At 38.2% G+C, this 66,009-nt stretch overlaps 2 protein-coding genes across 5 annotated transcripts in view; both read left to right on the top strand.

Moving 5' to 3' along the window:
• The window catches only part of LOC111144923 (TBC1 domain family member 12), a 102,391-nt gene extending 100,328 nt beyond the window's left edge, over positions 1 to 2,063 (top strand). The window contains exon 13 of the mRNA XM_022499533.1: positions 197 to 2,063. Coding sequence (XP_022355241.1) covers positions 197 to 265 — 69 coding nt within the window. The 3' untranslated portion in view covers positions 266 to 2,063. The remainder of the gene's footprint in view (positions 1 to 196) is intronic.
• A 15,565-nt stretch (positions 2,064 to 17,628) lies between these two features.
• On the top strand, positions 17,629 to 60,030 carry LOC111145272 (helicase, lymphoid specific). 4 transcript variants are annotated; one of them, XM_022500085.1, is made up of 22 exons: positions 17,629 to 17,788; positions 18,214 to 18,332; positions 24,147 to 24,269; positions 28,152 to 28,208; positions 30,317 to 30,353; positions 30,439 to 30,503; positions 33,961 to 34,002; positions 37,009 to 37,233; positions 37,579 to 37,761; positions 38,814 to 38,957; positions 41,831 to 42,027; positions 42,222 to 42,318; positions 42,861 to 43,022; positions 44,305 to 44,444; positions 44,531 to 44,669; positions 45,300 to 45,383; positions 45,464 to 45,583; positions 48,283 to 48,399; positions 48,701 to 48,860; positions 52,799 to 52,895; positions 52,988 to 53,064; positions 59,466 to 60,030. In XM_022500085.1, exons 1-22 carry the CDS (start codon positions 17,758 to 17,760, stop codon positions 59,558 to 59,560), a joined length of 2,511 nt encoding a protein of 836 aa, XP_022355793.1. In that variant the 5' UTR covers positions 17,629 to 17,757; the 3' UTR covers positions 59,561 to 60,030. The 4 variants fall into 4 exon arrangements, with proteins under 4 accessions (XP_022355793.1, XP_022355794.1, XP_022355795.1 ...); XM_022500086.1 differs by having other exon boundaries at positions 17,675 to 17,788; positions 38,814 to 38,861; positions 59,466 to 60,019; XM_022500087.1 differs by lacking the exons at positions 41,831 to 42,027; positions 42,222 to 42,318 and having other exon boundaries at positions 17,675 to 17,788; positions 59,466 to 60,019.
• Positions 60,031 to 66,009: the final 5,979 nt, after the last annotated feature.

The following is a 66,009-nucleotide window of genomic DNA, read 5'->3' on the forward strand; positions in this document are numbered from 1 at the left end:
GAAAACTGGAATCTAATTGTATACCATAAAATTGGGTTGAAAAGAACAAGAGGATTTGAGAAAATAGCAGTCTTCCGGGTGATAGAGTTAAATACACTAAAGCTTTTTCATGTTAATAAACTATAGTTACTTAAACCTCTTTAATCTGTGTGGTAGTTAATTTTGAGGATTAATCTTTCCTTTATATAATTTCCAGGTCTTTGCATCTGTAATGAAGGATATTAAAGAAGGAGACAAGAATAATAGTCCTGCTCTGAAAAGCTAATCTTCAAAATTAACAGACTAATTGAAACATAAATAATGTTTTGATAAAAGTTTTTCATTTCTTATGTAAAAAGCGTGGAAGAAAATGTTGGAGAAATCTAAAAGAATCAAGACATGGGAAACTGCTGATTTTGAATTCCATGGCTGAAGTAAATGAAATGAGTAACCAATTGACAGTATTAATAAAAAAGTATTTTGTAGGGAGAGCCATTTTACAAAGGGAAGAGTTTAAATGGCTAGTTCATACTCCATAATTTGGAGTGAAGTTTAATGCAATAAACTTTTTTAACAGCTTTGGAGATTATTCAAATTTTTACATCTTTTCTTTTTTTAACAGTTACCATAAAAGCACTTTGGAGGTCAGAGCAGGATTGTTAAATACTACTTTAACTTCCAAAATACTATTTGAAATAAACACCTGAATACAAATATTATCTCCAGTTCCAACCTTTTGAAGATATTAGAGAACAAGAGAAAGCAACTTTGTAGATTATTTAAGTCACTGAAATTGTTGTCTTCATTCACAGGCTGGGACAAATTGGAGTTTTCTGGGAACTGGAAATACTGATGGGAGCTTGTTTCACATTTGTTTAGGTGTTTTTCCACAGTATCATGTTTGTTTGTTTTTGAAGGAAAATTGTTTCTTAAGGAATACCCATCACTCAAAGAATTTTAGCCTTTCTGTTTAGTCTAAGAAGTTGTTCATCTAGTAATTTAAGGAAGCTAACTGGTAGAAGGAAAGTTTTTTGCACTTTAATGGACTGAAGACTTGATTTTGGAAGTAAGTCCATGAATATAAATGAGATTTTTCACTGGTAAGAGTTAAAACATACAAATTCTGAGAGTTCTGAAATAGCATGCTACTTGGCAAGACTTTAAACTTTTTAGTTAAAATTCCTTCAGTGTCTGTAGAAACAAAATTTAATTCCAGTTTTAAAATTGAAATCTTAATATGTAGCCAAGTCTATGACTTGTAAAACACTGTGCATAATTTTCTAATCAATGGAAATAAGAGTAAAGGAAAAAGATAAAATTAACTTTTTTCTAATGAGTCTAACTTTGATGGTATAGTGGATAAAGAAATTAATTATTGGTAAATCAACATGAATTTTATTATAACACATTTAATCCTTAAACCTAAAATAAATCACTTGAGTATTATAAGTGATATCTGTATAACATGCTCTTTGGTTAATAATTAGATGTACAGTGTGCTTTTATGTTTGCAGTTTTGTTTAAAACAACACTTGAGCATACTATTTCTGTTAGTCGTATATAGTCTTCAAACTAACAAGCCTGAAAAACTTGTTAGTTCAGTGACTGCCTCTTTAGGAGTATGGGACCAGATGGTGTCCATATATTTTTACCCCATGGGTCATTCTAGCCTAGGGACCACTAGTGGAACCCTCAGAAGTTAACTCCTATCTTAGGAGCTTACTTAGTGGAAACTGGTATTGTAATACATATTGAGGGAGTACCCAGGGTCTTAGTAGGTTTTAGAATGACGTTTTTAACTCTGGTAACTACTTCCTCGATATTGGTGGCCCTGATATAAGAGGGAATGTAACCCCTGGCAGTAATCTCGTTGAAGTTATACTACCTGCCTAAATTTAATCTTACTTGTGTGTATTTGTTTCCTGAGTTTGACCTAAATTACTGTATTTTTTTTTCTCATTTTTATTATTGTACAGTTTCTTTACTTTTCAAGTATAAATGTGTATATAAAATGTAAATACAAGGAATTCACTAAAAACCACTATTAATAATTACTGTGTAAATAAAACTTGTAAGCAGAGTAATTACTTGAAATGAGTCTTCATTACTTCGGGGATAACTGGTTTATTTAACCACATTTGGAGAAAAAAAATGAATAATTTCCCCCCCCAGATTTCTCTTCCAAGGGATATTCTAGTCCTTCAGCCTCTTGAGACTCCCAGTACTGGCAGCTCAAATATTATCCAGTATCTTCCTTTGAATCTCCTATACAGGCAGTATAGGGTTATTCAACATGGTCAGTATATGATGGAATTTTTTTGGCTAAAGTATATTTTCAATTAAAAAATAAGTTTTCCTAAAGTCTTCAAGGTGATGTTAAATTTAATATGTATAGAATGTTTCATTTGTTTTATATATCTATATCTATATTTATATATATATAATTTCTTACTTCACTGTCCTTTCAGCCCAGGTATACATTGTATTATTTAAGTGTTACCTAGAAGATCCAAGTAACTGGCATAGTTTTCTAAGAGTCATAGAATATTCATAATTTTTGCTGATTTCTTTTGTAGCGATGATCTTTATATGATGTTATTGGCTTGGGTATATTTGTCTGATTTTATAGAAGTTAGGTAACATTTGCAAAATGGCATTAATATTTTCAAGCCTCTGACTTCAGGATAACAGCTTTCCTTGTAGCTTAGGAATTGATCCTATTTTTATCTAGAGCAGTCAACGTTTTAGACTCTATACTACTGGAGGGTATAATTCTAAAGCATATAATCATGGAATAATTTATATTCATAATGCCACATGGTTATTTTGATTTTTCTTATTTTTTATTGGATAAGACTATTTTGTATTCCATGAGCATATTCAGACAGCAGAGATGGGTGTAAAAGAGGCAAAAAAAAAATGTGACAAAATAGTATTGGGAATCAGCTTTTAATTTACCATGACTAGTTGACATATATGTGTCAGAAAACAAAGTCTTACCTCTGGGGAAAAATGATTTTTGTGTCAAATTCATATTAGTTTGATATTGTCAAAGCAGTGTCCAAAATATGAATTCCCAAATGTAGTAAAACTTCATTAATTAGAACTGCACTGCTTCACAACATATAAAAACAAAAAATAGAAGATTTTAGAGAAACTAGTGACTTAAGAGAGAGAAGAAAATCTGGCCCTTTAAAAATATTGTTTGTTAACTGAGGGTTACTTGGGGGGTGGCAGGGAGGGAGAGGATGGCTGGGTGATGGACATTGGGGAGGGTATGTGCTCTGGTGAGTGCTGTGAATTGTGGGAGACTGATGATTCACAGACCTGTACCCCGAACCACTGAAGCAAATAATACACTATGTGTTAATAAATATATATCCTGAAGTAAATAATACATTGTGTGTGTGTGTGTGTGTAGTTTACTAACAGTGTAACTGCAGTAGAAGTAAATAACTTGGTACTTTGAATGAAAGTAGGAACATTTGCTAAGCTCTGCTAAACACTGTCTCTTAATATTTTGATAAGCTAAATAAAATTGCAAGGCTTAGGAAGTTAGCAAAATTACATTTCTTTCCAAACATTCTACCGTTCATATTTATCTTCCCTCAGTTCCAATTAATAAGGTTTTACTGTTTTCATTCTGTGGGTGGGTTTATTTTCTAATAAATAACCAGAAAAAACTTTGACTTTTAAAAAAAATTGCATTACAAAGTATTTTTATTTGTTGAACATTTACATAAACCATACTTTCATGATTTTATTTCAAATGACTTTTATTGCATTGAATTTGGAAAATCATTTTTATAATAAAAATGTAAACTAATTCAGATTTGGAAAAGTATATAAAATTGACAACAATATTGTATATATGTTCTCATTTTTCATTTTCAGGCAGAAAACTATACAGTTGTTTTATAAAAGCAGAAAGTAAAGCTTCACTTTTTCCTGTTCTAGGCAATACTGATAATCAATATTGTAAGTAAATGATATATTTTGATTATTACATAAATCTTAAGGCTTTTAATTTTAGCATCTATATTATTAAGAAACTTTGAAAGGGAAGTAATGACTTGATTAAAATCTTGTAGATTGTATTTAGGGTGCCTATGTTTGGACTTTGAGAGTGAAAAGATAAATTGGAAAGTGTTTGAATGATAGGGTTTGTTCTAGAAGTAAACCCAAGTGATTTTTAAATAAATTTTAGTGTAGAAAGGGAATTTCTCATTACTTTGTCTTAATATCTCTTCTGATTTGGTTTTTAAGGCCATTTATGTGAGCCCTTGAAAAGTAAACAGTGCTCATCAAATTTTTAATTAGACTACATGTTTTACTCTTTAAAAAAAAAAAGAAAAATGAGAGAAAGTGAGCACGAGCAGTAGGGAGAGGGAGAGGGAGAGGGAGAAACAGGCTCCTTGCTGAGCAGGGAGCCCAATGTGGAACTCAGTCCAAGGATCCTGGGATCATGACCTGAACCCAAGGCAAACGCTTAACTGACTGGGCCACCCAGGCGCCCCTGTTTTCTTCTTTTTTAAAAATGCAGGGCTGGGGCACCTGGGTGGCTCAGCGGGTTAAGCCTCTGCCTTCGGCTCAGGTCATGATCTCAGGGTCCTGGGATCGAGCCCCACATCAGGCTCTCTGCTCAGCGGGGAGCCTGCTTCTCCCTCTCTCTCTCTGCCTGCCTCTCTGCCTCCTTGTGATCTCTGTCTCTCTGTCAGATAGATTAAAAAAAAAAAAAAAATGCAAGGCCGCCTGGGTGGCTCAGTCGGTTAAGTGGCTGCCTTCAGCTTGGGTCATGATCGCAGGGTCCTGGGATCGAGCCCTGAATCGGGCTCTCTGCTCAGCAGGGAGCCTGCTTCCTCCTCTCTCTCTCTGCCTGCCTCTCTGCCTACTTGTGATCTCTCTCTGTCAAATAAAATAAAATCTTAAAAAAAATAAACAGAGAATGGGATAATAGGTAATCTAAGATTCCTGAACAGACTACAGGAAAATGGATGCAGAGCATGACATAAGTGCAAGTGGAAAAGGTGTTCAGGAAGGTAGGTTTTTTTAAATTTGGTGTTGGGATTCTGAAAGGGGAGTTCTGAATGTAAATGTTGTTTACTTTGGGAGGTAGGCAAGAAGTGGGGCCATCTAGCATAAGCAAGAGGGAACATGGTTTTGTTTTTTGATTTTGGGGATCCCCCCCCCACTTCTACAACTGGGTGGATAAACAAAACCACTAATATGAAAGGGATTTCTAGGAGAGGTAGACATTTTATGTGGGTGAGGGAAAATCATGACTGTAACATCTTAGAAGTAAATATCAGTGCCTCATCTGGACAGTCTGCCTCTGACTTTTGTATCCCCCCTCCCCTGCCAACTTTGCTTCAATCATACTGGCCACCTTCTAATATTCAAACATGCCCAAGCTTATTCTTGCCTTAGTCTCTTTGCACTAGCAATAGCTTCTGCTTGGACTTCAGTGAGGGTTTCAAAACAAGTCTCCCCAGAATGTGCCAATTTTGCATGCTCATTATTTTGAGCGGAAGACATGAAGGCCCAAAAGACTCAAGAAGAGTTTTTTAGGTTCCCCCTCAATTGCCTGAAAGAATTTAGATAAAGGGGCTGGTCCAGAAAGAGAAATATCACCAAAGATAGTTAAAAAGAATATGGAGTAGATATGGTAAGCTGGTAATCTGGGTAGGGCCTATTTGTTCAAAGTTCTCTCTGTTCCTTTCCCTGTGCTTGACCTGGCTACCATTTGTTTGCCAAACATTTGTTCTTCACCTTTTCATGTGAATTGTCTTCTTTCCCTTTGAAGTCCCAGATCCCATCCCCTTCTTTGTAACTCAAATGGTGTATAAGCTTCAATTGCCTGATTGTTGGGGAACCTCTTGTTTTCATTGTGGGGCTCCTATATGTATGTAAGTAATTATATTTGTTTTTCTTTTGTTAACCTGTCATAGGTCATTTTGATAAATAGACCAGATAAAAGAGCCTAGAGAGGTAGAGGAAAAATTTTTCTTCCCCTACAGTCTGCTACCACAAAGGGAAAAAATTCTCTGGCTGCTCTCTGTCACTCTGAGGCTGCTACAGCTGAGAGATCCTGGGACCTCTGGAAAAAAGCTGGCAGAAGGTAAGAATTCTTACCCAATCACTCTCCCATCTTTGCCTGCAGGGTAGGGTGGAAGCAAGAGTCCTTTCTTTTCCTTCTCTAAATTTAGGTTAGCAGGAGGAAATATTTGTGGAACTAGTTCCTTGGGTATAGCAACTCTGGTAAGGATTTATTATAAGTACTCTTGATTTTTGTTGCTCCTTTTCCTCCCAGAGATGATCCCCAATGTTTTTCTTTATCTCCGTCTGTCTCTGGCATAGGCCCTGTAAGTCAGCTGTTCAAGCCAGCCTTACAGACTAGTGAGTTCACAGTCCTCACCAGACCAGTGTCAGTGTAAACAAACTTTGTTGTGGTCTAATGGGCACACGAGGTAAAGGCTCTTGCTAAGGGACATCTATGAAGCCAAAGCTACAAAATTGATGGGCATGGGTTGAACACCTCAGACCTGTTAGAGTGCTAAGGTGGTACCTTAGGATAGGATTAGTTGGTCACTGAATGGGTTGCATTGCACAGGTCACCTGCCAACCTCAAGAAAATGTCTGTGCAACAAGTACACGCCACATAATCCCCAACCCAGCAGCACATCCTCCTTAGATATTAGTTTGGCTCCAAGAGACCCAAGGATTAACCCAGAACTGTTACTGTGCATATGAGAAAAACCAGATGGAAGTTTTCCTTTTGTCTTACTCTATGTCTTGAAAACTTGGCTTTGTGACTAGTGAGAATATTGTCTCTGGTCATGGACAACTGGAAGGGTGAGGGTACCAGTGTGCATCTTGGTGGCCAGTTGATTATAGACTGAGGTTCCCAGTCACCAAATCACAAGTAGCATTCTCTTCATCTGACTGTGCCAACTTCAGGGAAGCTTATCAGAAGGGGCTTTTGTCATCTCAACCTTCATTGTTTTATTGGTGCTGGAAAAAATCCCATTCCAGTAGTGCCTAAATCCCATTCCAGTAGTGCCTGCCCGGTGTCACAGATTAGTGGGTCTATGCCTGGAGGCAACCAAGACATTGTTTTCACTGCACAATTTTTAACGCCTGTACCCTGTGATGAGGGGCTTTTGTTTCCTAGACTATGTTTGGAGTGAATTTTTTGGATCATGGGGCTGCATCTTCTGCACCCACTCCACGGATGCCTGTTGTATTTATGGTAAAAATTTATTCTGATCCCGAAAGTTGCCTCTCGGTCTTTCCACAAAAAGGCTTACTGACTTGAGTTGCTATTAGAATAAATATACCATGGTAGGTCTTACTCATCAGTGGCCAGATAATGGACTTCTTGAACTACAAAAATTTGTACATTTGAAAAGTTTTTAGAAAGCTCTCATCCTAAACAACTGTCTTAACTGGTACCTATGGAAAGACCAAATTGAAAAGAGGACAGAGAGAAGTATAATGGCTAGCCTTAGGGATTCCCTTAATAAGAGGAAAGAATGGAAATCAAATTTAGAACAAAAATTAAAAACCACATCTTATTGAAGTCCTTCCTTCTCCTTCCTCTTAAACACACTTTTATGTCCAGCTTTCTGTCCCTTACCCTTCAGATCTTTTGGATCTCGGGACCCTGGGTCGAAGACCCTCCTCTCAAAGCCCTACTCCATCTCCTCAGCCAATTCTCTTAGATCCTAAAATTTCTCCAATTTCTTCACAAAATCCCTTAAATACCCAGCTGTCCGTGTTCATTTCCCTTGATTTGCAAGATTTACAAAGAGCATTCTGGACTAATCTCCAGGCCCGGAATATGCAGGTTGCTCACATAAACACTAGAAGCCAGGAAGTGAACTTAGCACAAGCACCTGAGAAGGACGTAGGGCTTTCTTTGTTATTCCTTATAACTTCTATTTTCCAGGTCTCTATAAGCAGTCTCTGCCAGCTTCAGGCATTCCTATGTTATATACTTTGCAGATGTCTCCTGGACATCCACCGTAAAGAATTCATGTCCCCTGGAGAGCAGCAGATCTTTTGAATTTTAAAACCCTTTTACCTCTACTTTGAGAAGATCTCAAGAAATTTAGAGAGGAGTTGGAAAGATTAGTGGCCATTAACAACCCCATTCACAGGGACCTATGTTGACTACTAAAGGGTGTTCTTCCTGCCCATGATTATACTGTAGTTATCGGACAAGCCAGACAGCCCCCTGGGGAAAACCCCACACACGGAGGAAACAGATGGCCAGAACTTCTTCCAGGTCCTCCTATGAATGCCCAGGAAATGGCTCAGCTGGAGGCTCATATTCAAGGCTTGATAGAAACAATATTGACGACTACCCCCTCCCCACAAAGTGAACTAGTCTAAGGTTGAATTTTGCACTCAGAAGAGAAAAGACCTTTCTTGAACACTTTATACAGACTTTCCAGTACCTTACTGTATTAAACCCAGAAGGCCCAGAAGATAGATATCTTTTAATTTCTGCTTTAGTGGGAAATTTTCTCCCTAGTATAAAAAAAGGCATGGCAGTCCTGCCAATCTCTGAGGGTTGTAAGGGAGGCAGCTACTCATTCTTTGAAAATAGCTTACCAGAATACAAGAGGAGGGGTGCCCGGCTGGCTCAGTTGGTAGACCATGTGACTCTTGATCTTGGGGTTGTGAGTTCGAGGCCCATGTTGGGTGTAGAGGTAATCTAAAAAAATATTTTTAAAAGAATACAAGAGGAAATAAGTTAAAAGCAACAGTTCTTGCTTTGCAACTTGAATCTTCAGAAAAGCAAAAGCATGATTCTGAGAGTAACTCAAAATCTACTTAGAGCCCTCCCCATTTACCTCCAGACACTTGCAGATACTGTAAAAAAAAAAAAAAAAACCAAACAAACAAAAAAAACAGTGTTTTTGGAAGAAAAATTGTCCTGCACATAAGAGAAAGGAAAGTTTAAGGGACAGAAACAATCTGCCTAGACTCTATCACCCCCCAGAAGGTTTTTCTCCTGTGGGACAGTTCCCCTTCAAATGAAAGGGTCAGCTGATTATTACACCCCAGAGTCTGCCATTAAATCTAGAATAGAGGATTGGGAATTAGACTTTTTTTTTTTAAGATTTTATTTATTTTTTTGAGAGAGAGAGAAAACATGAGCAGAGGGGAGCAGCAAAGGGAGAGAGAGAAGCAGATTCCCCACTGAGCAGGCACCCTGATGTGGGATTCAGTCCAAGGACCCTGGGATCATGACCTGAGCCAAAGGCAGATAGTTAAGGACTGAGACACCCAGGCACCCCAACGGAATTGGATTTCTTAATTGACCCTGGTGTAACTTTCTCCATAATCTGCTCAGAGAATTTATCTCTGCCTGTCACCCCTGATTCTATTCAAGCTACAGGGAGTCCCTGGGCAACCAATTTCACTGCCTCTGTCCCAACTCACCCCATTATCTTTAGGCACTCTTAATAGCCATCATGCTTTTTTTTTGTTGTTGTTTTAAGATTTTATTTATTTGAGAGTAAGAGAGAGGCAGAGAGAGTATGAGAGTAAGAGAGAAGCAGAGAGAATAATTGGGGGTGGGGCGGAGGGAAAGGGAGAAGCAGACTCCCTGCTGAGCATGGACCCAGTTCGGGCCTTAATCTCAGGACCCTGAGATCATGACCTTAACTAACTGAGCCACCTAGGTGCCCCCAGTCATGTTTTTCTGGTCTCCCATCTCCTCACCAGCATAACTTTCAGGTGGAGGTTTGTTATGTAAATTTAATGCCACTATAAAATATAATAAAGGCATTTTTATTTCCCTATCCTCAAACCAAACCCCAAATTTCCCACTTTGCTCACTGGAAACTCATCTCGATTTAAGTTCCTCTGAATAGGATGAGTGTTTAAAAGATGTCCTTGTTGGGGTCCCTGGCTGGCTCAGTGGAGCACGCAACTCTGGATTTCAGGGTTGTGAATTTGAGTGAGTGAGTAAATACATACACACATATGCACATAGACACATGTAAGTGATCCAAATTCATCTCTGGACTACATGTGCAGATGAAGTTGCATTGTTACGAGTACAGAGCCTGTGTACCTTATTTGGAAAAAGAAAAACCATTTCTATCAGTACTAGCCCAATATCCTCTTCCTAGAGACTCGAAGTGAGGAATTGGACCTACGGTAGATCTCTTTCACATAAGGGTATACTTGTCTTTACTTCCTCACCCTCTAACACTCCAATCTTGCCGGTAAAGAAAGAAGGTAAATTTGACTCAGACAGGAACCAAACATTGATTTGTACAAGACCAAAGAGCTGTCAAATCTTTTCTAATTCTTCACAAACCTGGAGTCCCTGATCCAGCTACTGTTCTTAACCTCAGCTCCTGCTGTTGCAGCCTGATTTACAGTAATTGGCCTCTGCTCAGCTCTCCTTTCAATCCCATTGCATACTGACTCATGGTTTCTCTTTGCTTTTACTTTTAGAGGGAGACAGTTAATGTGGACTTCCATACCTCAGGGATACTGAGAATCTCCCTCAGTGGTTTCCCAGGTCTTTAAAGCTGACTTGGATTCTATAGCCTTCACTCAAGGTTCCACTCTTGTTCAGTATGTTGATGACCTTTTCCTTTGTAATCAAACTAGGCAGGGAGCTCTTATTGACTCCCTCATTCTCCTAAAGGCACTAACAGAACAAGGCCATAGAGCCTCCAGATCTAGACTTCAACAGGTGCAAACAACTATTACCTACTTCAGACATGAAATATCTCAGAGGTCTCAAAGTACCCCAGGGGTACCTGGCTGGCACAGTCAGAGGAGCATCTGACTCGATCTCAGGGTTGTGAGATCAAGCCCCATATCAGACTCCACACTCAGTAGGGAGTCTGCTTTAAGATTCTCTCTCCCTCTTGCCCTCTGGCCCTCCCTCCCATGAGCTCTCTCTATGTCTCTCAAATAAATAAATAGATCTTTAAAAAAAAAAAAAAGGCAGCCTCTGCTATCATCACAGATCAAAAAACTTCTCTTTCACCTATACCCCTCCACCTTTTAAGACTCTATACGCACGCGCGCACACACACACACACACACACACACACACACACACAAAATGCCACCTTCTCTCATTAATGACACTTCTCATTTATTCATTATTTATTAGAAGGCTGATTGGAGAGTGCTTTATCTACCCTCCTTTCCCTGAGTTTTCACTATAGACTCTTTCAACCTGTGCCTTGCTCTTATTAACCTTCACTTTTCCAACAAGTTGGGGGCAGACTAAACATACCCTTATATCAGTTTACCAAACCCTGACCACATTAATCAATATGACTGCTGATTATGTCTAACATATACATAGCTCAAAAGAACCTGAATATTTGGAGCACCTGGGTGGCTCAGTGGGTTATGCCTCTGTCTTTGGCTCAGGTCATGATCTCAGGGTCTTGGGATCAAGCCCCGCATTGGGCTCTCTGCTCAGCAGGGAGCCTGCTTCCCCCTCTCTCTCTTCCTGCCTCTCTGCCTACTTGTGATCTTTCTCTCTGTCAAATAAATAAATAAAATCTTTTAAAAAAAGAAAGAGGGGCGCCTGGGTGGCTCAGTGGGTTAAGCCTCTGCCTTCGGCTCAGGTCATGGTCTCGGGGTCCTGGGATCGAGCCCCGCATCGGGCTCTCTGCTCAGCGGGGAGCCTGCTTCCCTTCCTCTCTCTCTCTCTGCCTGCCTCTCTGCCTACTTGTGATCTCTCTCTGTCAAATAAATAAATAAAATCTTTAAAAAATAATAATAAAATAAATAAATAAAAAATAAAAAAAGAAAGAAATAAAGAACCTGAATATTTTTTGTTCCTATCACTGTGAAAGTGTGGTTGACTAAGTAGGGAAGAGGTATGTATGACAGGGTAAGGTATACACGACTAGCAAAACTCCACTCTGCCTCTTCTGTTGAGTTATTTGGACCCAGGAAAACCTCTATAGAAGTTCAAGGACTGTTGCGCCTGGGTGGTTCAGTCAGTTAAGCGTGATCCCTGGGTTTGGGTCTGCTTGGGATTCTTCCCCCCTTCCCTTCCCCTCTGCTCCTCCCTCTGTTCTGCTCACATACCCTCTCTCTCTCAAATAAATACAATCTTAAAAAAAAAAAAAATTCAAGGACTGTCCCTTGCCCAGATAAAGACAATAGGCAAAAAAGTTTCCCTTTGTATCAAAAAAAGATGCCACAGAACCTTTCCTTGATGATATACCAGGACAGTATTACAATCAAACCCTGTGGTTTGATTCCACAAATAGTATCTTCAAACCAGTCAAGAAGATTAAAAATGACTCTGGCACTACCTTCTATAGCAGAGATGTTTGGCAAATCACCAAATGTTTTGGATGGTTCACAGGCCATCCTTGTACAACTTGGGATATCTTAGCTGCTCCCCTGACTGGACTGGCCAATATTCCTACTATGTATAGGTAGATCAAAAATCTGAACTCTTGGTCAGGTGGCGAAACTAAGTTTTATAGCTGCCAAAGCCAGACTGCAGGCCTTCTAGAGCAAGTATTTTGCAACCTGTTCTGTTCTAACAAACCGGCAGGAGTACATGGAAAGTAAAGATGTATGGATGCTAACGGTACTAATAACAGAGGTCATGGGGTGTCCCAGATCTAGAAAATTACAGATTCTGCTCTGACCTTGTCTGTGAACCGCACTGGCTTTTTTATCTCATGTGGCAGCAAAATTTATACGGGCTTCCCACTTAAATGGTCAGGACCATGTGGACTCACACCTGGCTCCTTTGTCACCAGGTAATCCATCTTAAATGCCAGCCAAATTGCAAACATGGGCTCCTCTTTTCATAAGACCATGCCACATAAACATACGAGGTAAGAAGTTATAGGAAACTCACTTGTGTATTGGCACTCCCAAATTCTTTTAAGCGTTGAGGACCTTATTCCCAAGTTTTGTCATTTATGTCTTGAAAAAGATGAGCTTAAATCTCTCCGTGGTAGAGAACAAGGGTTCAATACTACTATGCAGATTTTGACAATACTCCAATCAGAAGTTAATAGCTTAGCCTCTGTGGTACTCCAGAACTGATGTGCTCTGGACACACTGACCCTTAACAAGGAGGAGCTTGTGTAGTCATTGGTGAAAAATGCTGCTTCTGTGTAAATGAGACAGGACAAATAGTGTCTAACTTATGTCCATTAAAAGAGAATATTAATACTTTCATCAGCCTGATTCCTTTCTTTCCTTGCCAGTAGTGCATTTACAAACATGGTGAACATTCCTAAAACCTGCTGGACTTTCTGTAAGAAGTGTGGCGAACACCAAACCCACAAAGTAACAGTACGAGAAGAACAAGGATTCTCTATATGTCCAGTGAAAGCAGCAGCATGACAAGGAGAGTGGATATGGTGGGCAGACTAAGCCAATTTTCTAGAAAAGAAGGCTAAAACTGCAAAGAAGGTTGTGTTGAGGCTTGAATAGTTTGAACTCAACTACAAATCTAAGAGAATGCTGGCTAATAAGAGAGGCAAATATTTTGAACTGGCAGGAGATAGGCAGAGGAAAGTTCCATGTGGTACAGTTCTAAGCTCCATATTTTTATTATGAAACCTGTTTTATTATGAAATTGAATTTATTATGAAATTGAATGAAATGAAATATGAAAAAATCCTGTTTTGTTTTTTACAAGATTTTATTTATTAGTGTACATATGTGGATGCAGGGGGTTGGGGAAGGAGCAGAGGGGGAGGGAGAGGGACAAGCAGACTGCACTGTGTCAGATCATGACCTGAGCTGAAACAGAGTCAGATGTTTTAGCCACCCAGGCGGCCCTGAAAACAATAAAATCTTGAGTTTATGTTCAAGAAAAGGGAGAGAAGGGGGTGCCTGCCTGGCTGGGTTGGTAAAGCAGGGGAATCTTGATCTCAGGGTCATGAGTTCAATCCCCATGTTGGGAGTAGAGATTACTTAAAATGGTTAAAGTGGCAAAGGTTATGTGGACTTTACCTCAAAAAAAAAAAAAATATATATATATATATATATTTGTGGAATATAAATACTATTTGTGGAATTATATATATATATATATATACACACATATACATATATATGTATGTGTGTGTGTGTGTGTGTGTGTGTGTGTGTGTATGTATTTTTTTTTAAAGCAAGGAAGAGAAGATTAACACTTCCCATCAAATAAATGAAGCACTGCCATTTTATTGAACTGATGTATTCCCAGGATTGAGACTGGTTAAATGGGTTGTGGAGAAAAGTGCTTCAATTTGTTCTTTACTGTTTGTTCATCTTCATTCTATGGTTTTTTTCCTTCCCTTCCAGATGTCTTACTGCCCAGCTACTCACCTAATTCTTCTGTCCTTGGCCACTAGCTCAGCGTTTTGTTTTTTTTTTAAGATTTTATTTATTTATTTGACAGACAGAAATCACAAGTAGGCAGAGAAGCAGGCAGAGAGAGAGAGAGAGGAGGAGGAAGCAGGTTCTCCACTGAGCAGAGAGCCCGATGTGGGGCTCGATCTTAGGACCCTGGAATCATGACCTGAGCCAAAGGCAGAGGCTTAACCCACTGAGCCACCCAGATGCCCCTAGCTCAGCTTTTAATGTGTGCAACTTACAGAGAAGTTTCAGATAAGTAGTTCAGAACAAGTCTCCCCAGAAAGCATGCAGATTATATTGAGCTAAAGACAATTAAGACCCGAAAGAGTCAAGAAAAGCTTTTTTAACCTTCCCCTCAATGCTTAAAAGAATTTACATAGAGGGCCTGGTCTAGGAAGAGAGTTATCACCAGTAACAATTAACAGAGATTAGAGACTAGGTGTGGGAAACTGGGGGGAATTTGGGGAGCCTATTTATTAGAATTCTCCCTGTCCCCCTTTGTCTCTGCATGGCATGGCAATCATTTGTTTATGAGACATTTGCTCTTACCATCTTCCCGTGAATTCTTTTCCTTCCCTTCTAAGCATAGAATGGCATATAAGCCTCAATTACCTGCCTGTGCTGAGCCTTTTGTTGACTCTATGGGACTCCTATATGTACATAAGTAATTAAATTTGTGTTTCTCCTGTTAATCTATTGTATGTCAATTTAATTAATAGATCATACAAAAGTAAGGTAGGGGGAATTTTTTCTTCCCTACAGCTGTCTTCCCTTGGGCTAGCTGGCTGCTTGACATTTAATTTCTTTTTTTCTTTTTTTTTTTAAGATTTTATTTATTTATTTGAGAGAGAGAGACAGTGAGAGAGAGCATGAGTGAGGAGAAGGTCAGAGGGAGAAGCAGACTCCCCGTGGAGCTGGGAGCCTGATGCGGGACTCGAACCTGGGACTCCAGGATCATGACCTGAGCCGAAGGCAGTCGTCCAACCAACTGAGCCACCCAGGCGTCCTTGACATTTAATTTCTAGGTTAAATGTCCATCCTCAGATACCTGACTACCCAGTCTAAAGTAACTATCAGTTACTCTTACATCACTCTATTCTAATATTCTTGCAGGGTACTCTTCACACACCTTCTCCTACACATGCTTACTTGCTTTAACTCCTGAAATGTTAAGATCCATATCAACAGGGACCTTGTCTGCCTTGTTTATTGCTGTACAGCTCCTAGAAATGTTTCTGGTACCCAGGAGACATTTAAATGTAGGCCCTTAAATAAAAGTGAGTGGATAATGGCAAATGTGTCAGGAAATAAATGCACCAGTGTACTTGTATTAACAAGTGTGGGGCCAGATGTTAGATGAGATGTATTTCCTTTGAAAATCAGATGAAATTGCCTTGAACTCCATCTCATGTGTTTAGACAAATCTTCCCTACTCTCTCTCTCTCAGGAATTAGAAGGGAAGTTGTCAGCTTTGAGCTGATCATTGAAGACTGTAAAGCAGATGCTACAAGTATATAGAATATAGTATATAGAAAAAAGAAACAAATATGGGAAAGATTTTGGGAGCTGGGCCAGGATTGAGTTCAAAAGAAGGAACAAGAAGATTGTCAATACATTAGGGGAAAACCCTGTGAAAAGCTGTGTTTCAGAAGTCAGGGGAACAAATTTTAGGGGATAGGTTGGGGAAGTAAAAAATGTTAAGTGAGACTGATAGCTATTGTTTTAGGTTAGAGGGAGGAAGGATTTAAGAACAAGTATTAATCAAGATTATGTTTTATCTTAAGATAATACTGAAGTAGGAGTCAAAAGGCCTGGGTTTGGCTCCCGTTTTATCACAAAATGACCACAGACCTCTAGGCGAGTCAGTGTCACTGAGCACCAGTTTTCTTATCTACAATGTAGGAATAAAAATAATCTCAGAGTGTTATGAAGAATAACACTCTTCAGAAGTGATTAGAAATAAATCTAATCTCAGAGTGTTATGAAGGTTGCTGAAGATGTTCATGGTGGATGTATGTTGCAAGCTCTTAATTTTGTACAATTATTAAAGTTGCCCCAAGTTAGAAATGAAGGAAACAGATGGTAACATGGCAGGTATACCACAATTTCCAGAAGGGGAGGGAGCCAAGGAATTTATTGAAAGGGATTGCAGACAAGAAAGGGTGGAATTATAGGCTGAAGTAAAAAACCAGTAACAAAAGTCCAGTCTCTTCTTTCAGGTTCCCATTCTAGTTATTGGTCTATTCCTTTTTTTTTTTTTTTTAAGATTTTATTTATTTATTTGACAGAGAGATCACAAATAGGCAGAGAGGCAGGCAGAGAGGGGGAGAAGCAGGCTCTCCGCTGAGCAGAAAGCCCGATACAGGCCTCCCATCACAGGACCCTGAGATCATGACTTGAGCCCAAGGCATTGGCTTAACCCACTGAGCCACCCAGGTGCCCAGTCAATTCCTTTTTTTTTTTTTTTTTTTTTTAAGATTAGGTTATTTTATTTAGAGAGAGAGCGCGCGCATGCCATTGCAGGTGAGCAGAAGAAGGGCAGCGGGGAGAATCTCAAGCAGACCCCTCCCCTTGGAGTGGGGAGCCTGCCTAAGGGCTCATTCCATGACCCTCAGATCCTGGGGGAGCAGAAATCAAGTGATTCGCATAACCGACTGAACCACCCAAGCGACCCTGGTCTATTCCTGAATCCTCTTTTCTCCTGGCCACTTCGCTTGCTTTATCACTACAATCAGTTCTCCCTTATCCTGAAACACCTTTCCTGAACTCTGCCATAATCTTACTTTCCTATTTTTCTCTCCCACCTCACCCACAACGGAGCTCTCTTCTGGGTAATTTCGGGGAGTTTTCACCCAAAATGGGCACTGTGCACCAAGGACGGTGAGTGATATTGGCGGTATTTGTCTCTGACATTCTCGCCTGAATAGTCATACATATTTTCTGTCTAAAGGAACATCGATTGACGGGATTTAATATCAGCCAATTTGTGAAAGTGCCTTGCAGATAAAAGCGCTCCTAAAGTGTAATTCTGAACCATCATCCAATACGTGAGGAAACTGGGCCCTCCACAGTGGGCAGACTCACTCGTCCAGTGTTACAGACCTAGTTAAAAGCTAGCGGCAGAACACAGTTTTCCCAAGATATACCTCTTGGTAATCGCCCACGGTCCGCCAGGTGGGTTCTGACGAAAACTAAATTGCGCCAAATCTCGCGCCTCCGGGATTCCGGGGGCGGGGCGGAGAGTAGAAAGTATCGCGAGATGACGACGTTTTCCCGCGAAGTAGAAGCGCGCGTTTTTCCTTGGCCGGGGAATTGGTGAGGAGGCTGAGCAGGCATCGTCTGTGAGACTTCGGCGCGCGGCGTTGCAGACCCTGAGAGCCGAGGATCGGGTTCCGGAGTGTGTGTCCAGCCATGCCGGCGCAGCGGCCCGCGAGTAGCGGTGGTGAGTGCGGAGACCCTTCCTCCGGGCGCCCGCGGCGGCGTCCGGGCCGGGGGCGGGAGGGGGAGGGGGGCAGCATGGAGGCTACAGCCGAGATTGGTGGGTAGAGCTGACTCCAGGCAGACTGAGGAAGGGAGGGCAAGAAGCTGTGGAAGGTGAGTGGAGGGCCCCAGATGCGCATATGTGCGCGATGTAGGAGACTTTACACAGCGGGGCCACATTTTCGCGAGCATCCCTACTGGTCACCTGGGGTCCTGGCCACTTGTTGACATTGTGGAGACCCAGGATGTTTTCAGAGGACTGATGCTGGCGTCCCGTGGGTCTTCAGTTTTTGCCTCAAATGCATCCGGGAAAGATTATTGAATGTGGGAGTTGAGTAACCGGTAATTTTTTAAAACTGCAATTTAAAAAACTTTATCTCCTCTTAGGGTCCCCGACTCCAGACGTGGTTGAACCGGAGCCTGCCGTGATTACTCAAGCCATGCTGGAGGAGGAAGAACAGCTAGAGGCTGCTGGACTTGAAAGGGAGCGGAAGATGATCGAAAAGGTAATTTAGGAATCAAGTTCATCGTCGATTGAGCCAGCAGTGACCTTCCTCGGAGGTTTGGTCTCCCGTCTGCTTTTTTCATGATCTTTAAAACGGGCTGTTACTTATCTCTTAGTATGTTTACTCAACGCTATCTTTGAGACACCTTTGCTCGTGCTTTCAGTGATGCTTCTGTGATTTGTAGTCTTGGTCGGAGAACGTTTCAAGTTGCTTCTTTAGCTAGATTAATTCTTCCAAAATCGGTAGTGAATTTCTTAGGTATTTAGTGCTATTGACCACCTAAGTGATAAACTTGCTGTTTTCCTTTTGGTTTCTTGGACTAGTGCTAAGTAAGATTGTTTAGATAAAAATGGGGCGTGCATTTTCGGTGATAAGTGGTTTTCTTTTACAGAGTATATATTTTGCAGATGACCGAAGCAGTTTTTAACCACTTGAAATTTCAGTTCTTAAGTGTATTTCACTCCCAGTAATAAAGCCCCACTTTGCTGCTTTATCATCCCCTGTTCAAAAAAAGGAGTGATAGCCACCCCCACTTACATTCCGCCTCCTAAATTATTTTCTTGTAGTAATTTATTTAGCACTCCCGATATTGTGATGCTGTAGGTACTTTTGATATCTCTGCATTTACATATGAGGAAGCTGGGGCACTTGGGGGGGGGCGGTCACACACCAGTGAACTTGAATTTGAACTCTGGCTGTCTTAAGCGTTCTTATCCTTAACCCTATACCTTCGGAAGTATACTTTAATATTTAATTAACTCCGTGCAGAATTACTTAATTTGGTAAATAATACTGCACCTCAAAGGCAATTAATGAATCAATTGGTTCCCTGCTATTTAATATTAACAGAAATGATTCTTCTGCTAGCACTGTTAACACCTCCTGAACACTGTTGTGAATGTTGTACATGTATTTACTAATTGGCATCTCAACTAGACTACAAAGTAGATACTGCTGTTCATTATAACTATTAAATTTACTAGCTTAATTACTAGTATAAACTATTGTTTTTATTAAAGCATTCTGTGAAGTAGGTTCTGTTTTCACTTCATTTTACAGATGAGAAAACTGAGGCATGTAGAGAACGTGCCGGGAGCGGGGAGTTCCACAGCTTTAATAGAGCCAAGATTGTAATGTAGGCCATATCATTCCAGAATTCACACTTTCTAACCACCGTGCTGTACTTTCACTCCAGTAATACTAGTTTTGTTATTATTCGTCAACCATAGTTAACCATAACCAGTTACAGTAATGTTAAGAAATTTTAATAGAAAAACAAATTTTAATAGAGTTGGGAAGTCGACCATGCATCACCTTTTACCTTTCCTCACTGTATAAATTTTTGTAGTACTATCTAGTACTAAGTAGTGTTATCATTACTTACCATTTTGCTTACTGAGAGGACGTCACTTACTGTTTTGTTTTTGTTGGCTGTTCACCTATCAAATAGGCAATCAGTAAATTGTTTATTGAATTTCAAACTATGGAAAAAGAATACTTTATTATTATACAGCATATATAAGATTATGTAAATAAAATAAAGGTACTTACTAGCCATGTAACCAGAGGATAATTATAAAGGGTGAATCCTGGGGCAAGTGTCTAGAACTGAATCAACTGCAGAGGTTGTAAGAATGGTAAAGCCTTCATTTTGAGTAGTATATCTTCAGTTTTGTGACTCATGAAGATTGTTGGGAAAGAAAGTACTATTTGAAGAAACAGTATGAGGTACAATGAGAAGACATTTCCAGAATGCATTAATTCAAGGGATGAAACATTTTTACATTTTTCTTTTAAAAGATTTTATTTTTAAGTAATTTATACACCTAACATGGGGCTCAGACTTAGAACCCTGAGATCAAGTCACATGTTCTACTGATTAAGCCAGCCACATGCCCCCATTTCCACATTTTGGAAAGATCTCTCAAAATTTATAGTACCATAAGTATTTGCTGATTAAACAAGGAATCAAAATGACTTATACTTTAGTGGCGCCTGGGTGGCTCAGTGGGTTAAGCCTCTGCCTTCGGCTCAGGTCATGATCTCAGGGTCCTGGGATCGAGCCCCGCATCGGGCTCTCTGCTCAGCAGGGAGCCTGCTTCCCTTCCCCTCTCTCTGTCTGCCTCTCTGCCTACTTGTGATCTCTGTCTGTCAAATAAATAAATAAAAATTAAAAAAAAAATGACTTATACTTTAAGCGAAATATTTAAGCTTTTGAACAAATGTTTTGCATCAGTCCAAAAATTTTTTGGAATTGTTACTGTTGAGGGATAGGTATGGTAAAGCTAGCTTTTCTTTAGCAGTTATTCATCATAGAACTTTAAATAGCAATTTCTTTTTTTTTTTTTAAGATTTTATTTATTTTTTTGACAGAAAGAGATCACAAGTTGGCAAAGAGGCAGGGGGGGGGGGAGTAGGGAGCCCAGATGCGAGGCTCGATCCCAGGACCCTGAGATCATGACCTGAGCGGAAGGCAGAGGCTTAACCCACTGAGCCACCCAGGTGCCCCTAAAATAGCAATTTCTAATCCATTTTCAATCCCTCCATGAATAAATTGTATAGCTCTCTTCAGTTGTTACACTAAAACCAGTGTGTGCTTTGCCAAAAAGCTAGTCGTATTATGGTCTATTATTATATTGCCTTTTTATTTATAGTATTGAAAGAATTTGATTAATTTTTGCACTTTTAACTTACAAGTTGTTCCTTACTTGACGATGGGGAAAATTCTAAGAATTAGTCTCTCCTTGCTTGCTTGTCTTTGGAGACCAAAAAATTGGCAGTACAAAAGTAAAGATTCCTTTTCTTTTGGGAGAAAACGTATTTATGGGCATATATTTAGAAGTACTTAAGAAGAGCTTGCTTAAGATTCTTAATGAGGAGCATTAACTTTGCTTTAGGAGATTGTAAAGTTTGTAAAGAGTAGAAAATGGCTTTTACATTGATTTGCTACAGTTATTTTCTTTGGCTTTTCACCTGTATTTCCTTTTGAAAGAAGTCATTGTTAGTCCAGAAGAGGTGAAGAATAGCATTAATGTGTATATCCTGGGGGAGGGGAAAGGTAAAAAGTTCTGATAAGTGTTAGATAAAAGGAAAGTGGTTCAGATTGTGGAGAGTGAAGTGTAACTCCACCCCCACTCCCAAATCTGGTGTTGGTGCTTGGAGAGATAATGATGTAGACTGTGGGAATTTATGCCATTGGTGTCCATTGGCATACTCTTCCTGCCAGGCGCTCAGTGCTTTCCACAGAGCTACAGTTTACCTTAATATAACAGATAAAATTGTTAAGAAACAGTAATGGTAGATAAGGCTTATTACCAAATTATTTTGAAATATGGAAGGTTGGTGTTGAAGGTTAGTAATTGATTTAGTTTCCTAATTATATTATTTACAGATTAGTGTAACATATTAAATCTTTAATTACTTAAAATGTGTGCTAAATTATTCTGAACAGGATTTAAGGTAGCATATATATCTAAATTAATATCTAAATTAAGCCCAGAATATTTTAATTAAAGTTTAAACAAATTTTAAAAGTTAAGGATTTTTTTCAGGGGCACCTGGCTGGCTCAGTTGGTGGAGCATGCGACTCTTGATCTCAGGTTTGTGAGTTTGAGCCCCATGTTGAGTATAGACTACTTAAATTATTTACCAAAAAAATCTTTTTTTCAAATTCTAAGTAATTTCATCTTTCAGTTTATAATATCTATTTCATTCATTGACTATTGTAATCCAGTAACATCGGTAATAGTAAAAGAAACACTGTTCTAAAAGAACTGAAAATAGTTTTGTGAGATGTCAACAGAGATTATCTGCATGGACAGAATTGGTTTTTTTTTTTTTTTGTTTGTTTGTTTGTTTTTAAGGATTTTATTCATTTATTTGACAGACAGAGACCACTAGTAGGCAGAGAGGCAGGCAGAGAGAGAAAGGGAAGCAGGCTTCCTGCTGAGCAGAGAGGTGGACAGGGGACAGGGGACTCCCCTAGGACCCTGGGATCATGACCCAGAGGCTTCAACCCACTGAGCCACCCAGGCACCCGATAGAATTGTTTTATGGTTGTTTTTTAAATATATAATTTTTTTTTAAGATTTTATTTATTATTTGGACAGACAGAAATCACAAGTAGGCAGAGAGGCAGGCAGAGAGAGAGGGGGAAGCAGGCTCCCTGCGGAGCAGAGAGCCCAATGCGGGGCTGGATCCCAGGACCCTGGGATCATGACCTGAGCCAAAGGCAAAGGCCTTAACCCACTGAGCCACCCAGGTGCCCCTAAATATATAATTTCTCTAAAATGTGTATTTATTTTCATTTTATTTATCCTTACACATTTTATTGTCATTGCTTTTGTAATAGAAAAATTTATTTTGAAAGAAAAGCTGGAGAGATGATAGAACATCTAGGAAAAACAGTGGTCTCTGAAGTACAAGATCAGCCTCTGCATGTATGCATACATGCGTGTGTGAACCCTCATGTACACACAAACTTTGTCTCAGGAGTAGAATTGCTGGTTGGTAAGGTTTGCATATATTTAGCTTTGATAGATGAATTCACCTGGATTCACTTCAGCGCACTTAGTGTGTTGTAGGTTTTTTTTGTTTTTTGTTTTTAAATTCAGATTATACTGAGTTGACATATTATGAACTGGATCATGCCTGTTTAGGTAAATAAAGTTCTGTTGGAACATAGCCTTGCCCATTTGTTTATATATTGTTTTACTGCTCTTGTCCAAAAAGGCAGAATTGAGTATTTATAAGCCATATGCTCAGATATTTAAATATTTACCCTTTGGCCCTTTACAGAAAGAAGTTGTGGACTACTGAACTATACTATTTATTTGTTGCTTTTATGTTCATCATGTGCCCTCTGGTTTTTGTTTTTTTTTTTAATTTTTTATTTTATTTTATTTTTTTTTCCCCCTCTGGTATTTTTTAGAAATATTTTACTTTATCATTGTGAACTGAGAGAGGATTCCTCCTCAGCCATTAGCCTACTGTAGATTTAGAAATCACTTAATAAATGGTGTGTTAAAGTAATAGAGAAAGCAGGTTTGTAATTTGAAGATGTACAGAAGAGGAAGATTGAGCTAAGAGTAGGAATAAAACAAGCCTAAAAACAAGGGCAAAACTGGGGACACAACGCTGAGGAGGAAGAAGCTTCTAATAATCATAAGTAGATTTAGCATGTTGAAATATTTTGACAGCGCAGTTTTTGTTTTGTTTTTTGTTTTCTGAAGCAATCTCTAGGCACAACTGGGGCCCGAACTCATATCCTGAGATCAAGAGTCGGCATGCTCTACCGACTGATCCAGCCAGGCATCTGGACAATACAGTTTTAAAATTCTAAGAACAGTTGTTCTAGTTCCTAGCCAATTAAATTATTTATTACTTCTAATGCTCTTTCAAATAAAACTGGTATGTAAAAATTTTCTGAAATCATTTGATTGTTCAAAAAACTTAAATCTACTTGAAGTATTTAATTTATAATGTTAATTTTGTAACTTTCAAAAATTGATGGATGCCAGTAAACGTGTCCAGTGTCTGAATTTCAATATTTTGGTATCTAAGCTGCATCATACCAAATGGCATGTTGAACCCCGGAATCCTATTTTTTAAGCTATTTGTCCTGGTTTTGGGTTAAAATAAACCATTGTTAGTAAAGTTAATACTAGAAAAATATTTTTTCCCCATTAATTACAGGAAATATATCAAACTCAAAGAGCATTTATTTAGCTTTTTTTTTTTTTTTTTTAACGTCTTGTGCAAAACATCATGTATGTCAGAAAACTTAACAGTTATGGAAATTTTCTTTTTGGATAGGCTCGCATGTCTTGGGATAGAGAGTCTGTGGACATTCGGTACCGTAGACTTCAACATTTACTTGAGAAAAGCAATATCTACTCCAAATTTTTATTGACTAAAATGGAACAGCAACAACTAGAGGTATGTGTATGTAATTGATTAGAACTAGTAGCTTACATTTTTAAAAAATCACTTTATTGAGATAAAAATCACATGCAGTAAGCTGTACACATTTTAAGTTTACTGTTTAATGAGTTTTGACCAGTGTATAGATCTGTGTAACCACCAGCACAGTCAAGATGAGGAGCATTTCCGTTACCCCAAGAACTTTTCTTGTCTCAGTGATCCCCATGCCTGGCCTCCAAGACCTCTGATTTCTGTTTTCTGTCACAATAGATTGGTATTGCTTTTTCTAGAATATACAAATGGAACATGCATTAAACACTTTATTGTGTCTTGCCTCTTTAGCTCAGCATATTGTGATTCACTTGTGTTTATTCAGTAGGCCGTTCTCTTTATTCCTGAGAAGGATTCCACTGTATGAATGTACCTCTGTTTATTTGTCTGATTTTTATCCTGTCTAGTGATAGTTTTTGGATGCTGGAAATTGTGGACTTTATGTTGCTTAGTCTTTTTTTTTTTAATTGATTTATAGAGATATAATTGATACATACAAAACACATGTATATAATGTACAGTTTTATATGTTTTCACATGTATACACCCATGAATTCACCACAATCAAGGTAATCAACATAGCCATCAACTCAAAAAATTATGCCCCCCCTTCTTTTTTTTTTTTTTTTTTTTTTAATTTTATTTAGTTATTTGACAGACAGAGATCACAAGTAGGCAGAGAGGCAGGCAGAGAGAGAGAGGAAGGGAAGCAGGCACCCTGCTGAGCTAAAGCCCGATGTGGGGCTTAATCCCAGGACCCTGAGACCATGACCTGAGCCGAAGGCAGAGGCTTAACCCACTGAGCCACCCAGGCGCCCCCCCCCCCTTCTTTTTAAATTAAAGTAAAATTGACATAACGTACTAGTTTCAGGTTATTATTCAGTATTTGTGTATGTTGCGAAATGATCACCACAGTAAGTCTAGTTAACATCTTTCACCATACATAGTTAACAATTTTTTTCTTATGATAAGAAATTTTAAGCTTTACTCTTAGCAACTTTTAAACAAGCAATAGAGTATTACCAGCTATAGTCACCAGGCTGTATAATGCATAGCCCTGACTGACTATAACTGGATATTTGTACCTTTTAACCTGTCACTCATTACACCACCACCAATCATCAGTCTTTTCTCTGTATTTATGAGCTTGGGGTGTTTTGTTTTTTTAAGATTCCACAAATTAGATTATGTGGTATTTATCTTTCTGACTCTTTTCACTTAGCATAATGCCCACAAGGTCCATTCATGTTTCAAATTGCAAGGTTCTCTTCTTTTATATGACTGAATTCCTGCCCCTTTTAAAATTTTCTCCCATCCTTCACTTCCTGTCTTCTTCACCAAATAGTCACTGATCTGCTTTCCGTTACAATAGATTCATTTGCATTTTCTTTTGATGATATATTTTTTAGCTTTTGTATTTCTGAAAAAGTCTTCATTTGCTTTTGTTTTTGGAAGTATTTTTATTTGAGTGAAGAATTTATTTTTCTTCAGTGCTTCCTTTTTCCTGCGAAGGTGATCCCCTGTGTTTCACTGCTTTCTATGAGGTTTCACTGTTTTCTAGTTTACATTGATTGTGACAAAACCAAAATGGTTTTTTTTTCTTTTTTTTTTTAAGATTTTACTTAATTTGAAAGTGATTACAATGGATGGGGCAGGGGAAGGAGGAGGGAGATGCAGGGGGAGAGGGAGAATTAGCCTCCCTGCTCAGCAGGGTTGGACATGGGACTCTGCCCCAGGATCACGACCTGAGCCAAAGGCAGATGCTGAACCAGCTGAACCACCCAGGTGCTCCAACAAGCCTTAAGTCTTAATGGTGGTCCACAAGACAATAAGCAGTCTTAACTGTCTCCTTTAACCCTCTTACTTTTCTAGACTTCATTCTAGAAAAGTGTGTTTCTGCCTTTGGGCCTCTGCACTAGCTGTTTTGTACTTGGAACCATCTTCTTGTAGATATCTGCATAGCTTACTTCATCACCTTTAAGCCTGGCTTAAACGTTTTCCTGACGAAGCCTGCCCTAACAATCTTTTTTTTTTTTTTTAATTTATTTTTTAAGATTTTATTTATTTATTTGACAGACAGATCACAAGTAGGCAGAGAGGCAGGCAGAGAGAGAGGAAGAGAAGCAGGCTCCCTGCTGAGCAGAGAGCCCGATGCGGGACTCGATCCCAGGACCCTGAGATCATGACCTGAGCCTAAGGCAGCGGCTTAACCCACTGAGCCACCCAGGCGCCCTGCCCTAACAATCTTAAGTGAAATTGCTGTCTGACACCTTTTCTGTCTGCACACTCCTGACCCCCTTTACCTTGTCTATTCTTCCCATTGTACTTATATAAGATACTATATAATTTATTTATTGCCCACTAGAACCTATGAAGATTTAAAACCTTGTGCAAATTTCAAGGCTACAGTAATCCCCTGTGTCCCCATCATTCACAGTTCAGTTATCAATCAAGATTTTGCTTTTGCTAAGTATTTTTTCCTTTGCTCATGAACTTTTGTATGGTAAAATGAAATACAAATATAGGAGAGTAAAATAATCCACACTTAATGAGTTATAATGTATGTATTTTTTTTTTTTAAAATTTTATTATTTATTTGACAGAGTTTGCACAAGCAGAGAGGAAGGGGAGAGGGAGAAGCAGACTCCCCCTGAGCAAGGAGTGCAATGTGGGACTCGATCCCAGGACCCTGGGATCATGACCTGAGCCAAAGGCAGACACTTAACTAACTGAGCCACCCAGGCACCCAAGGCATACATCTTTTAACCACCTTTTGGAAATGGTTTGAATCCCTTTTTTTTTTTTTTTAAAGATTTTATTTATTTATTTGACAGAGATCACAAGTAGGCAGAGAAGCAGGCAGAGAGAGATAGGAGGAAGCAGACTCTCTGCTGAGCAGAGATCCCGATGCGGGGCTCGATCCCAGGACCCTGGGATCATGACCTGAGCGGAAGGCAGAGGCCTTAACCCACTGAGCCACCCAGGCGCCCTTTGAATCCCTTTTTGTCTGTCTTTTAAAGCTTTGTTAGGGTGCATATGGAACAGCTTTTAGTCTGGTAGTAACTTGCCTTGTCACTTTGCCTGATGGGTACGAACTGTTCCTGATTGATCCCCTGTAAGCACAAGGGATTACTTTACTTGCTATTTTCTAGTTGCCTTGGTTTTACACTCATGTCACTGATAGTTCTCAACCTGAAATTTCAACTACGTACCTTGAGGGCTTTCTTTGTGTACCTGACCCTGAGTATGCTAGCTGCTCTTAAGTTTTGTCCTCTTGTCTCTTCAACTCAGGGAGGCTGTTGAGCTGTTAAGATTCTTCCTCCATGGGGCACCTGGGTGGCTCAGTGGGTTAAGCCTCTGCCTTTGGCTCGGGTCATGATCTCAGGGTCCTGGGATCGAGCCCTGCATCGGGCTCTCTGCTCGGCAGGGAGCCTGCTTCCTCCCCTCTCTGCCTGCTGCTCTGCCTACATGTAATCTCTCTCTCTGTTAAATAAATAAATTAAATCTTTAAAAAAAAAAAAGATTCTTCCTCCATTATTTGCACTTGAGAATTGCCTTCAGGCAGTAAACTGAACAATCAAGATTTGTCTCATTTGTTTCCCTTTTTCAGTGTTCACTCTCCTTTGCTGCATATTGTCTGAAAATCACTGTTTAATATACTTATATGGATTTCAGTTGTGTAAGGCAGGAAGGTCTGTTCCCTGTTGTTCCTTAAAGGTTTGAAGTGTAAGTTCTCCCTTGTTTTTAGATCTTTCTATAGCTCTTCGTTGTGTACATGTTACTTGAGCTGTGTGTTTTATACTTTGCATTTTCCACTTGTGGCACTAAGAAAAAAGTATCTTACAGGAACAGAGGAAGAAAGAGAAATTGGAGAGAAAAAAGGAATCCCTAAAGGTTACTAAGGTAATATATAGTAAGCTAGAAAGTCCTTTATGTTACCTTAAATATTGAGGAAATTCCTCTGTAGTCTTAACTTTATAGATCATCTACTTAATTTTAACCTTCTTTATCTGAAAACCTATCTTTGTTATAAGCTGCATAGGAACGTATAAAATCTGTTTTCTCAATATTCTTAGATATGGAAGGAAAGCTAAAGTATAACCCTTTCAGTTTCTTATTCTGTTTTTCTTAATTTCAAAATTTCACTCTTCTAAGTGGCCAGTTCTTTTGGTGCTCATAGTGATTATTCTTTCCCCTTAATGCCTCCAACCTCATCATGTCATTATGGATCCATAATAATTTAAATTTGTATTGTGCATAGTTGCAGCAGTGAAGCCAGAATTGGAGCAAATTTATTCTATCCACTAATAACATTTCAGATAATAGAGCATTCATTTAGGGATAGCTGGAATTTTAGATGTGATCTTTTGGGGTAAATTTGTTTTAACATGAGGCTGTTTAATGCCATATTGTTGGAATTTGTATAAAGAACAGTTGTACTAGTGAAAAGAGAGAGCAACATTTAGAGTACTTACTGTGTGTCATATATTCTAAGCTTTACTTTTATTTTTTATTATTATTGTTGTTTTAGATTTTTTTTTCTTTCTTATTTGACAGAGAGAGAGATCACAAGTAGTCAGAGAGAGGGGGAAGCAGGCTCCCTGCTGAGCAGAGAGCCAGATGCAGGGCCCGATCCCAGGACCCTGAGACCATGACCTGAGCCGAAGGCAGAGGCTTAACCCTCTGAGCCACCCAGGCACCCCTTATTTTGGATTTTGAAGAATATAAACTTAAAAGATAATTTTACTTGTTTAATCATTTACTTCCTACTCTTCAACCTGTAGGTTTAATCTGTTGTTCACTTTTGCCCAGCTAACTTTTTATGTCAGGGTTTTGTCCCCGTGCGCCCCGCCCCCCCCCCACCGCCGCTGCTGTATTCAAAAGGTGCCAGCCATTAAATTCTGCCTGTTCCATCTCAACAGTCCCTTTTGGTATTTTATATTTTTAATCCGCTAACTTTTTTCTAAAGATTTTATTTATTTATTTGACAGAGACACAGCAAGAGCAAGCAGGGGAAATGGGAGAGGGAGAAGCAGGCTTACTGCAGAGCAGGGAGCCTGATTTGGGCCTCAATCCCAACCTGAACCAAAGGCAGATGCTTAATGACTGAGCCACCCAGGCGTCCCAGTCCTCTAACTTTTTAACTTTATTTTAAAATTTACCTTCTTTTTTTTTTTGAGATTTTATTTATTTTATTTGACAGAGAGAGATCACAAGTAGGGAGAGAGGCAGGCAGAGAGAGAGCAGGGGAAGCAGGCTCCCTGCTGAGCAGAGCTGGATGCGGGGCTCAATCCCAGGACCCTGAGATCATGACCTGAGCTGAAGGCAGAGGCTTAACCCACTGAGCCACCCAGGCGCCCCTAAAATTTACCTTCTTGAGGCACCTCGCTGAATCATTCGTTTGGTAGAGCACATGACTCTTGATCTCAGGTTGTGAGTTTGAGCCCCATGTGTGGTGTGGGGTTTATGTAAGAAATTAAAAAATTTACTTTTGTTATTTTGATTTCTTATACATATTTTCTCCCTATTCTTGATCTTCCTTTCCACCTCTCATTTTGAAACTTTTTTGAACATCTCTTCCTTTCCTGTATTTCCCCTCACTAATATTTTTAAATCATTATTCTCTTTTATTTCTGCTTTCAGTTATATTTAACTTAAAAATTTTACTGAAAATGAGTTGTCCTTCCATATCATACCCACTGAATATCTTTAGCATAAACCTGCAGTTACAGAAAATGTACATGGCAAAATAAAAATGCCTTCTGTGTTTAATTTGGAAATATATCAAATGGGAAAAAAATGGGGAAAGTAGAGTCATCAAGAAAAAGGAATACAGTTATAAGCAAGTTCTGGTGGGGAAATGTAGAAAGAGGTTACATGTTGGTAGGAGTAATAGAGTTGTGCATGTGACTCAAATGCAAGGACATTGGGCATTTATTTACTTAGTGTCTTTTAATATGTAATACCATAAAGTTCCTAGAAAAATAATATCCTAAATTCTTGTTTTGTAGAGTAAAAATTCCATTGATGCAAGTGAGGAGAATCCAGGTAAACTTCCTTGTTCTACTTTTGAAGGATATGTTTATATTTTCACTTTTATTGCTATCAAAAATAAAATAATTTTTTTTAATAGTCATGAGAAAGAAGAGAGGAAGAGAAGATGAATCCTACAATATTTCAGAGGTCATGTCAAAAGAGGTAAAAATAAAGTGGGGAGGGCCCATAAGATTCACTGAGTAGAACTTGTGGATTTCAAACCACATTTAAAGCTGTATGGATTGCTGTTACTTATTTGGCTTTTCAGGCTGTGAAGGGACTATTTCGGGGAAGAAAATGGCACTGTCTTCCTGTTTGCTAAGGGAATGTGAGCTTGGCCTATTTAGAAATTATTATAATAAAAAGTTACTATTATCAGATATTTCTCATGACTTCAAGATCTTATCTTCAGAACTTTGTTCTTGTTCCTTGTTGAGGACCTTTAGGGAACTGAAATCATATAGTCATTTTTATTTTATTTTTTATTTTTTTAAGATTTTATTTATTTGAGAGAGAGAGTGACAGCACAAGCTTGAGGGAGAGGCAGACTGCCCGCTGAGCAGGGAAGGGAGCCTGATGCGGGTCTATCCCAGGACTCTGGGATTATAACCTGAACTAAAGGCAGACACCTAACTGACTGAGCGACTTAGGCACTGCCCACCCCTCCATATAGTCCCTTTTAAAACCAGATCCTTTTTTATCTTCTTGTCACATGTTATTTCATAAAATATAAACTAAAAAGCATATTTAATTATAACAAACCTTAAATATCCCTTAGGCATATTTAATGTTACATTCTTAAATTAAAAAAAAAAAATTCTAACATTGTTATTTACTATATTTTTCTGTAACCTGAGATTCAGACTCTTGAGATCTTCATAAAGTATAAAATACAAAATTTCACATACTTGTGTTTATGGGTACACTCTAATATTTTCCTTCTTTTTTTCTTTCATTTAAAAATAATGGTGAAGGGGCGCCTGGGTGGCTCAGTGGTTTAAGCCTCTGCCTTCGGCTCAGGTCATGATCCCAGGGTCCTGGGATCGAGCCCCGCATTGGGCTCTCTGCTCAGCAGGGAGCCTGCTTCCTTTCCTCTCTCTCTCTGCCTGCCTCTCTGCCTACTTGTGATCTCTGTCTGTCAAATAAATAAATAAAATCTTAAAAAAAAAAAATAATGGTGAAGACTCATTTGATTGATTATGAACATAGCCTACAATTTGAAAAACTATTATTTAAGTATTACTTAGACTTATTGAAATTCAGGCAGTTACACATTTATCAAATGTTGGTAGCATATCAGGTGTGGGCAAACTTTGTCTTACATGTATAAGATCAATTGATCAAGCTTAGTAGATACGGTCTTTGCCTTAGCTTTCATCCTGTGAGAAATGAGTAGTCAATTATAATTGGGCTCTTTTGAGCTTATAAATGGACTCTAAACTGAGGCACTAAGTTCATAAAATTTTTATTTAGAAGGTGACATATGAGTTGTAACTTGAAGAATAAAAGTAAAATCATTTAAAGGTTGGGGAGAGTTAATAGGGAAATAGTAAGACATAGAGGAGGTAGTGAAGAGTGTTCTAGGAAGAGTGAATAACCTTTGGCAGAATAACCTTTGACAGACGTCCAGAGGCAGGAGAGAGCCTGGCAATTTCAAAAACTTAAAAATACGTATTTGTTACCAGTTTATATATAAATGAAAAGGAGGTAAGGAGGGTCAGGAGTTTAGTTACAAGGTTTAATTTTTAACAGTGCTTCATAGATAATACTAGGTTTGTTTTGGCTGATTCACACATTATTTTTCAAGAAGGTTCAGCTTAGTCATTGTATTTATTTATTTTTACTTAGTTTAAAAGACAGCTCTGTTCCCTATATCCCTTCAGCCTTAGGGTATGAATATCTATACTTAAATAATACTTTGCATACACATGTGACAACCCATGTAAGCATGTATATATATTTTTGTCAGCCACTTAACTCATGTGTCCCATCATCCTACATATCTTAAATTTAAGATATATTTGAAGTTTCTTGAAAGTATCTACCATTTCATCCCCTTTGTCCTCTGCACATGCTATTTTCTGCTTGAAACATACCCTAACTTAAATCTTTAATGATTATGTCCTGATGATAACTTTTTCAGATAATTTGATATAATACTCTCCTAACTCATCAAGTGGCATTCAGGTATTGCTTGTCTTCATAACTTTAGCATCTGTTTTTCTTTCTTTTTTTTTTTTTTTTTAAAGATTTTATTTATTTATTTATTTTTTTTATTTGACAGATCACGAGTAGGCAGAGAGGCAGGCAGAGAGAGAGGAGGAGGCAGGCTCCCCGCTGAGCAGAGAGCCCGATGCGGGACTCGATCCCAGGACCCTGAGATCATGACCTGAGCTGAAGGCAGAGGCTTTAACCACTGAGCCACCCAGGCGCCCAAAAGATTTTATTTATTTATTTGACAGAGAGCGATAGAGATCACAAGTAGCAGAGAGGCAGAGAGAGGGAGGGGGAAGCAGGCTCCCTGCTGAGCAGAGAGCCCAATGTGGGGCTCCATCCCAGGACTCTGGGATCATGACCTGAGCCGAAGGCAGATGCTTAACCGACTGAGCCATCCAGGCGCCCCGTGTTTTTCTTTTTTTAAAGATTTTATTTATTTATTTATTTGACAGACAGATCACAAGTAGGCAGAGAGGCAGGTAGAGAGAGAGAGGAGGAAGCAGGCTCCCCGCTGAGCAGAGAGCCCGATGCAGGGCTCGATCCCAGGAACCTGAGATCATGACCTGAGCTGAAGGCAGAGGATTTAACCCACTGAGCCACCTGGGTGCCCCCATACCCTTAGCATCTAGTAGGTACTTCAAAATCAGAACACTTCTATTCTGTATTTTTAATTTATTTGTCTTTGCCTCTTGCTCAAAATTACAAACTCAGATGTCTATCCACAGAGGCCTAAAGTGGAATAGAGTTGGGACTAGAATACATTTGGAAGTGAATCCTGAAATACCAGGAGTAGCCACAACTTAGACTGTAGAGCAGGGTTTGGAAGACCTTTTCTGTACAGGGTCAGATAGTTGTTGGCTTTGAATAGTTGAGTGGGTAACTACTCAACATTGAACTTGGCCTTTTGTAGCCTGAGAGCAGTCATAAGCAGTCATAAACTAAGCAAATATGCTCAATTTTGTTCTGATTAAACTTTATTTACAAAAACAGGTTGCCAGCTGGAGTTGGTCTACATGCTATATTTGCCAGTCCCTATACTAGAGGATTATTGTCATATGTGAATTCGGATTTAAGTCTCTTCAGTAAGCTTTCGCTTAAAAAAGAAACAAAACAAAAATCCTGGAAATTTTAGGAGCAAAGAACCCAATTTTTAAGTATTGTTAACTAATGCAGAGTTTTATAAGACTAACCTTAATTTTGCTTGAGGTCCACCAGTTTTGAGTCCTGTATTTTAATTACCTTGAGAGCCTATCCCCATTTCCTGGCATGAAGATATAACAGAATAGAATATTCTATAGAATATTAGAATAGAATATAACAGAACAGAATAAATGCTTGTTGAGTAAATAAATGAATGAACTACATATATTGTTACTTTATTTCTGTTTTCTCAATGTTCTAGGAAATTTTGTCTGTGGCTAAAAAAAATAAAAAGGAGAATGAGGTAAGAGATTTATGAGAAATTAAATATAGGAGCCTTATCTGTTTCTCTGATCATTAATTCCTTTAATATCCAGTGTACATTTTTTTCTCACTAGCTATTCTATTTCTTAACCTTAAAAAAAAATTACTTTTTTCTTATCCTATCGTGCTGCTTACTTACATAATCAACTTAAGGTGTTCTATTGCATGGTCCTTAATGTGTAAATATTAGTTTATGGGTCCTTGGGAGTTTAGCGGTAATGCGAGTGCTTATAACAAAATGCATTCCACATGTATATATTCCACAGCTTGTGGAAGCTCTAAGAGGTGCCTTAATCTTGTTTCTGACATGAAATGTTGTGTTTGGATCTGTTTGGGAAGACTTCTCACCCCACCCCCATTTTATGTGGAGAGATTCCTTGTTATCTGAGTATTCACTGTCCATGTCCCTTCAAGTATAAGATTTCTCAGGGAAGCAGAAACAGTTGTAATACGAAAATGCTTACTAAGGGTTATAAAAATTAACTTACCTATCAAAGATTAATAGGCTTTTGGGAAAATTGATGACATTATAAAATGGGAGCTATTCTTTTTGCCCATCATAATTTTGACCAAAATTTGCATCTTATATAAGTGCACTAATTTTTATTCTTTGTTCAGTATAAGGATTAGTTTATGATACAGTTAAAACTCAACAATGTTAAATATAAATAAGATTAAGCATTTTTTTTTATAATATATAGTTGCATATTTATTTAGTTAAAAAATTCTATTTAAGAGCATGCCCATGAGCAGCGCGGGAGGGGCATGGCAGGGGGAAGGGGCAGACTGGGAAACAGGCTCCCCACTGAGCAGGTAGGGCAGGGCTTATTCCCAGGATCCTGGGATCATGACCTAAGCTGAAGGCAGACTGCTAACCTACTGAGTCACCCAGGGGCCCCTTTAGTTATATTTTCAAAGATAAAGCTTCAGTCTGATTTCCCATGACTTACTATGGAATTTTGACCATTTTATAGTATGCAGTAAGTAAATGTGTACCATGCTTATGTTAATTCTGATGAATTTTGATAAATGTATGCATTCCTGTAATTACCACCCAAATCAGGATCCTAGAACCTTTTCATATGATAGGATCCCTTGTATCCCTTGCTATTCATTTCTCCCACCACCAAACCTGGAGGCAACAACTTTTTGACTTTTGTCACAGACCAGTTTTGCCCAGTTTTTAACCTTTTTCACAGGCTGTTTCATACAAATAAAATCCAATATGTATCTTTTATTTCCTGTTAACTTGTTATTCAACATAGTTGATACTCATTTATATTGTTGAGTTTATTAGTAGCTTTTTTAAAATTTTTAAAATTCCATTGAATGAATATTATAATTTCTTTATCCATTCTCTGGATGGGCATTTGAATTGTTTCCAGTTTGTGACTTATGAATAAGACCACCATGATAATTTGTATACAAGTCTGTATGGATGTGTTTTCTTGTTATTGAGTATATATACCCAGGAATGGAATTGCTGGGTCATACTGTAAATGTATGTTTTAAGTTTAAGAAAATTCTTTTCTAAAAGTTTCTGTTAAGAAAAATAAAAATAAATAAAAGTTTCTCTTGATGTTACTACCAGCATTTCATGTTAGTCTTCTTAATTTTAACTGAACATGAAATGAATTTCATATTTTACTGAATGTGAAATGAATCTTGTGTGGTTTTATTTTGCATTTTCTTAATTGCTAATGTATATTTTCATGTTCTTAATGGCTTTATGTTTTCTTTTAGAGTTCCTATTCACATCTTCTGCCCATTTATTGAGTTACTTGCCCTTTTATTGTTGATATATGAGTTCTTTATATAATGCACAAGTTCTTTGTCAGATTTATGTACTGTATTTTCTTTCAGTTTGTGGCTTGCCTACTCATTTTCTTAATGGTGTCTTTCAGTAAGCAGAACTTCTAAGTTTTATAGTAGCTCAGTTTATCGCTTCCCCCCAACCCCTTTCGTAGTTAGTGCGTTTTTGTCCTGTTTAAGAAATTATCACGAGGTTATCAAGATACTCTGTTTTCTTCTAAAAGCTTTATGGTTTTGTTTTTGACTTTATGATGAACATCACAAATTAATTTATGTATGGAATGGTAAAATTCAGGGTTTGTAATTTTCCAGTTGAATGTCTAGTTGTAGCATTATTTGTGACTTCTCATTTATAAGACTTCCATCTGAATTGACTCAGTCCTCCTTTTCACATTCTTAAATGTGAAATAAAGAGTTGTGGACGTCACTAACCAGTAAAATCTATCATTTGTTGTAAGTTGGTAATGCGTGTCATTACAGATAAATTGCTACTCTTTTTTTTTTTTTTTAATTTTTATTATTTATTTGACAGATCACAAGTAGGCAGAGAGGCAGGCAGAGAGAGAGGAGGAAGCAGGCTCCCCACTGAGCAGAGAGCCCGATGTGGGGCTCGATTCCAGGACCCCGGGATCATGACCTGAGCCGAAAGCAGAGGCTTAACCCACTGAGCCACCCAGGCGCCCCGATAAATTGCTACTCTTAAGTGTGATGTAGGGAGTTCTTAAACTTTATTTACTTTGCCCCTTTTTCTTCAACGAAAGTAATTTAGATGGAAGTAAATGTTCTTGTTTCCTTGAAAGGATTTTTTTTTTCCTTTCTATTTTATAGACATTACCCATTATTTTTAATTTGGGTGAAAGAAATTATTATTAAGAAAATAGTTTAATAAATTCTTGAGTAGCTCATTTAAAAAGTTTGGATGGGCGGTACAGTTGTAAAGGTCATTTCAATAGTGTGTGCCTATAATCTGTAAGAGTTATCTCAATTTTTTTTCAATGGCTTTGCGTTTGTGAGAGAATGGGGGTAAGTATCTCTAAGGTTTTATTCAACAAATGGTTTTATTTCTATATACTTAATGATTATAGGACTGGGTAAATTTTGATTAAATTTTCTGATAAATAGAGGGTAGCAGCCTTATGTATCAACGTTCTGATTAAGCTTTTTTTCTTCACAGAATGAAAGTTGTTCTTCTAATCTCTGTGTAGAAGACCTTCAGAAAAACAAAGATTCAAATACTATAATTAAAGACAGATTGTCTCAAACTGTTAGGCAGAACACTAAATTCTTTTTTGACCCAGTTCGGAAATGTGATGGACAGCCAGTACCCTTTCAACAACCAAAACACTTCACAGGAGGAGTGATGCGATGGTACCAAGTGGAAGGCATGGAATGGCTTAGGGTAATGAATTCTCAATTTTAATAGAAGATATTGGTTCATATCTATATAATAGCCTATTAATGTGCTGTAACATAACTTGAGTTGTTCCTTCCAAGTTCATTATTAAATGTGAAATTTTGTGTGTAAATACTTACTTTCAAATTTATTTATCTAGACTAAATTTTTGGTATTTTATTCAAGATTGCCAACACTTCTATGGTTTTGATAACCAATTTCCCACAGGTGTTGTAACCATGAATATGTCAATCTTATTATTATCATTGGGTAAAAAGAAGAAGTAAACTGTTGCTAATCCAGCAGGTGTTTATATCCGAATTTAAGTACAGTGTGTATTGTTTTGTCCAGATGCTTTGGGAAAATGGAATTAATGGCATTTTAGCAGATGAAATGGGATTGGGAAAGACCGTTCAGTGCATTGCTACAATTGCATTGATGATTCAGAGAGGAGTACCTGGACCTTTTCTTGTCTGTGGCCCTTTGTCTACACTTCCTAATTGGATGGCAGAATTCCAGAGATTTACACCAGATGTAAGATATATTTCCTTTTGTTGAATATATTATCATTTCTATTATTGTTCTGTGGCCTGAATTGTAAAATTATTATTATAATTGATTTTTGTACTACATCTTGAGGGTTGTGTTTTTTAAGTTTTTGTTTTTTTTTTTTAATTTATTTATTTGTTAGAGGGAGAGAGAGAGCACAAGCACAGGCAGGCGGAATGGTAGGCAGAGACAGAGGGAGAAGCAGGTTCCCTGCCGAGCAAGGAGCCTGATGTGGGACTCGATCCCAGGATGCTGGGATCATGACCTGAGCCAAAGGCAGCCGCTTAACCAACTGAGCCACCCAGGCGTCCCTGTTTTAAGTTTTTTTAAGTAATCTCTATACCCAGTGTGGGGCTTGAACTCATGACCCCAAGGTCAAGAGTTGCATGCTCCTCTGACTGAGCCAGCTGGGAACCCCTAGTTGAATTATTTTTCAAATGTTAGCAAAATCCATGTTAAGTGTATACGTAAGAGTAGGTACTAGTAATCTCAGGTATTTGCCAAAAATATCCCTGGATGATTTTCAGTGCATTGGATAATTTCATTCACATAAGACTGACATAGGTAGAAATTATTTCTCTTACTGTAGTGTTTTCCTTCCATATATTTGTGTCGTCTTAGCCATATCCTTCCCTTATTTTTTTTTTAAATATTTTATTTATTTATTTGAGAGAGGCAGTGAGAGAGAGCATGAGCGAGAAGGTCAGAGGGAGAAGCAGACTCCCCGTGGAGCTGGGAGCCCGATGCGGGACTCGATCCCGGGACTCCAGGATCATGACCTGAGCCGAAAGCAGTCCAAGCAACTGAGCCACCCAGGCGTCCCATCCTTCCCTTATATTTGATTTGTTCATGGCTTATTTTATTCTCTTTTATAAGTAAAGTAATTTATTAGAGGTGATTGACTCCTTTGCTATAGAAAAATAGAGCTAAGATTAATCATCTTTTGTCTCCTAAATGATAAATTTTATATTTTCCAAATTGTTAATAATTTGCGTTTTGTCCTTAAGTTTGTTATAAATCAATATAAAATCTTTTAGATTCCTACTATGCTATATCATGGGACCCAGCAGGAACGTCGAAAATTGGTAAAGAATATTCACAGACGAAAAGGGACACTGCAGATTCATCCTGTGGTAATTACTTCATTTGAAATAGCTATGAGAGACCGAAATGCATTACAGGTATTGGTCTCCATTGAACTCTTTGTGATCCATAAACCACATTTTTCTTAGTTCATAGCACTTTCGCACCATCTGGTAGCATTTGTTGATTTTTTTTTTTTTTTTTTTCCCCTGATGGAAGCAGTGGATTGTGTTCTACAGATTCTTTCAGAAACCAAAAGTTGGTATTAACAGATTGAGAAGGTTGTAGTCTTTAACAAGAAAATTGAAACGATAGCACCTTGACCTATAGCCATAATATCATTCTAGTGTGTTAAGTTCAGCTAGACATAAACCTAATCTGAGAGTATGTTCCAGATGTGTCTGACATGTGGTTTAAGTATATAGAACTTATCCATTTAATTTTAATTAAATAAGAATAGCATATATGAAAACAAGTTATTTTTAGACTGTCTTATGACTATATGGTGTATCTGTTTTTAGTGTATATTGTAGCTACTTAATTATTAGTGCTCAAGTTATGCATTTGGAAAGTTAACCTTTGCTCATTGTCTCTCAGTTCATTTTTTGGTATTTGCACTTCTCTATCACTGTTCCACCTATTTCACATTTAGTTCTAAATTTACAGCTTGTCCTTTTTCTGTCTGGTATATCAGATTTTACTTGTGTGCTGGTGGAAATTTGGGCTATGAATTGCAGTTATGTTACTTCACAATAAAAGTAATATACACTGCTTGTAGAAGAAAGCATACAGACTTCAAAGCAGTTGTAATTCTGAGATGCTGCTGCTATATTAAGTATTTTTGTTAGCATATAGATATAATTTATATATTGTGTCTTGAAAATTAAGTTTTCTACTAAATAATATAACATGAAGACCTTTCTAGTTATTTTGACCTCCTTACCCTGACCATATTGGAACAGATGATCCTTATTGTCAATTCCATTTGCTAGTGGTTAAGAATTTTTATAATTTTCCTTTTCACTGAACATAGGATATTATTTTAAGAATCTTCACTTTGAGGGTACAGGGCTCCTATTCCTGACTGGCAGCAGAAGTATCCGTTAACTTAGGAAATTTTTTTTTTTAATTTATTTATTTGACAGAGAAAGATAGTGAGAGAGGGAACACAAGTAGAAGAAGTGGGAACGGGAGAAAAAAGCAGGCTTCATGCCAAGCAGGGAGCCTGATGTGGGGCTTGATCCAGGATCCTGGGATCATGACCTGAACCGAAGGCAGACACTTAACGACTGAGCCACCCAGGCGCCCAACTTACAAAATAATTTTTCAGAACCCTCATTTCTGTTGCATTGGGTTTTCTCTTTGCTTTTACATACTCATTTATATTTGTTTTGCTTTTTTATGGTAGATGTCTTATAGTGAGAGGTTACTTAGGTTATTTGGTATTACCAGCAAAAGCAGTCCCAATTTGTTTTTTTTTTTCCTTTAAAAAAAAGTCAATATTTTAAAAAAAATTTTTTAAGGTTTTATTTATTTATTTGACAGAGACAGTGAGAGAGGGAACACAAGCAGGGGGAGTGGAAGAGGGAGAAGCAGGCTTCCTGCGGAACAGGGATCCTGATGCGGGGCTCAATCCCAGCACCCCAGGATCATGGCTTTATGTTTTCTGAGCCAAAGGCAGATGCTTAATGACTGAGACACCCAGGTGCCCCCCAAAACTTTTTTTTAAAATTCTGCTATGAATCTATTAGAATGAAATGCAAAATATGTCCCATTTCATGTTCTTTCCCCCAGTTTACCAATCTTGTTCTCCAATGATACCTATAATTGCCAGCTTGGTATTTATATTTCCCAGAAATAGTCCATATTTTTGCATTTTTAAACAATAAAATAGATAAACTTTAAGATTGCCTGATCAAAATAAAAGAGAAAGCACAGATAATAAAAATGAGAGTAAGAAGCTTTGCGCAGTGACAGTATTGTAGCCAACAAGGTTTATCTGAGGTGCGATTATTGCTAATTGAAAAATGAGAGTAAGATTTGTTTTGTTTTTGCTTTTTTTCCCCGCAAAGTTTTTTTTCCCCCTTTGAGTTGATGATGCTCAGAGTAAGATTGTAGTTTTGTTGTTTTTGCTTTCTTTTTTTAATAAGGTTTTGAAAAGTGAGAAATTAAAATTATTTTTATGACAACTTACTGAAAGTAGATGGATGGCTTTCTATGAAGATAGAAATTATTAAAACTGCCCCCAGAAGAAAGGCAAAGCCTAAACAAATCAGTAATTATATTAAGAATCTGAGAACACCATCAGATTAGAATGTCCATTTCAGATGAGGGTCTCAAGAATGAAAATTCTAATATTTAATGTTTCAGAGCATGTGGCACTAATAAAGCTTTAGTTCTTTTTTAGGAATCTAGTATAACACTAATCAAAACCTGATAAAGCATTACACAGGGAAACCACAGACTGCTTCCCCTCCCCCCCGCCGTTTCTTTTAAGATTTATTTTTAGAGAGAGAGAATGAGAGGGAGCACGAGTGGGAGGGGTAGAGGAAGAAGGAAAGCATCTCAGGCGGACTCCACACTGAGTGCAGAGCCCAATGCCGGGCTCCATCTCACGACCTGAGCCAAAATCAAGTAGGACACTCAACCAGTTGCACCGCCCAGGTGTCCCCAGACTGCCTGACTAAAGAATGTGAATAGAAAAAATTTAAATACATAATAGCAGGTGGACTTTATTAGTTCATAGCCAAGAGAAGTCTATTTTAGGAACAAAAGTATGCCTCAGTTTTAGGAGATTTATTTATCGTTTTAGTAGATCAGAAGAAAACATGACCATCTCAATAGATACAGAAATGCCATTTGATAAAATTGAACATCCATCCCTGATAAAGAAGTTTTATTTTCAGAATTGTTTTTAAAAAAAAATTGTGAGATCATCATTTTAAAGTTTTTCCCTAAATTCCTTTTCTAGCACTGCTATTGGAAATACTTAATAGTAGATGAAGGACACAGAATTAAGAACATGAAATGCCGTCTAATCAGGGAGTTAAAACGATTCAATGCAGATAACAAACTTCTTTTGACTGGTACTCCCTTGCAAAACAATTTATCAGAACTTTGGTCATTGCTAAACTTTTTGTTGCCAGATGTATTTGATGACTTGAAAAGGTAGGTAAGCCAGTTATTTAACTATTTTCTATATTTTTCTAACTTCAAATCTGCTCTTAGTCAAAATTAATTCCTTTCTCCTAGGTAGTTGGATTAAAAATGATAGCTTTTTGGCAACTTCTTTGTGGTATATATATGTTAATATAATTGATTTGTGGGGTAGGTTAAGTTGTAATCATGTTTTTCTTTTACAGCTTTGAATCTTGGTTTGATATCACTAGTCTTTCTGAAACTGCTGAAGATATTATTGCTAAAGAAAGAGAACAGAACGTATTGCATATGCTGCACCAGGTTGTGACTTTGTCTTATTCTGCTTACTATGGACTCAGAATGAAAAAGGATCTGCATAGATTATCTTTTGTAATAGATTTTGAAAAAGTGACCTCTAGGGCTGGGAGAAGAGCAAGGGAATAAGTTAAATCTAAAGGGGGTAGGAGGCTCTTCATTTTTCAAGACTTGATAGTATTTTTATTTATTTACTTATCTATCTAGCTATCTATCTATTTATTTATTTAAATATTATTTATTTATTTATTTGACAGAGAGCGAGAGAGAGAGATCACAAGTAGGCAGAAGCAGGCAGAGGGAGAGGGGGAAACAGGCTCCCTGCTGAACAGAGAGTCCCATGCGGGGATTGATTCCAGGACCCTGAGACCATGACCTGAGCCGAAGGCAAAGGCTTAACCCTCTGAGCCACGCAGGCGCCCAAGACTTGACAGTACTTTTAAAGGAAAAAAGAGAAAGAAGGGATTAGGAGGTGTGTGGAGAGAGTATTGCCTGAAAGCATACGAATGCTTCATATTCATATACGTTTATTCATGTTTAAATTTTAGATTCTAACACCTTTCTTACTGAGAAGACTAAAATCTGATGTTGCTCTTGAAGTTCCTCCTAAACGAGAAGTAGTTGTTTATGCACCACTTTCAAAGAAACAAGAGATCTTTTATACAGCTATTGTGAACCGTACAATTGCAAACATGTTTGGATGCAGTGAGGTAGAGTATGGCTTTGACATAAACTGTAAATAACAGTTGGTATTGGAAATTCCTTGGTTAATTTCAGTCTTAGATCTTATCATCTGTTTTTAGGACTTAAAGAATATGAATTTCTAACTAGAGTATAAAGCAATAATGAAAGTTGTCTCCTAGTAATTCTGTGATCCTACTAAAATTCAGGTGATGGTTCATGCATTAATTGCTTTATAGTTATCTGGAATGTTTGTTAAAATTTTTTATTCCTATCCCAGATTAACCCAAATTATGCTATGTGGGGATGGACTAGGAAATAACAGGCACACACTATATACAAGAGTTTCCCAGCTAGACCAATCCCCCATACACAATCCCTTTATAGGAGGTTACTGGTCTCCAAAAATGTAATAGAATACCTTATTTGAAAGAAATATCTTCTTTCATTACCCACCATATTACATTAAAGTAGAATGTGATTATCTTAAAAGATTAGGGGACCCTTAAATTTTGTTTAAATGTCTAGACTTTTTGCTGTATACCATGTACCAATCTATTTTTCAAGACATTTATGGTTCTGTACATTTCTATTTTGTGTAACCTTTAGATTCTGTTCCCCAATTTTTATTATAATTAAAGAGAGGATCTGGTTTTTGAACTATTAGAAATTTATAATCATTGCTTATTGTGAGGAATTTCATTGCAGTGTTATACCAGTCCAAAGAAATGTTCTCTAATGCAGATATGTGGAGCTCCTTAACTTAACCCTAAGTTACTAAATTCTTTTTTTTTTTTTAAGATTTTATTTATTTATTTGACAGATAGAGATAACAAGTAGGCAGAGAGGCAGGCAGAGAGAGAGGAGGAAGCAGGCTCCTGGCTGAGCAGAGAGCCCGATGCGGGGCTCGATCCCAGGACCCCGGGATCATGATCCAAGCCAAAGGCAGAGGCTTTAACCCACTGAGCCACCCAGGTGCCCCATAAATTCTTTATATAAGTTCAGAACAGTTCTATCCATCCTTAATTTTTTCCACTGAGGTATGGAGGCATTTACTCTAATGCTCTGATACTGTCATAAGTGTTTAAAATACTTAGACTTAATATGACTACATTTGCACATGACCAAAGTTTATGGAGCCTTTATTTTGTGCCTTTGGAAATCCCTAAACTTGATGATGAAAGAAAATTATTTTTTTCTTTATATCTTAAAACATTTGCACATAAAAATATTACAATCCACTTTTATGTATTTAGAATTTAAGTGTATAGGTTCTTTAACATATATTCCTTTTTAATTATTCACTTTTAGAAAGAAACTGTAGAGCTAAGTCCCACTGGACGACCAAGACGGCGAACTAGAAAGTCAATAAATTACAGCAAAATAGATGATTTCCCTAATGAATTGGAAAAATTGATCAGTCAAATGCAGCCAGAAGTAGACCGAGAAAGGTGTGAGTTTAAAATAAATTTAAGTATTCTTTAAACCATGATACGTTTTGTATTTCTCACATTCATGGATTATATGTTTTTGATAGAGCTGTTGTGGAAACAAATATCCCTATAGAATCTGAGGTTAATCTGAAGCTGCAGAATATAATGATGCTCCTTCGAAAATGCTGTAATCATCCGTATTTGATTGAGTACCCTATAGACCCGGTCACACAAGAGTTTAAGGTGAATACCATTTAATAATGTACTATTTTGATTTCTGGAACTACCCCTCCGTACTTCCCATTCCTCCCTCCCCATCCTTTTTCCTGCTCCCCCTCAAGTAAATAAATCTTTAAGAAAAATCGACATTTGTGCTGTAAGTTTAAACTTAACGTTCTCTTATTATAAAGCCTCTGGGAGAGGAGTGAGAAGGATAGTGCAAGGTTGGACTTAGATTAATTTTTTTGTGAAATCGTTGATTTTATTTCTTTTTTGAGAGAGCGTGTGCGCTCTGTGTTGGGGAGGAGCAGAGGGAGAGAATCTTAAGCAGGCTCCCTCCTCCATGTAGAGCCCTATGTGGGGCTTAATCTCATGAAGCTGAGATCATGACTTGAGCTGAAATCAAGAGACAGTCACTTAACCAACTGAGCCATTCAGGTGCCCCCATTTTAAATTCCAGAGTATGTCTTTCCTTGAGAAAGAATTGTCTTCTGATTTAAAAAGATCAAATGATAAGGTCAGTTTGTTTTTTAATTTAAAGTTTTATGGAGACTTGTCATTGAGAATGAACTATTTACCTAAATTTTATTTTGACAAAAACAGATTATTGGTAATTATTGTAACTGTTTATCCTGTTCCTTCTCTGCTTTTAAGATTGATGAAGAATTGATAACAAATTCTGGGAAATTCTTAATTTTGGATCGAATGCTACCAGAACTAAAAGCCAGAGGGCACAAGGTGGTAATTTTGATCGAATTTTTGATTATTTAATTACTTCTATTAATTGGTATAGATACTAAGATATATTTAAATTTCAGGTGCTGCTTTTTTCACAAATGACAAGAATGTTGGACATTTTGATGGATTATTGCCACTTCAGAAATTTCAACTTTAGCAGGCTTGATGGATCCATGTCTTATTCAGAGAGAGAAAAAAATGTAAGATTACTTCAGCCATACATACCAAATTATCTTTTGTAACTATCTAGGTTTCTAAAGTAATGTTCAGAGTAGAATCACAAATTGATAGACTAAAAACCTTGTAGTAGGCTCAAACACAAACATTTTTTTAAAACTGATTTTTTTTTAAAGATTTTATTTATTTATTTGACAGAGATCACAGGTAGGCAGAGGGGCGGGGAAGCAGGCTTCCCACCAATCAGAGAGCCCGATGCAGGGCTCAATCCCAGGACCCCAACCCCAAGATCATGACCTGAGCCAAAAGCAGACGCTGAACCCACTGAGCCACCTAGGCGCCCCAAACACATAAACATTTTTATTTAGTATTAGTAAGTCTTAATTTTTTAAAAAGATATTTATTTATTTATTTATTTATTTGACATCAAGAGACATAGTGAGAGAGCAAGTATAAGCAGGGGGAGAGAGAAGCAGGCTTCCTGCTGAGCAGGGAGCCTGATGTGGGGCTCAGTCCCAGGACTCTGGGATTCATGACCTGAGCCAAAGCCAGATGCTTAATGACTGAGCCATCAAAGCGCCCCTTAATGTTTCTTAAGTTATATATTTTTCTGGTCCAACTTAATAATATCCTACTTCACTACCACTGTAAGAATATTGAGAGAACAATACTTTTTTTCCCTCCTGATTTTGGCTCTTTTCTCTACCCTAACATTTCACTGAAAATTTAAAATCTAAGCAGTTGAAAGAGTTTTATAGGAACATCTAGAAATCCGAGAACCTGTCATTAAGCTTATACTATTCCTTTTGGTCATATGCTTGTGATACAGAATCAGTCTATTTCTGTATCCATTTAACATTTTATCTTTTGGGGAGCATTTCAAAATAAATTACAGATAATAATTCCCTTCTATTTTTTTTTTTAATATTTATTTATCAGACAGATCACAAGTAGGCAGAGAGGCAGGCAGAGAAGGGGGAAGCAGGCTCCCCACTGAGCAGAGAACCCGACGCGGGGCTCGATCCCAGAACCCTGAGATCATGACCTGAGCCGAAGGCAGAGGCTTAACTTCCTGAGCCACCCAGTCGCCCCATTTCCCTTCTGTTATTTTGGCATATTTTGTCTTTTGGGGTGAATTTTACGTATCATGAAGTGCATAAAGTCAAGTGTACATTTTCTGAGTTTTGATGAATGCAAACTTAACATCAGCTCAGCAAGTTCTATCATGCCCCCTCTCAAGGAACCCACTTTTCCTGCCTACCCCATCCACTGGGAAACCACTTGGGGTTTTAGTTGTTGTTTTGGTCACTATGTTTTTAAGATTTTTAAGAGAGGTTGGTCTAGACTTTTTTTTTTAATAACATTAGATATTCTTCCTTCAATTTCCTTTGTGATGTGTGAGTTTTCTTTTTTAACAAAAATATCCTTTTTTTTTTTTTTTTTTTTGAGGATTTTATTTCTTGGAGAGCGAGAGAGCACAAGCAGGGGGAGCTGCAGAGGTGGTAGGGGAGAAGCAGGCTCCCACAGAGCAGGGAGCCTGATGCAGGGCTCCATCCCAGTACTCTGAGATCATGACCTGAACTGAAGGCAGACACTTAACTGACTGAGCCATCCAAGCACCCCAACAAAAATATCCTTAATAAAAGAGGGGCTTGGAAAACAAATGAAGGTAACATAAGCAGATGTTTAATATGTTAACATAATTGCTCCTAGGTCTAAATGACTGATTCGGTTTCCTATGGGTACATCTTTTAATTGCTGTAATTAAAAACAATTTCCCTCCTCAGTTCTTTCGGCTGAAGTTCTCTTTTCTTTATTTCTCTAGTACTTGTAGCTATGATTTAATACAGTGAAAGGATACAGATTAAAATCAACAAAAAGAAAAGTCATAGGGTGAAGTCTAGGAGAAACCAGATGTGACTTTTCAGTGAGGTCACATAGACAGCACGCACTTCTCCCAGCAGCAGTTTATGATTGCGCATCTGAAGTAAGCCGGGGAAACTCCTCTGAGCTTGCTCTCCGTGGTTTCCATTGAGGGTTAGTCATATAGGCATGATGTATCTATGTGATTGGCCTGAGCTACCTGGTCTCAAGCCCCTCTGAAGATCAAATTGATCGTTTCCCAGGGTTACAGTCTTAGCCTGGGCAGTAGGTAATGTTTAATGATTTTTTAATTTCATGAATGGTAAGTCTTGATAACTTTCTTTTCAGCAAATCTTTTTTTTTTTTTCCCCCCAACTTTCATGACTTCTGGGTTTTCAGTGTTTATTTATTCCACATCTGAAGAATTCATACCTAGTTTGAAGAGTTCTGGTTTATTGGGGCACCTGGGTGGCTCAGTCGGTTAAAAGGCTGCCTTTGCCTCAGGTCATGATCCCAGTGTCCTGGGATTGAGCCCCACACCAGGCTCCCTGCTCACTGGGGAGCCTGCTTCTCCCTCTGCCTCTGCGTTGCATTGGTGGTTCAGTGGTAGAATTCTCGCCTGCCTCTCCCTCTGCGTGCTCTGCCTACTTGTACTCTGTCTCTCTGTCAAATAAATAAATAAATAAAATCTTAAAAAAAAAATGCTGGCTTATTATATCCCTTGGCATTGCTGTCCCCACTCCTTTGCTATAAACACATGGTTATAAGATGGTTGCTCCACAGGCAGCACAATATCCGCATTCTAGGCTGTAACAGTTTCTTTCCTTACGTTTACCTTTTTTTTTTTTCTTGCTTTTAGATGCACAGCTTCAACACAGATCCAGATGTGTTTATCTTCTTAGTAAGTACACGAGCTGGTGGCCTGGGCATTAATTTGACTGCAGCAGATACAGTTATCATTTATGATAGTGATTGGGTAAGTTGGAAGTATAGCAATATGCTGTTATATTTCCATTCTGAATTTTTTATCTTTCATTGTATGCTTTGCAGTTTTATTTATCTGTTTGTAAAAGGTATTCTGTCTTAAGACAAAAATCATTATCAGGTGCCCTGTTTGTAAAGTTTTGAATATGTTTTATCATTGAAACTATTCTAGAAATCTAAAATGAGTTAAGACACTTTGACAAATTCTGATTGGATCATGCATTTAACTTCAATAGGAGTTTAAATAACTTTAACGTTAAACTATTAAATATTATTTTTCTTTTCACTTTAAGAATCCCCAGTCTGATCTTCAGGCCCAGGATAGATGTCATAGAATTGGTCAGACAAAGCCAGTTGTTGTATATCGTCTTGTCACAGCAAATACTATCGATCAGAAAATTGTGGAAAGAGCAGCTGCTAAAAGGAAACTGGAAAAGTTGATCATCCACAAAAGTAAATTATACTTATTATTTTTTTATTTTTAACATTCTTTTTTATTATGTTCAGTTAACTACTATGTAGTACATCATTAGTTTTTGATGTAGTGTTCAGTGATTCATTAGTTGTGTATAACACCCAGTGCTCATCACAGCGTGTGTCCTCCTTAATACCCATCACCATGTCACCCCATCCCCCCCACCCGCCTTCCCTGTGAAATGTCAGTTTGTTTCCCGGGGTCCTTAAGTCTCTCATGGTTCACCTCCCTCTCTGACTGCTCCCCTTTCAGAGTTCCCTGCCTCCCCTATGGTCCTCCATGGTATTCCTTATGTTCCACATATGAGTGAAAACATATGATAATTGTCTTTCTCTACTTACTTGGCATAATCCCCTCCAGTTCCATCTATGTTGATTCAAAGGTTGGGTATTCATCCTTTTTTTTTTTTTTTTTAATTTTAAAGATTTTATTTATTTATTTGAAAGACAGAGATCACAAGGAGGCAGGGAGGCAGGCAGAGAGAGAGGAAGGGAAGCAGGCTCCCCGCCGAGCAGAGAGCCCGATGTGGGGCTCCATCCCAGGACCCTGGGATCATGACCTGAGTCAAGGCAGAGGCTTTAACCCACTGAGCCACGCAGGCGCCCCAGTATTCATCCTTTCTGATGGCTGAGTAATATTCTATTGTATATATATATACCACATCTTTATTTATTCATCTGTTGAAGAGCATCTTGTCTCCTTCCACAATTAGGCTATTGTGGACATTGCTGCTATGAACATTGGGGTGCAGGTGGCCTTTCTTTTCACTACATCTGTATCCTTGGGTAGTGAAATTGCTGGGTCGTAGGGTAGCTCTATTTTTAACATTTTGAGGACCCTCCATACTGTTTTCCAGAGTGGCTGTACCAGCTTGCATTCCCACCATCAGTGTAAGAGGGTTCCCCTTTCTTCACATCCTCACCAATGTTTGTTGTTTCTTGTTTTGTTAATTTTTGCCATTCTAACTGGTATAAGGTGGTATCTCAATTGTGGTTTTGATTTGTATTTCCCTGATGGCTAGTTAATAATAATTTGTAGTGCTTTTCTTATTTCAGTTGTCTGTTGTTTATTGTGAGATTTCATTACTGTTACTTCCTTATAAAATAAATTGGTATGACTTAACTAGTGTGGGATTTAAATAGGCAGTGGGGAGGGAGGGGCACCTAGGTGGGTCAGTCGGGTGAGTGCCCAACTCTTGATCTCAGATCAGGTCTTGATATCAGGATCTTGAGGTCAAGCCCATGTTTGGCTCCATGTAGGGCATGAAATCTGCTTAAAAAAAATAGATGGTGGGAGGGGCGCCTGGGTGCCTCAGTGGGTTAAAGCCTCTGCCTTGGGCTCAGGTCATGATCCTAGGGTCCTGGGATTGAGCCCCGCATCGGGCTCTCTGCTCAGCAGGGAGCCTGCTTCCTCCTCTCTCTCTGCCTGCCTCTCTGCCTACTTGTGATCCCTGTCTGTCAAATAAATAAATAAAATCTTTAAAAAAAAAAAATAGATGGTGGGGAATTTGCTGATATAAAGACCTAAACTAGGTTGGCGTGCCTATAAATATGCATGAAGAAAAACATAGTGTTTAGATGAGCAGAGGGGCAAAGAAAACTCTCCAGGACAACACTTTCAAAGTGCCATATCTTCAATTCTGTCCTGGGAATTTGGCATGATGTTAATGCTGATTCCTGATAAGAGATTGCCTGTCAAAAGTCTTTAAGAAAACGTCAAGCTGCTTCTTACTAGTCCAGTATATTAAGAATTAGAGTATTAAAGATATGTTGAAGTAGTGCTATTTAAAAAAAATCTGTTTACTTGAACTCAGTATTTCAAAAAATATTTGGCTCTGTAGAATGTCCCATTTCATCATTTCAGACCTGGTATTTTTCAAATACTGTGTGTTTTTGTTTTTTAAGAGAGGGAGAGAGGGTTGTGGGGGCAGAGGAAAAGGGAGAGAGGACAGGCTCTGCATGCAGCACGGAACCCAGTGTGTGGCTCTCAGTCTTAACGACTCTGAGATCATGACCTGAGCTGAAATCAAGAGTGGGGTGCTTAACCGACTGACCCAGGCACAGATAGTGTTTTCTTAAACTGGAAAAGATTCTGAGAGGTAGGGGAAGTAGAGTAAGTGAGGCATTGGTATTTTATATTTTATTCCCTAAGATTCTTTGGAGAAGTTCTACTTCTATTCGTTCAGTATAAACTTCTATTCAGATAAATTAGCTTCATGGCTATGTTAAAAAAAAGTTGAAAAAATCTGTAAGTTATGAAGCCTAGAGAAATGGAAACATGATAATGTTGAAAATCACTATTCATTTGTTTTATGCTACTTTTCCTACCTGCTCTCTACTTGAAAATACTTTCTCCAGTGTATCTGATTTTGAGGGAGATATGGTTTAGGTTTTAGAAATCTTTAATTTGACTTGTTGGAACGTTTAGATTGTAGTTGGAATTTACACTGGAGGAAAAAAGAACTTTTCTAGGGGCGCCTGGATGGCTCAGTGGGTTAAAGCCTCTGCCTTCGGCCCAGGTCATGGTCTCAGGGTCCAGGGATCGAGCCCCGCATCGGGCTCTCTGCTCGGTGGGGAGCCTGCTTCCTCCCCCCCTCTCTCTGCCTGCCTCTCTGCCTACTTGTGATCTCTGTCTGTCAAATGAATAAATAAAATCTTTAAAAAAAAAACTTTTCTAGTAAAATTTTGTGCAAATTAAAAAAAAATTTTTTTTTAAAGATTTTATTTATTTATTTGACAGATCACAAGTAGGCAGAGAAGCAGGCAGAGAGAGGAAGGGAAGCAGGCTCCCCGCTGAGCAGAGAGCCCGATGCGGGGCTCGATCCCAGGACCCTGGGATCATGACTTGAGCCGAAGGCAGAGGCTTTAACCCACTGAGCCACCCAGGTGCCCCGCAAATTAAAATTTTTTCACCTGTGCTGCTTTAGGAATTTGAATGATGAAATATATTTTCTTTATTGAATATAATTTAAATTCAGTAGAATGTATGTCTAGTTTTATTTTTCCAAGTCTGTTTTTAGTATTTTGAAAAAGTAATATCAAAAAGCAATTTGAAAGGAATTTTTAAAATACTGACAGTATTTTATCACAATAATATACATACAGTAAAATGCCCAGATCTTAAGTGTACAGATTAATGAATCTTGACAAATGTATATACTTATGTAACTATCCTCCAGGTCAAGGTAACAACCTCCGTTGTCCAAAAGCATTTCCTTGTGCACCAGTTCATTTTCCATGTGCCCTTGTCCCTCAGTAGAAGGCACCACTGTTCCAGTTTCTGCCACATAGATTCCTTTTCCCTTTAATTTCATAACGTGGATTCATTTCTATATATGTAGCTGCTTTTGTTCAGCATAATATTTTGAGATTTGTTTATGTTGTGTGTATTAGGAATTAATAGTTCATGTATCCATTCCTTTTTTTTTTTTTTTTTTTTTAATTTTATTTATTTGACAGACAGAGATCACAAGTAGGCAGAGAGGGAGGCAGAGACAGAGGAGGAAGCAGGCTCCCTGCTAAGCAAGAGCCCAGTGTGGGGCTCGATCCCAGGACCCTGGGATCATGACCTGAGCTGAAGGCAGAGGCTTTAATCCACTGAGCCACACAGGTGCCCCTCATGTATCCATTCTTAAGTTGGTTGACATGTAAATTGGTTTCCAGATTTTTGTTTTTATGAATAAACTGCTCTTGTACAGCTCTTTGTGGACATATGCCTTTATTTGTTCGTGGTCTTTGGGTGGGTGTATGTTTACCTAGAGGAAATTACTAAACTTTGCCCTAACTTTTCATCCTTATCAACACTTAGTTTTGCCTTTTCTTTTTAACATAAGACATTCTGATTGGTGTGTAATGTAATATATTTTGGTTTTAAAAGTGATTTTCATTGTTTCTAATTTCTTGAACATTTTTTCTAGATCATTTCAAAGGTGGTCAGTCTGGATTAAATCAATCTAAGAACTTCTTAGACCCTAAGGAATTAATGGAATTATTAAAATCTAGAGATTATGAAAGGTACGATTTTGCTTAAAAATATACATTTTTTACAAAATGTAATTCACAGTTTTGATTTATCGTATGGACTTGAATATTTTGTTTTCTTACAGGGAAATAAAAGGATCAAGAGAGAAGGTCATTAGTGATAAAGATTTGGAGTTATTGCTAGATCGAAGTGATCTCATTGGCAAGTATCATGCTTTTACTTTCTTTAAGGAAAAGTGAAACAGACATTTTAAAAGAGAGAATAGTAATATTTAATGTACCCCTTTATGTAATTCATTCAGCCACTAGTCCACAACATTTAACCAATCTTTTCTCATTGTAATTCTCTTTTGTCAGAATCTTAAAATCATGAGATTTTACCCATCTTTTACTCAGGCATCTTTTACCAAGAAGAACCTCTCTTTAAATATAGTCACTATGTCATTACATTATTACATTTAAGAATATTGGCAGTAAAACTTTTGATATCCTTTACCTAGGCCATATTGAGATTTCTCCAGTGGTCTTTACAGTTAGAATCAGGATCCAAATTTCATTGTTGATTTTGTCTCTTTTCTTCTATAACACCTTCCTCACTTTTGTTTTTCCAAGTCATTGACAAAAACCAGATTATTTGCTCTGTGCAATGACCTGCATTCTGGAATTGGCTGTTTTTTTTGTTGTTGTTTGTTTTTTTTTTTTTTGAACCCCTTTTATGTTGTCCTCTGATTTTTTCCTAAATCTACTTATTTTCTGAAAAGTGTAAATAGCTATATATGTAGCTGTACAAGCTTAATTAGATCTAGGTTCCATTTCTTAGGAATACTTCATTCATTCTCTCTTTGAGAACACTTGGTAGCATTTAATGAGGCTCCTTCCATGTGGCTTCAAGCTACCAGGACGCCCTCCCCAGCCCCCGATGCCAACACACCATTAATATTCTCAGCTGTTCTGCTAAAGAATTTGGCCTTCTATGATGTCAAGCTGCTTTATGAGCTTTACCCGTCCCAGAACTTTGTAGCTTAATCGAATTTCATCATCGAATTATAGGATCAGCTCTAATCTTGTTCTTTGACAGCATTTACCAGTGTTTGCTTACTGACAGGGGCCAGTTGATCAAGGTTGCAGATGTGCAGAAGCTCTGATTCCTCTTTTAGCAGTATTGTGCCATACCAGCTTTTCCACAGTAACCTGGGTGATAGTTGTTGAAGTTGATGACCCTGGCTTCCTGGGTGCTTCTGGTGCTTGCCAACGTGACCATGGTTCACATGGTCCTGACATTTCTGTGTCTTTCTTAGTCTGGATGGTACCTCAGCAGCCAAAACAGAAGAGCTGTCGTCAGAGTTAAATTCCTACCAGGCAGTACATATATCTGAGTTTCTTATTTTTAGTGAGCTAGGATTGGTCAGCTGATTCAGGCTGATCTTAAAAAGTTTTCTGCCCTTCTGTTCGACCTGTTGGTTTTAGTATCCATTGATGATGATTGTTTAGAGCCATTATTTCCTGAAAGATTGCAAAAATGGTGATATTTCTTCTTTTGTTATTCCTTCATTAGTTAGAATTAGTTTATTAAGAACTTTTCCCTATCAATTATTTGGTTATTCTATAGGGGATACAATCTATACAGGTGAGGCAGGATAAGTTGCTTCTTTTATTTATCAGTCTTTAGAATAATGAATTGATGTCTATCATGGTAGCCATAAATAATCTTGAAAACAAATGCAATAAATATTTAAAACTCATCATTTCCTGATTATATTATTAACATACTACCAATATCTATGCTCTTGATTGTATTATATTTGTATAGTGGAAATAGTATATAATGCTGTACTCTGCACATCTTTTCTCAACCCTAGTTCAACACTGTTATGTTGATAGCTTGGTATTGATAATGATAGGGATATTTAATACCATGGAGAGAGGAAAAAACTACAAATCAGGGCCTTTTGATGGGGCAGGGCATCAGGGGAACCAGTTAAACATTTATGAGCACATCACTGGGTTTAATTTCTTGATGTCTTTAACTTCGTTTCAAATAGCTCTTTTTAAAATTGTGCTCTTTGTCTTCTTATCATTGAGTTGAAAGAAGTCTTTATATATTCAAGATAGAAGTCCTTTATCTGATACATGTTCTGCAGATATTTCCTCCCAGTCTGTAGTTTAGCTTGCATGTTCGTTCTTCTTCTTCTTCTTTTTTTTTAAACTAAATTCTGTGCCTAGTGTGGGGCTTGAACTCATGACCCTGAGATTAAGAGTCACATGCTGTACTTCTGGGCCAGCCAGGCACCCCTTGTCTTGCATTTTTCTTAAGTAGTGTCTTTTGAAGGTCAAAAATGTTTAAGTTTTATAAAGTCCAGTTTGTCTTTTTTTGCTACCTCTCATGATTTTGATGTCATCTCTAAGTAATCTTTGCCTAACAAAGGTCATGGTGTTTTCTTTAAAGAGTTACGGTTTTAGTTGTTGTATTTGAATTAATTTTTCTGTAGAGTATGAGGTAAAGGTCTAAATTTTTTGTGCATGTTGTTACTCAGTTGTCCCAGCACCATTTATTGAAAAGATTATTCTTTCCCTAATGAATTGCCTTAGCAATGTTACTGAAAGTCCGTTGATCATGAATGTAACAGTTTATTTCTGTACTCCCAACTCTGGCCCCTTGATCTGTTTGTCAATCCTATGCCACTACCACACTGTCTTGATTATTATAGCTTTGTGGTCAGTTTTGAAATTGTGAGTGAATCCAATTTTGTTATTTTTCAAAATAAGTTTTAGCTATTCTGGATTTTTTTTTTTTTTTTAAAGATTTTATTTCTTTATTTGACAGAGAGATCACAAGTAGACAGAGAGGCAAGCAGAGAGAGAGGAGGAAGCAGGCTCCCTGCTGAGCAGAGAGCCCGATGCGGGGCTCCATCCCAGGACCCTGGGATCATGACCTGAGCCAAAGGCAGAGGTTTTAACCCACTGAGCCACCCAGGCGCCCTGCTATTCTGGATTTTTTGTTTTTTGTTTTTTGTTTTAAGATTTTACTGATTTATTTGACAGAGTGAGAGCACAAACAAGGGGAGGAGCAGGGAGCCTGATGCGGGGCTCAATCCCAGGACTCTGGGATCATGATCTGAACTGAAGGCTGACGTCCAATTGACTGAGCCACCCAGGAGCCCATATTCTGGAATGTTTGCGTGTTTATTTTAGTTTTCAAATAGTTCAGGAAAATGAGAAAGATAAAACCCTATGGCCAAATTTTAAATACATTATTAAATAATCAGTTATATGGGGTGCCCAGCTGGCTCAGTCTGTGGAGTGTGCATCTCTTTTTTTTTTTTTTTTTTTTTTTTAAGATTTTATTTATTTATTTGACAGAGATCACAAGTAGGCAGAGAGGCAGGCAGAGAGAGAGAGGAGGAAGCAGGCTCCCTGCTGAGCAGAGAGCTCGATGTGGGACTTGATCCTATGACCCTGGGATCATGACCTGAGCTGAAAGCAGAGGCTTTAACTCACTGAGCCACCCAGGCGCCCCGAGTGTGCATCTCTTAATCTTGATCTTGATCTATAGGTGATCTTGACCCACATTAGGTGTAGAGATTACTAAAAAAAATAAAAATCTTACATGGAGTGGGTGGTTGGGTTACGGACTTTGGGGAAGGTATGTGATATGGTGAGTGCTGTAAAGTGTATAAGCCTGATGATTCACAGACCTGTACCCCTGGGGCAAATAATATATTATATGTTAATAAAAATAATAAAAATTGGGGGAAAATCTTAAAATAAAAAAAAATCAGTTGTATAGAAGGAATGTAAGGATGGTATAATATAATATCTGAAACTATTTGCATTATCTGAATAAAGGAGAACTAGATACTGAAAACCCACTTGAGATAACATCATAATCACCTCATATTTCTTAAACTAGACAGGGAGAAGAATGTTGTTAATCTGGTAAAAGGCATCTATCCAGTAAGTTACGAAAATCAGGAGCATTCAAAGATAACCACTCTCACTCCCACTGTACAGTATACAACATTGCACAATTTACAAGGAAGTCCTAACACTATAAAATAATAAAAGTAGGTTTAGGGGAGTAGTATTTAATTTTACCCTTAAAAGTACTTTAAGTAGTTAACTAAGTACTTTTTTTTTTTTTTTTTTTTTTTTTTTTTTTTTTTATTTATTTGAGCGAGAGACAGTGAGAGAGAGCATGAGCAAGGAGAAGGTCAGAGGGAGAAGCAGACTTCCCATGGAGCTGGGAGCCCGATGTGGGACTCGATCCTGGGACTCCGGGATCATGACCTGAGCCCAAGGCAGTCGTCCAACCAACTGAGCCACCCAGGCGTCCCAAGTAGTTAACTAAGTACTTTAAAAGTAAATTAAGTAGTACTTAATTTTTACAGGGGGGTATAATCATCTCCATAGAATGTAAGGGAATTTAGAAGTGTTTAGATAGAATTCAAGAATGTTGCTATTAATTAATAGTATGTGTGACGCACCTGGGTGGCCCAGTTGGTTAAGCGACTGCCTTCAGGTCATGATCCTGGAGTCCCAGGATCAAGTCCCGCATCAGGCTCCCTGATTAGCGGGGAGTCTGCTTCTCCCTCTGACCCTCCCCACTCTCATTCTCTCTTTCAAATAAATAAATTTTAAAAACTCTTGAAAAAAAATTAATAGTATGTGTATCAGCAGTAATTATTTTGAAAATAAGAAGCTTCCAGTAACTATAAAACTGTAACATCCCTAGGATTAAGTATAACAATTTCTTTAAGGCCGTTATGGGCAAAATTATGAAACATAGGACTGAATAAATGTACATATTTAACTATATTCATGGATGTGAATGATGAATATAGTGAAATGTGTATGTGTTAAAATATAAGTTGCTATTCCCCAACTTAACTTACATTTCTTATATGACTTCCTAATTAAAACTCCAGTATGACTATTTAAAGAACTATGACAGGCAGTTTTAAAAATTTATGTGGAAGAGAAAAGGGCCAACAGCTAAGACAATTTTTAAGAACCACAAAGTATTCCATATCATGTATTAAGATATAATTTAAAGGTCACAATAACCGAGACTAGAATTAGGATATGATAAGATAAATGAACCAGTGGTTTGGCAGATTGAGAAAGCAAACCAAACTTGTGTGGAAAATCAGTGAATGACAGAAATGGCAATTTAAACTAGAGAGGGAAATTCCTGTTATTCAAATACATGATGCGGGGACATTTCTAACCGGGGAGACTTCATATCATACTCAGTGACACATTCTAGATAGGTTAATCTAATTGGTGAAAACCTATTAAATATTAAAAGCAAAACTTTTTTTTGTTAACATATAATGTATTATTTGCTTCAGGGGTACAGGTCTGTGAATCATTAGTCTTATACAATTCACAGCACTTAACATAGCACATACCCTCCCTAATGTCCATAACCCAGCCACCCTATTCTTCCCCCACACCCCAGCAACCCTCAGTTTGTTTCCTGAGATTTAGAGGCTCTTATGGTTTTTCTCCCTCCCTGGTCCCATCTTGTTTCATTTTTTTGCCTCCCTCCTCACCACCACACCCATCCTGCCTCTCAAATTCCTCATATCAGTGAGATCATATGATAATTGTCTTTCTCTGATGGATTTATTTCGAACAGAGGAATATATTTGTATGATTTTTAGAACAGGGAAATAATTCTTAAGGTACAAAATTAAATGAATAGATTGATAGATTTTATTACATTAAAGACTTGTATAAATACAGATGATACCATGAGCAGAGATGAGAGACAAACCACAGAAATATGTGCAACACATAACAGACAGGAAGTGTTTATTACATATAGATAACTAAGTCAGCAAGAAAAATGGACAACTCGAGCAGGCAGTTACCAGGAAAGAAGTGGCAGTTAACATTCAAAGATGCTTCAACATCCAAAGAAATTGGAGTAACGGCATTCAAAATCAGTAGAGATTCCATTAACAAAAACATAAAAGACCACATATTAGCAGTGAGGGGTGTGTATGAAGATAAATTTTCATGGTATCTTGCTTTCCAGCTTTTAAACTAATCACTATTGGGCTTTTTTTTTTTTTTTTAAGATTTTTATTTATTTATATGACAGAGATCACAAGCAGACAGAGGCAGGCAGAGAGAGAGGGGGGAAAGCAGGCTCCCTGCTGAACAGAGAGCCCAATGTGGAACTTGATCCCAGGACCCTGAGATCATGATCTGAGCCGAAGGCAGAGGCTTAACTCTCTGAGCCACCCTGGCGCCTCTGTTTTGTTTTGTTTTTTAAAACATCTCAGAATGTAATTTTAAATTGGTGCTCTAAACCTGTGTATCTTAAATTCAGAAGTGATTTTGATTAGCAAACTGATGTTTATCTGTTCCCTAGAGGCCAGTTCTCATTGTAATAAGAGGAGTATGCTTTACTTTCTCACTTTTGCTATGTTGACGATTGATTAAGGAATAAAGTGTCCCACATTCCTGTGGGTTTTTCAGCTTTGGGCCGATGACTCTCCTCATAACAGTATGTTGGATGTCTCTTTTAAGAATCCTTTTTAGGTTTGTAACTTTTTAAAAAAATAAATCCTTGTTTATATATTTTTCTCTTAGATCAAATGAATGCCTCAGGACCGATTAAAGAGAAGATGGGGATTTTCAAGATTCTAGAAAATTCTGAGGATTCCAGTCCTGAATGTTTGTTTTAAAGTGGAGTTAAAGACTATCTTTTAAAGTTCTTGTTTACATCTAGTGATTTACCTATATTGGTTTTAAAATTCGGATTATCCAGTTTACCCTTTTGATTGTATCAGTTTACGTAATGACTCTTGTACCATTGCATAATCAATAGGTGGTAATTCTCTGAGCCTTATTAAGAACAAAAGAGTATTCATAGTAACTTTAGATTTTCCGTTAATTTTTCAGGCTCAGTAATATTTTTGGGTACAGGCTGATGTGTACTTAACCACTGCCAGATTTATACAGTCTTCCTGTGGAAGTTTAATGTCTTTTTCCCCGCTTTTAGCAGTACAGTTCATGGGTTTGGGGTACTTCAGTTATGGAGTAGGCTTTGATGGGGGAAAGATTGGGATTATACTTTCTGTTTAAATAAGAAATTGTTTGATTTTAGGGTCTATTTCTATAAAATAGTTTACCAAATAAATGTTTGTTATAAGATAATCTCATCAAATTATTTTTTTCAGAAAAATAATGGCTCAGGTGAAATAATAACAAACGTGTTGACTGGCGTTGTGATTCAACATTATGTTGACTTGATTTTATTCATTAGTACTCTACACATTTATAAAGATTTCAACTGGACATTGGTTCTTGCAGAGCAGGCTTTTGAAAAAACTGTAGGGTCTTGATAAAAGAAGTGGTAGTATATCATGCAAAAAACCAAAGAGTAGAACAAGGAAGAAGAGACCTTGAAAATGTATAGTAGGGGAGGAGTAAATATTACCCGAGAGAGGAAAATAGTATGTAGGAATATAAGTAATGTAAAATTTATGGTATATGATAGATAAACATAAAGACCAAAATAGGAACAGTTTAGGCCCTGTATGTATATCAGACTATGAGGAAGAGAGCTCCTGAATGTTCCCTGAGCCATTTCTGTGTTGGTGGTTTGTCTCTTGGGAAAATGTTATATTCAATGTAGATCAGATTATCCTTGCCATAGGGTAATTGAGCTGGGACTCAGAAGAAAAACCATTTTGAGAGAATATTCAGTCTGATGAAAAGACTACAGAGAGGTGTATTTTTTAAGTGGGAATGTTTACCAGCCAATCATGCTGACCAAACATCCCCAAACTTGGTTGCTTAGTAGTCCTAAGTTTCCCTACTCTGTTCTATTTTCTCCAATGACTATTTCATGGGTCCACCTCTGTCTTCAAATCTGTAGTAACTCCTCTCTCACCTTGCTACCTGTTGGCACTGAGGCAATAGAATTAGAAGAGAACTTGAAAGTTGCCAGACAGCATCTATACCCCCACCCCCCAGCATCTGTGCCCATGTATCCTTCTTTCCTGCTACTGTGGATATATTGTCCTAGCTAGAACCAACAGAAGTGTCTCATTTCTTTCTCATAAGGAAAGCTCCTTGGAAAGTTGTAGGTATGCAATTTTTTGGTGGTGGTTGTTCTCTTCCTTTTTTTTCTGAACCTGTTCTAGTCATCCCTGTCTTTCCATTGGAACATTTCTTAACTGTCACCTCAGTTTGCTTGATCTTTTTTTTTTTTTATTTTTTTTAATTTTTTAAAAGTTTATATGTTAGAAAGAGAGCGCAGGCAGGCAGAGTGGCAGGCAGAGGCAGAGGGAGAAGCAGGCTCCCTGCTGAGAAAGGAGCCCGATGTGGGACTCAATCCCAGGATCCTGGGATCATGGCCTGAGCTAAAGGCAGCTGCTTAACGGACTGAGCCACCCAGCATCCCAGTTTGCTTTATCTTTAAGCAACGTTTCCTATAGTTGTATAACCTCCACTAAGCAATTTCTGTAGTTTGCTAGTTTCTAGCATACATATCACCTGGTTTTCCTTCCTACTTCTCTGGTCCTTTCTTAATCCCCTCAGCTATTTGTTTCTTATGTCTTTGAACCCTAGACTTTAGAATGTCCCAAGCAAGGCTTGGGGTTCCCTTGGTGGTCCTACCTCATTGCTTTAAATAGATGACTCAGATTTATATCTCTAGCCAGAATCTTTGTCCTGAACTCACTTCCAGCTGACTACTTGACATTCTTACTTGGTTGCCTGATAACGCAAACTGTTCCAAACCTGAGTTTATGAACTCGTGTGCCAGCCTGTTGAGACTGACCTGAGCAGGAGCCAAGATTCAGATGCTTAACTGACTGTGCCAGCGAGGTGCCCTGGAACTTGAACATTTCTGTGCAAACATGTTTGATGGCGTCTTTCACTAATGTCTTGGCAGTTACATAATGATTTTTTAGTCTTAGCAGTTTGAAGTAATACTTTATGAGAAGACTAAAAAGCAATAATGCTTATATGCACAACATTAGGTGTTTCTATTTTAAGGTCCATACTCAATTATTTTGGTTTTGAGCTTCTTTTTAAATTAATGGCAGGTAAGTTTTTGTGATCCTATTTGTTGTATTAGCCAGTACATTTCCACAAATAACATAGTGTGCTTTTTTACTTCACCATCAATTATGGTTACCAAATTAAGCCCAAGGAATCATACTTAAGAATAAAAATCTAAATCTCCTTTGCACTTCAGTACTTTGGAATCACTTATTGTCATGACTTGATTTACTACCATTACTGTTATGTTCAGAGAACACGTAACTTGTCAAAATCTAGTGAAGTTTGGGGCACCTGGGTGGCTCAGTCGGTTAAGTGTCCAACTCTTTGTTTTGGCTCAGGTCTTGATCCTGAGGTCCTGGGATCAAGCCCCATCTTGGCTGTCTGCTCAGCAGGGAGTCTGCTTCTCCCACTCCCTCTCCCCCAACCACCAACCTCATGTTCTCTGTCTCTAAAATACATGAATAAAATCTTTAGCTCCAATTCATGAGCTATGTCTGCAGAGTCCATCATGAGAAACAAAAGCATAGATTTTTCCTAATCTCTCTTTCACAAATCTGTGCGCTAACCATATCAATCAGCAGATTGACCCCCAAGTCACACCTCTGAATCTTTGTTTATTCCTGAGTCTTATTACTTAATATCCATCACTGGCTTGGTTGAATATCACCATTTGAAGAGAAGTCTCTTAGAGGTGTGTGGGGAAATTATGTGAGCTGCTCCTCTTCTCTGCGTATTGAAGAAATTTATAGAGTATGCCTGCCTCTCTCCATACTCAGTACTCTGTGACCACTTACCCACCTAAGGTGGTCAGATTCAGGTTTCATTCCTTTTCTAGCTTTAATAAGTTCTTTAATGAAATATAAAAATAGCATAGTCGTTAGAGAAACATGACAGATTTCTTCTTATGGGTGTATAACTTCTAACATGACAGATTTCTTCTTATGGGTGTATAACTTCTATTCAGAAGAGTATACAATCAAGTGCTTAGTTGTACATGTATATCCACCGTAACTGCCTGTGTTACAGCTAGCATCTCTGAAGGCTCTCTGTTCCTCCTAATTAAACCCTACCCCAGGGTAACCACTTTTGTAATCTTTATCACCATGAACTAATTAATTCTACACTGCAAAAATCTTTGCCAAGCATGTGAATAATGAAGTTTGGGACATTTTAAATTAATAAAAAGCACTTCTTCCAGTATAGATGAAATAAATGGTAAGAAAACCTCTGGTGAGAAGAGGTCTGTTATGTTTATCTTGCCTTCCTCTTATTCTGTGTACCATTTTTACTGGATTTTAAATAAGAATTGTGTGCTTTGTTGCCCCCAACACTTAAGTTTATTTCTCTGATTACTTGCAAGATATGAGATGAGTCCTATTTTAATGTTTTATCAAAATGAGATCTGGGACTGACTACTTTGTGCTGCAGAACAAGGTGCAGACTCATCTGGGAGCATTAGGTGCAGGGGGTTTGGCTTTACCCTATTTCTCTCAATCCCAAGGTTGTATCTGTCCTTGTTTCTCCACCTTTCATTGAATCCTTTTTGTACAAGTACTAGGGTGTAAAAGCGAAGTGATACTAGAATTTCATACAGCTTGGCACAATACTGGTTTAATCCTTCCTTGGGAGAGAATGGGAAGTTTCAAGATTCGAGTGGACTCTAGCAGAGGCATCAGCAGTGCCAAAGGTAATCAAAAATTCATAATTCATCGATTACTAAAACTTGATATTTGGTCTTGTTCTCACTCAGATATTTGCATGGTTGGCTCCCTGGCATTCAAGTCCTCAGCTCACAGTTCACTTTAGAATGAATGTCCCTCACCTGTCCCTTCTCTCTTCCCAATCTGTCGGCCTTTCATAACTCCATGTGGTGGGGTGTACTGTGATCTATCTTGTTCATTATATAAGAGAGTGAGTTGGAAACATGAAGCGGGAATACAGTTACCAAGAAGAACCAGGTAAACTGCACTGGATTAAATAGTATGGACTCTTAACTAGAATTAAAGATGAAGGACCTCCGTTGGATTAGTTTATCAGGTGCTAAAAAGAAAAGACAAACTACACCTAGATGTGTTGCACATAAAATAACATCAAAGAAAATCTAAAGGCTAGAGAGCTCATTCACAAAGGGACAGAGATCAGGTAGATGGCACATGTCTTATTTTAACAAAAGGAAGACCGTAAAGTCAGTGTGTTGCAGGGAAAAAACTCCAACCTAAAACTTATATCCATCATTGGCTATCCCTTGGAGATTCATACATAACATTCAGGTGCTTGAGTAGGCAGTTAAAATTATAGATAAAGAATAGAGGAGGGGCACATGGGTGCTTTGGTTGAGCATCGATCGGACTCTTCCTCTCAGCTCAGGGTCCTGAGTTGAAGCCCGACGCTGGGCATGGGGCCTACTTTATTTATTTTTTAAAAGACTATTTATTTGACAGGTCACAAGTAGGAGGAGAGGCGCGGGGTGGGGCGGCGGGGCGGGAAGCAGGCTCCCTGCTGAGCAGAGCCCGATGCAGGCCTCAATCCCAGGACCCTGAGATCATGACCTGAGCCGAAGGCAGAGGCTTAACCCACTGAGGCACCCAGGTGCCCAACGGAGCCTACTTTAAAATGAATAGAGTGATGTAATTTTAAGTGTCGGACGTCGGACAGATGTTATTAGCAGATAACCTTGTAACAATTAAAATTCACCCATTTTGGACTACTAAAAATTCTCAGCCTTTTAAAAAAAATTTTACTGTAGGGGTGCCTGGGTGGCTCAGTGGGTTAAGCCTCTGCCTTAGGCTCAGGTCATGATCCTGGGGTCCTGGGGTCGAGCCCCGCATCGGGCTCTCTGCTTGGCAGGGAGCCTGCTTCCCTTCCTCTCTCTTTGCCTCTCTGCCTACTTGTGATCTCTGTCTGCCAAATAAATAAATAAAAAATCTTTAAAAAAAAAATTACTGTAGATCATTCCCTATAAGCCCATTTCAGGATAATTACAAACAAAGTGTGAACTAAGTAGTGCAATTGCTTGGAAATTTTATAACTCCTAAGTCTTTGGATCAAAGAAGGCACCCAAGACAGTATTGCACAATAATTTTAAAGTACGAGAAGTGGATGTACTCACTGTGTTGAATAGAGCTAACATTCACTGCAGAACTTGAGAGCTTTTATGACAAACATATGAAGATGAATAATGAACTTAAAATGTTACAAATCAAAAAGGAAAACAGTTAAATTTTTGCATAAAATGTTTTAGGGGTCTGAAAGTCAGAATTTTTTTTTAAGATTTTAAAAATTTACTTGACAGATCACAAGTAGATAGGCAGGCAGAGAGAGAGGGAGGGAAGCAGGCTCCCTGCTGAGCAGAGACCCAATGCAGGGCTTGATCCCAGGACCCTGAGACCATGACCTGAGCTGAAGGCAGAGGCTTAACCCACTGAGCCACCCAGGCGCCCCTGAAAATCAGAATTTTTTTTAAAGATTTTATTTATTTATTTGACACAGGGAGAGGGATCACAAGTAGGCAGAGAGGCAGGCAGAGAGAGTGGGAAGCAGGCTCCCTGCTGAGCAGAGAGCCTGATGCTGGCCTTGATCCCAGGACCCTGAGACCTTGACCTGAGCCGAAGGAGGGGCGGAGGCTTAATTAACCCTCTGAGCAACCCTGGCGCCCCCAGAATTTTTGATAGAAAAATGTAAGAACTGCTCTTAGGGTTATTTTTCTTCTCAGGATGTCCAGTGAATTCTGTGAACTCTGCAGAAAGTTCCCCTGCCTAGTTTAAAATCCTGGTGGAAAAGTACACACTCCTGGTAGGTTCAGGGGTCATGTAAACTAACTCATTTTCTGAGAAGGAGGCTCTGGTTTTGGCCAGAGGAGGAACCTGGTGTTCTCTGAACCTCTGAACTTGCCCTGCTGGGGTGCTCGGATGGGTCAAATCTGATAACATTAGCCTGGGAGGCAGGTGTTTCTGTTACTTAAAACCTTGGTCCACAGAGGTCACATATTATGCTTGCCTGTCCTTTCCAAAGTGGATGTAACTTACATTCTCTTCAGAGAATGTGAGACTCCTAATTTCTTTTAAGTCTTTCTTTCTTTCTTTCTTTCTTTCTTTCTTTCTTTCTTTCTTTCTTTCTTTCT

This window comes from Enhydra lutris, unplaced genomic scaffold (assembly GCF_002288905.1).
Source record: "Enhydra lutris kenyoni isolate GAN:26980312 unplaced genomic scaffold, ASM228890v2 scaffoldscaffold12, whole genome shotgun sequence".
In the NCBI taxonomy this organism is placed as follows: Eukaryota; Metazoa; Chordata; class Mammalia; order Carnivora; family Mustelidae; genus Enhydra; species Enhydra lutris.

What these genes read in the sequence shown, in the direction of transcription:
- LOC111145272 (XM_022500085.1), top strand. Translation starts at nt 17,758, where the DNA reads ATGCCGGCGCAGCGGCCCGCGAGTAGCGGTG. An exon ending in GTATTTGATGACTTGAAAAG is followed by an intron (nt 42,028 to 42,221) that starts GTAGGTAAGCCA and finishes TTTCTTTTACAG; the next exon opens with CTTTGAATCTTGGTTTGATA. An exon ending in AAAGTTGATCATCCACAAAA is followed by an intron (nt 48,861 to 52,798) that starts GTAAATTATACT and finishes CATTTTTTCTAG; the next exon opens with ATCATTTCAAAGGTGGTCAG.